Raw genomic sequence first — 72,089 nt, forward strand, 5'->3', positions numbered from 1 at the left:
TGATCCTTAGCACCACATAAAAATAAATAAATAAAGATTAAAAAAAAAGGGGGAACTAGCAAAAACTAATGTTTGGGGTACCTTACTTTGTTAAAATCTGTGAAATAATTTCTGAGAGCAAATCCTAAGTGTTTTTTTTTTTTTTGTTACTTTCTTGTGCTTTTTTGCAGTGGTAGGGATTGAACTCAGGGATGCTCTGCCACTGAACTACATCCCCAGTTTTTTTATTTTGGGGCAGGGTCTCAATTGCTGGAGTTTGCCTTGAACTTATCATTCTACTGTCTCTGTCTCTTGTGCAGCTGGGATTATAGGCACCTGTGTGCCCAGTATTCTGGTGTTAGTTTTGTTTTAGATGGACACAATACCTTTAATTTATTTACTTATTTTTATGTGGTGCTGAGGATCTACAGGAGAAGAACATGACCTTCTGAGGACTGGAATGTAAATAAATTTTTTTTTATTTCAAAGGGGTTTCCTGAAATTAGTGCTTATAAATTCAATTAGAAATGGTGAACATGAGCCTAATTAACCTAAAGTTGTCATGGCAGAGGATACTTGAGAGTTTTATGTTATCCTACTGTCAGTTCAAAGTCAAGAAGTGTACCTGGTCAAGATTCTTTTTGATCTTTTTTTAGATCTTCAAAAAGACTGAAGTTCAAGAGAGACATGCTATTATCTTTTTAGAGAGAACACACTTTCTTCTGTCAGAGTGTCACCCTATTCGTCATTCACATCACTTCTAATAAACTCATTGCCTGCCACTCTGATAACTTTGGAAACTTATACCTTGATTAAAAAAAAAAAGTCTGCATTTGAAGGGGGTGGTCTTCATTCCATCTCAGTTTTTCTGAGTGTCCCAGCCCTGTATCACTAAAAGATCCTTGCCAGCTGAAGGGCTATCAGAGACTCTCTGGAGTGCCTTCACTTCATAGTTTATACTGCTCTCTAGAGGGAAAAGATGCAGGGAATGATATTCACTAGGCCCTCCAAAAGAATTTAGACATGGTGGCTGTTCAAACCTTTTGTTAAGCAGTTATGAAACCCACAAATCGGACAATATAGGAGGTTAGAATGAGGACACATCACACCAGAAATTCTTAAAGGAGGAATTTCAAATTAGATATTGTGATAAGTGTCTGTACCTGGGAAGACAAAGAGCAGAGAAAAATTGTTCTTAGTTTTAAAATTGTCAAGTTACACTTGTCTGCTTTTTTCTCATGTGAAATCCTCACAAAGAGAAACCAAAATCTTTAATCTGACATCCAGTTCTTGGAGAATACTGCATTTATTTGAAATGTACAATAGAAAAAAAGAAACAGTTGATAAGGCAAAGAGGGAATGCTGGCATTAAATATGTGAACAGAGCTGAGTGCAATGGTGCACTCCTGTAATCCCAGTATCTTGGAAGGCTGAAGCAGGAGGATAATGAGTTCAATTTTAGCTTCAGCGAAGATGAGATGTTAAGCAACTCAGTGAGAATCTTTCTCAAAATAAAATACAAAATAGGGATTGAGATTTGGCTCAGGGGTCCAGTGAGTGAATACATTTTAGAATGACTTGTTATCCAATGACAGATAAATAATCCACTCACTATTGACTGGATGCCACAATTCAATCACAAGATACCAGCTAGTTTCTATGTGGAAAATACCTGATATCTTATAGGCAGTGTGGTGTAGATGTTCTTGCACCTCCTGTCTGGCAGGGTCACAGTGTGGGGGATTCTGTGGCAGGACTGCACCACAATGGGTAATGTTTAGTGTTTTGTTTATGATACTCATGAGATAGATAATAGGGCATACAACAGTCAATACATGTTGCCTGATATTGCAGGAAAATTCCCAGAATGAGATTAAGGATACAAATAAGATATGTCCTGAGATGTATTTTAGTATCTCTGACAATACAAACAATAGTATTATTTCTTAAGATATTCACAGGAAAAAGATTGCAAATCAAGGTTCCTGAGAAAAGCTTAACAATTTACACTTAGCTCCTCATTCTAAAGCCACAACCTGTCCAACATACATTCCTTTTACTAAAAGAGCCTTCTTTGCCCTACACAGGAATTCATGATGAAAATAGGAAACACATAGTTAATAGTAATAGCAAATGAGTTGAAGTGCAGAGCCTGCTGTTTAATTAAAAATTATAAGGAGATAAGAATTCATAATTTGATGAAGGACCAAAGAAACTCTTTCAAAAAGCAGTTAAATAGGTCATGTGAAGAAAGAAAATTAGTTTGGAAAAACAGAATAATGTAAAATTTTATATAGATATATTTTAAAGTCAGTTCAGAGTAGTAGGCTTTTAAGTCATAGGCTTTCACTCTTGTAAGTGTGTATTATTAGGACTTTAGTTTAGAAGCAAAAAAGCTTACCAATAATCATAGGTATGCTTTAAAGTTAAAAGTTAATAATAGGTCATGATACAGGTAGTCAAGTTGCATAGTCTAGTACTTAGTGATTGAAGTGAAAATGTAAAAGCTTTATCGTGGTTTGCAAAAGTTACAGGAACATATTTTTAAAAATGTGTTCAATATCTTATGAAGTTAATATATGTCAGAAAAGATTGCAACTCTTGAAAATTATGTAAATGAAAAAAGTTTTGGGCTTTGTTGCTATTTTAACTAAATGAGTAAATACCTGTAAAAAAGGTATAAAAATAAAGTCCCCTCTATGGGCATCAGATCCTTCTGAAGGCTGCTTGTAACTTGCAACCCGTCATCCTGTCATCTCTTCTTTTGCTGAGGCCACATATCCTTCAGTACCCAATGACATTCATACTTCAGGACCCCTGGATTCCTTCTAGGGCTGGACACTGGCAATAATAATTAATTTTTTTTTCATTTAAATTTGAAGTTGACTCTGTTGATGGGCTGTATTAAATTATAGAAAAAAGTCTATATAGACATAATGCCTGTGATTTGTGCTAATATTCTCATAGTACGCCATACCAAAGAAAAAACAGACATCATAATTCTATTATTGTGCTCAAGGCACAATTGCAAATAATTTATTTTTTAATTTCTTATACTCTAGGTTCTGGAATACTGAGAGATCTAGAGACCTGGCACTGTTCACTTCTTGTTTATTTTATTAAACTAGAAACTTTAAAATTTTATTTTTGCTCCATTTTTTGTAGAGGAGTAGGACAATGTTGCCTCAGGGAATGACTTATGAGTGGAAGTCTCAAGCTCTTTTCTCATAAGGCCAGAGAACAAAAATATTAAATAAAATTTTAAAGTAATTGTGATACTTAATTTTTATATAAATGCACTTCTGTCTGGGCTAGATCTAAATATTGGGAGGAAATTCTGCCATGAAATAATTTTATTCTGAGGCATTTAATGCAATTCACAGCAAAAAAAAAATAAAAACAAAAAATAAAATAAATAAAAATATTCCAAAGCTGTGGAGAATGCCTGTAATATTGTAATATCAGTTACTTGAAAAGCCATCAGAGGAGAATTAGAGACTCTTCCCCAGGACTCTGTGTTACTATTAATCCTTCAATCTATTCATCTGTGGTCCTGGGACATTGTAGTGAATAATACCCATGGATCTGATCTCCAGTATTTTTTTTTTCTACTGACAATTGAACTCAGGGGCACATGACCACTGAGACGACATTCACAGCCCTATTTCTATTTTATTTAAACACATCATCTCAGTGAGGTTCTTAGTGCCTTGCCATTGCTGAGGCTTGCTTTGAACTCACTGTTCTCCTGCCTCAGCCTCTCCAGTTACTTGGATTATAGGCATGCACCCCTGCATGTGGTAGATCTCCAGAGTTTGATCAACAAAAACAGAGCAGACAAAATCCTGTCTTTGTGTCCTTATTTGATTCTGATCTGGATGAAATTTACTATTACTCAAACAGTAGGCCTACTGAATTAAACAGACAGTGTAGATACATAAATCAAATCAGGTTAAATCTAGGAAGCCAATTTTGAGTGAATCTGGAAAGTTGGAGACTATCCCCTGAGGGATATTGTTAGGAAACTGCCCCTGCTCCAACCTGTTGCCAAGGTAACCTGTCCCAGGAATTTCCCCTCCCTACAGAGAGCTATAAGATTGTTAATATGTTCTTGTACTCCATCCTGCCCTCCCCCCTTAAACCCACCTATTTCTCAACTTTAGGCCATCCCACCAAGCATTTTTGGGTCTAGACATGTACTCAGGAAGGAGAAAGATAAGGGGGCAAAGGCAGGAGAATAAAGGAAGCCTAGGACATATAAAAAGGGCAGAACACTTTGCTTCTTGGAATACCCTGATACCAGCTATGTCCCACTTCTCCCTTGTGGGAGAAGTCTATGTTACTCTTTTGTAAATAAACCCTGCTTTGTATGCTTGCCTCAACATGCTTCTCTAATGTTCAAACTTCAACATGTGGAAAAATAAGACTTGTCACCAGTTACCAGTGGTGTAACTACCAGCCTCAATTTTGGAGGAAGTTCCTGAAGCCCTTTCCAACCTGTCTCTTGGGTGAGAACTGTCCCAATCAAGACACAGCCAGTGATGAGGGAGCAGACTTCCACAGTATTCTATTCTTTTTGTTATTGGAATCTGCCATTCATTGAATTCATTTCTATGCTTCCAGGTTTCTGTGCTACACTGGAGCTTAAAAAAAATATAAGGGGAACACCAAGCATCCTGAAATCCAGGAAATGGTAAGTGTGTGTTCTTATTTTGAGACTGGGTAGGGAGGCTGTTTGAAGCCAGTGGGATTTGCAATAGTGGCTGGAAACTCATAATTGTCTCCAGAGTCTGGTGGGTAGAAGGTCTCTCTTTGGCAGCTTAGCCTTTAGTTTTCTCTGACTAGTATAGTGGAGCTTAGATCAGTATTTGAGACCTCAAGTCTTTTGTTCCATAATTGTATGGTATTTTCAGGGCCTTCCTGAATTCCTATGTGGGCATCTGTGTGCCATTATCTCAGCATGTCCCCAGAATATGTGGTGAAGACTGAGATAATCATCAGAAGAGGACCCCAACTTCATTAGTTGTGTTACTGTGTGAGAGAAGCTCTGGCTTTTTTAGAGACCCCTTTTCTTGTTCCTTTTAAGTGTTTATTTTTGTTGTATATATGTTTATTTATTTTATACCAGGAATTATTCCAAGGGGTGTTTATCTACTGACCCACATTCTCAACTTTTTTCTATATATTTATGTAGAGACAAGGTCTCTCTGAGTTCATTAGAACCTCACTAACTTGCTCAAGCTGGTTTTGAACTTCTGAGCTTTTGAAATGTAGACTAAGAAGTAACTCAAATCCTGAATGGCTATCTGATAGTTTAGCAATTATAGGTCTGAGATTAAATCCCAAATTTCCAGCTCTCTTTACATTCTCAAAGGCGGGTTTCTTGCTCAACTTGATTGAGAAAAAATAAAATAGATGGTAAAATGATAAGGCAGCTGTATAAAGGAAATCTTATTTAACCACACCTGAAGGTTAATGGATAGATATGTTAATGAGCACCATTAAGGCCTATTCAAATTAAAAGAACACTTGAGATTCACTTGTGGGTATACCTTCAACCAAATTTTTTGTCCTTGGGGTGAACCCAATTGGAAGTCACTGGAAGGAGGATGGGATATCAAAAGGACAAATTTCAGCCTAGTTGGTAATAAAAATGCCTTTTTAAATACTCATTTTAAATAGATTTTATCCAATGCTTTGCCAAAAACCATATTTAAACTTCGAACCTGACACACAAAAAATGGGTTCTTCTGCTATCATGCCCTCTCCCACATTTTGGGAGTTGTATTGCTTCTTGCTAAAATAAATCCTATTTTTTTTTACTATTACCTTCACTGAGTGTCCATAGATTTTATTCTTCAAAACTTGTGAGACAAGATCCCAGAGAAAATTGGTTAAATGGGAAATTTAGTTTCATCTCAAAACTTCAGTATCAACATAATTATTTTTTCCCATGTTTTGTTTTAAAGGGATGCTTTATTTATATTTTTTTTTCTCCAAGAACTGCATGGCAATTTTAAAAGATTTTGCTTTGTCCTTGTGAGACTTTCACATAAGAAGAAAGCAGGGAAAAATTAGATGACATTAAAAATGATGATATTTTTCTTAATAAAATAATATAGTCAATGTGTCCCAGTCGCCAGGGGCAAAATTGAAACATATGCAGTCAAGGAGAGAAATAAAAAATATTCAAATTCTTCTACCCCTTTCAATGCTTTCTTTACTCAAATTGTTCAATGTATTTATACTCTATAGGTTCTTACTCAAGAAAATAACAATCCTGAATGCTTGGCCCTGCAGTAGCCATAATCCATTCACAGCAACAACAACAACAAAAAATAGGTTGATTAATTTACTACTAACAAACCTAGATTAATTCTAAACACTGCAGAATTCACTTAATCATGACAGGCTAGTGACAGACTGTGTACTAAGATTAAATGTCAGAACAAAATTTTTAAACCTTAGGCTTTTAGTCCGGCAGATGCACACTCACTCAGACCATGGTGACCAGATCCAGAACCAAGGCAGGCTTCTTCTTGCTTGGATTGGACAGCATGTTAAGGAGAGAACCTTCGCAGAAGTTGTGGCTTTCACCAAAATTCAGATGAAGTGGTAGAGTTTGAAAGATGAGAAAATCATGCAGAGGATCAGAAGAACAATGACAAGTTATGGGATATCAGGTCCTCATCAGGATCTTTAGCTTGAGTGCATCCTAGTTTCTGCTGGCTAAATCCCTGTTCATTAGCTCTATTATTTATACTAAATTTGGGGGCTTTTAACCTCTCTTTCAATTCTTATTAGCTATCATGGGATTTCTCCATGACATCCTTTACCCTGGGGTCAGAAACTTCTGGTCTTGTGGTCTCCACTCTGATTTTCTTGTCTTTCTCTCTTATTAGGCAAGTATAGCCTACCAGATATTTCACTCTGTTTATCAGGTTAAGGGGAAGTAACTTTTTTTTTTTTTAGGCCATACTGTAGGACTCTTTGGGTGTGCCTGGAGTGACTGCATGTTTCAAACTGGAGTTTTTAAAATGGAGTTGTTTAAGCTCAGTGCTAAATCCATCCTCACAGTCCCAATTAAAGACTTTTTAAAAATGTAATGGGACCTTAATTGATGTTTTTCCCTCCATATATGTAAGACCACTTTATTAAAATGACTTGTAGAAGCATTCCAAACATTTCCAGCTAACATCTTTGTCCTAGTGTGGAGGAAGATAAAGATGGGACTGGACTTGATTTAAACTATAAGGAAGTTTAATCACAAGGGCTAGAGTACATAGTGAATCTGAACATCAAAAGCCATGTGAGGAACCTGGTACATTTAAAAAAAAATAGTTATCAATGTACTTTTATTTTACTTATTGATATGTGGATTTGAGGATCGAACCCAGTGACTCAACATGCTAGGCAAGCTCTCTGTTACTGAGCTGAAACCCCAGTCCTAACCTGATACATTTTTAATAACCTGTTTTACATAGACATTAACCAGTAGCCTTAATACTTTTTCAATATATGTTTGTATTGAATTAATAACCCAGAAATCAGTAAAGCAAAGAATCTAATTTTATCTCCAACTGTGGTTTCAGATATCACAGTGTGTGAGTTAAGATTCCCTTTTAAAGAATTTAACTCTATGTTGTGTTCTCTTTCCAACCTCCCATATTTGCCAAGACCTTAGTTTTAGAACAGTTTGACATAAGGTGTCAACAGATATCAATGTCTCTTAGCCTATTTAGAAAATATCATTATCTGAGTCTTGTCTTCTAGAGATCAGTTTGAACTATAAGTGTGTAGCATCTAAGGGGAGTAGTTCAGTGCTGTGAAGTTGGAAAAAATCTTTTGATGTTCCTTTCATCTAAAAGGATGTTTTTTTTTTTGGGGGGGGTGCATACCAGGAATTAAACTCAGAGATTAAACCTCTTCTCTAGCCCTATTTTACATTTTCTTTGAAAAGAGTTGCTTAGTGCCTTACCATTTCTGAGGCTGCTTTGAACTCTCCATCCTCTGCCTCAAACTCCCAAACCCCTGGGATTAAAGGCATTTCCCACCATGCCTGGCTGGTATTTTATTTTTTTTATTAGATTCTGTGAATAAAGCTACAATAAAAATGGAATTGCAGTTATTTTTTTGAGAAAAATTTTCCAATTCATTTAGATATATTCCTAGAAATATTATTACTGGATTATATGGCATTTTTTAGCCAAATTTTATTATTATTATTATTATTATTATTATTATTATTATTATTTGAGTCACTATAGATTAACCCATAGGCACTTTGTCACTGTGCTATACACCAACCTGTTTCCCTTTTTTGAGACAGCATCTCACTCATTTGGTTACAACCTTGCCAAATTGCTGAGACTGGTCTTAAACTTGAGATGCTCCCTTGTTATACTCCTGAGCCACTGGAGTATAGGCATATGCAGCCTTGCTTTGCTACCCAAAATTATTATTAGTGGATTATATGTGATTTTTATCTTGAGCTTTTGAAGAAGCTTAACACTTTTTTCAAAAAATATTTTTATTAATTTTCACTAATATTTTTACATGTATATGTACACTGGCATAATTGTAATCTTTCAGAAATTGTTCACCTTAGTTGGTTTTGCACTGGGAGATAAACCCAGGAGTACAAACCACAGAGCCACATCCCCAGTCCTTTTTATGTTTTATTTTGAGACAATGTCTAACTAAGTTACTTAGAGGCTCGCTAAGATGCTGAGAGTGTCTTTCAAATCACAATTATAAACCTCTGGATTACAGGCCTCTGCCAACACACCTGGCTCTCAGATTTTACCTAAAGACATTTTAAGAGCCTTGCAGAGGGCACAGAATATTGATTGAATTCTTACATTAAATTCCTGAGGCAAGTTTATGTGAAGTAGCCAGTGTAGGAGTGTTCTGTAAAGATTTATTTGAATAAACAGATTTGTGTTTTCTGATTTCTAATATTGGTTATCATAGTCCATAAAGGTGAGAGAAATACAATGTAATTTATTGGTTTTCAATCTGTGTAGATTTGCACATTCTCAGTCTCTTTTGCTTCCAGAGCTTAGAAGTTCAGGACATAGTAACTTGCCAAAGGCCAATGTCTCGGCTTGCCACCAGAATCACGAGGCACTCACAGCTTTGTAGGTTCAAACAGCAGTTCTTTATTCCAGCTCTCACACTGCCTCCACACAGGTCCAGGGGCAATCACATTCTGCAGTATCCTGCACAATTCACCTACTCCATGAGGCTCTCTCCAAATCCCATTTTAATCTCACGAGAACTCAACAGGAACAAGCAACAGGAACACCCTAATCTCAGCAATAATCTTCAATCTCCAACTTCCCTAAAACCCATTATCTTAAACTGGCAACGCCTTAAACTCAAGGAGCCAGTTACTTCCTCAAACCTGATCAGCTCTAAACCTGGATCTGCCTTGGTCCTTGAGCAAGATCATCTTATTACAGCATGCATGCAATGTCCCATCGAATGTTCTCTAAGCAGCATGGGGTACTCTTGGCAAGGAAATTTCGATGCGTCATTCCTACTTGGTAATGGCCCTCAGCAGTAACTTGAACAAAAGATGTTTAAGTGGAGAAATTTAGTATACAAGCAAACTCCTCCTAGAATCAATTGGTAGTTCTGACTTTATTACTGGAGTTAGCAGGGTTGGGGCTGGGCTCATGAACTGCTAGAATTTTACTCAGTGTACCAGGGGGTTCATTGTATTTCCTCCTATTATATCCACAATAAAATCTAGGGAGAATATCATCTGACAGCCACAGCAATTGGGAAAATATGTTGGCAAATGTTTTCTTGAGATAAACAACAACTTTGATATTTGGCCTTGATCCCAGCTGATAAAACACTGCAGAGGCTTTCATTGCCTCTAGAAATCACCATACATTCTGTGGCTTAGACACTTCTGTTTAACTATTTCCCACTTCTGTTTACTCTGGGTGATATTGGCCATTGGGGATTTGTTCTCAAATGTGGTAATTTGCTCAAGACTGGGCTAATACTCAGTGTACCCCAGATTTTCATTCTGATTGAAGGTAAATATTTTTTAAATTGCTGAATGTATTTCAGTCTCTCTATTCATTTATAACTTTGTCAAAGAGACACTCAGAACATGAGTAGCTTTTTATTAATTATATTTTTAGATGGAGGAAAACTCTAGAATTTTTATATTCTGCCTTATTTTTAACATCATCCCCCATTAACATATGCCTTTTATTGTTTCTAAGTTTGGAACCAAGTACCTTGCACATTCTGCACACACACACACACTCTACTTGTAAATTGTGCTACTAGTCCCAAATTCCAACTTCATATTGGATAATTTTACCATTCATGTCTAATATTATTTTTCACATTGATAGTTTTTATTTAGGCCTTCCTATTGCTCTTAACAATGCCAAAAAAATGACATATTTGTGGATTCAGATTTGGATAATTTATGATTCATTTATTTGTATTATTGCCATACAGTTTCATAGTACACATTAATGTCACAAAACAACAGCAACATTATTTGGTCTTAAAAATAGAAGGTTTTTGGCTATTTTACATATTTTTTTCTACATAAATTTCAAAAAAAACAATTTATGCATAGTAAAATTTTAATGGGAAAATATTATACATTAAACTGAGATAAATGGTTTTCTTTGTAATTATGAGTTTTATTTACACACATGGTGTATACAATGGAGCATTTTATGTCCTCTGTAAATTTTTGTTTTGTGATAAATTGCACATATTTTCCTTGAAAGCCTCTCCCTATATAATGTGTTACACAGATATCACCTTTATATAATACTTATGCAATATTTTGTTCTGTCAATTAAGCTGAATAAAATTATATTGTGGGGACAAATGATACAAGTCATGGAACATAACAGGAAACAGTTTTCTTTGGCTGCAGCCAGGTTCAGAGGGCATAGCTTTTGGTATAATCAATCAAACCCCTGAACCCCAAGTTTCGGTAGCTTCAAAGTTTCATACCCAGCATATAAGTGGAGTGGTCAGAAGCTAACAGTCTGCAGAAGTTCACATAGAAGCAGTTTTTTTTTTCTTTCACTTTTCTCAGCAAGTTAACTCTTTAAGGATTGCACCTGAGAAGGGGAGAGATTCTTCTTTCTTTCCTCCTCCTGCCTGCTATTACTAGGGAGCCCAATTGGTAACTTCTCTTATCTTAGAAATGTAAACAGCTGTGTGAAGCCCCAGCTCCAGGCCAAGAGGCCTTGTTTACATGTTTTTTTTTTTTTTTTACAAACTACTCTACTGAATACGTTTGTGAGAAACTAGTAAGTTGGTGTACAGTGCCTGGAGTGCTGATTTCCTCCCAGGTATTGGTCAATTAAAACAGGGCAACATTGAAATTGGAAATTTATCTACTTTGAACTCTTTTGTAGAGACTCTTTTTGTGACAGTCCAAAAATCAGCCAAGTTGAAGTTTTCTGGAGAAGCCAAGTTAAAAATTTCTGTGGAAAAAACAGGAGCTACTTCTATGAAAGTAAAAATGTGTCTGATCCCAAAAAAGCAGTTTTTTCAAAGTATAGTATTTATTTCATTTTGAATGTACTTCATCTTTGCACCTATTTTTCTGGTTTCAACAGCATGGATGAACATATTTGTAGCCTTATGCTATCATATAACTACATATTATCAAGATCAGAAACACAATATTTTATATAGGCTTTGCTACTGTTTGAGGAGTATCATGTGTATGAAATAAACACTTTACACAAAAAATAATAGCAATTTATATTCTTTCTCTAATTCAAGAGAATTTGTTTTTTGCCCTCATTAATACTGTGTAATTTTTTTGGCATCAGATGTTAGTTTGCATTTTTATAATTTGTTAAGATGTTAAGAGGTTTTAATTTTTGAACATTTCTCCTACCATAAGTACCCTTATTTATTTATTTTCATGTGGTGCTGAGGATGGAACCAAGGGCCTCACATGTGCCAGGTGAATGATCTGCCACTGATGCAGAACTCCAGCCCATCTTTGTACCACTTAACAAAAAAAAGTTTATTTCTTAATGTTGCCAAATTTATAATTTTTTAACATATTTATGTAACTTTCTGAAAATAAATAACTGCTCTGTTTTGTGGTTCTTTAGATTTAAACCAAAGTTGCCATTACACTCATCAACATCCCCAGACATTTTTTTAAAATCTCTTTATTTTTATTTTTATTTTATTTTCTTTATTTTCTTTTTTTTATTGGTTGTTCAAAACATTACAAAGCTCTTGACAGATCATATTTCATACATTAGATTCAAGTGGGTTATGAACTCCCATTTTTACCTCAAATACAGATTGCAGAATCACATAGGTTACACATCCACATTTTTATATAATGCCATATTAGTAACTGTTGTATTCTGCTACCTTTCCAATCCTCTACTATCCCCCCTCCTCTCCCCTCACATCTTCTCTCTCTACCCCATCTACTGTAATTTATTTCTCTCCTTATTTTTTTCCATTCCCCTCACAATCTCTTATATGTAATTTTGTATAACCATGAGAGTCTCCTTCCATTTCCATGCAATTTCCCTTTTCTCTCCCTTTCCCTCTCATCTCATGTCCCTGTTTAATGGTAATCTTTTCCTCCTGCTCTTCCTCCCTGCTCTGATCTTAGTTGCTCTCATTATATTAAAGAAGACATTTGGCATTTGTTTTTAGGGATTGGCTTGCTTCACTTAGCATAATCTGCTCTAATGCCATCCATTTTCCTGCAAATTCCATGATTTTGTCATTTTTTAGTGCTGTGTAATGCTCCATTGTGTATAAATGCCACATTTTTTAATCCATTCATCTATTGAAGGTCATCTGGGTTGGTTCCACAGTCTAGCTATTGTTAATTGTGCTGCTATGAACATGGATGTGGCAGTATCCCTGTAGTACGCTCTTTTAAGGTCTTCAGGGAATAGTCTGAGAAGGGCAATAGCTGGGTCAAATGGTGGTTCCATTCCCAGCTTTTCCAGGAATCTCCATACTGCTTTCCAAATTGGCCGCACCAATTTGCAGTCCCACCAGCAATGTAGAAGAGTACCCTTTTCCCCACATCCTCGCCAGCACTTGTTGTTGTTGGACTTCCTAATGGCTGCCAATATTACTGGAGTGAGATGGTATCTTAGGGTGGTTTTGATTTGCATTTCTCTGACTGCTAGAGATGGTGAGCATTTTTTTATGTACTTGTAGATTGATTGTATGTTCTCCTCTGAAAAGTGTATGTTCAGTTCCTTGGCCCATTTGTTGATTGGGTTATTTGTTATCTTATTGTTTATTTATTTGTTTTTTTTCTCAGCAAGAGAAACAATAAAAGAGGTAAATAGGGAGCCTACATCATGGGAACAACTTTTTACTCCTCACACTTCAGATAGAGCCCTAATATCCAGAGTATACAAAGAACTCAAAAAATTAAAATCTATTTATATAGAGACAGGTTGTTGGCAAGTGGCCAAGCTAACCTTGAAATTTTAACCTTTCTGCCTTAGTCTTCCAAATAGATGGCATTATAGGCAAGTACTATGACATTTTCAATATAAATCCCTTTTATTCATGCTGGGGATTGAATGCAGGGGCAACTGACAAATGAGTCATTCCTAGGATTATTTTAAATATTATATAATGACAGAGTCTCACTGAGCTTTTTAGTGACTCTTTTTGTTGTGGCTGAAATTGAACTCACAATCCTCCTGCCTCAGTCTTTAGAGTGTTGGGATTGCAGGCATGCTGAGGGCCATTGCCAAGTAGGAATGACACATCGAAATTTCCTTGCCAGCGTACCCCATGTTAAATGGACTTGCCTTGGAATTTCGCTGTTGACATCGCATGTGTGTTTGAGAAAGGTTACCCTGGTCAAGGACGAGGGTGGATCCAGATTTAGGGTGGATCCTGCAGTTCAAGGAAGTAACCCTCTCCTTGGGTTTAAGGTGTTCCCGGTTTAAGATAAGTTTAGGGCGTTCCTGGTTTAAGACAATGTGGGTTTTAGGGAAGTTGGATTTTGAAGATTATTGCTGCTTGGAATAGGTCATTCCTGCTGCTTGAGTTCCCATTGAGTTCTCTGGAGATTCAAAAAGTATTTGAAAAAAGCCTCTTGGAGTAGGTGAATTGGGTGGCAGCAGAACTTGGATTTCCCGAAAACGTGTGTAGAGGCCGGTGTGAGTTCGGGAATAAAGAATTACTATTTGAATCTACAAGGTGTGTGGTGGCTTGTGATTTTGTGCCCAGCCCAGACTGCGGCACAGGCATGTGCCACCACACCTAGCATAAATTCCTTGTTATAGTAACTTTTGACAGATATATATGGATTATTGAATCTAGGGGTTGTATACCCTTAAGCCACAGCCACATACCCAGGCCATTCAATATTTTATTTTGAGACAGAAACTTCCTCTTGGTGGTCATGGCCTTCCTGTGTTGATGAGGCTTTCTTTGAACTTTTGATTCTTCAGCTTCCACCTCCGAAGTCATTGAGATTATTTGTGTAATACCATCCACAGATATATTTTATTTTTATATTGAATAATATAATACTTCTGAAAATGAGTTTCTTCTGGTTTAAAAAAGCATATAATGGTTTTCTCAAAAACAATTTCTTGTCCCAATGATTTTTTGGAAAGAATTTCATATTTCTATTTCTGCAATGCACTGCAAACTTTCTCGAAATTTCAAGTTTTTTGTTGTTTGTTTTGTTTTGTTTCATTTTCTTTTTCTTAATAAAGGTTCTGTGTTATTTACACACATCTATTTATTCATTTTATTATAAGGTATTTAATCATTTCTATAAGTTCATATTGTACAACAATGTGTGATAAAATCCATCTTGTTCAGTGATGTACTTCAAGTAAATATAATATGTAGCCTGAACATTTGGCAATACAAAATTCTAGATGTCAGTATTCTCTTTGACATAAAAAATAAATAAGATAAATTAAAATAAAAGTTAAAATTTTAGAGTTCATTTCTTGCAATGTATACCTATTATTAAATGAGGCATATTTTGTACAGGTACATTTATATACAATTAATATTTTATTGCTACATCTCAAATTAATCATATCTCTTTCAATTTAATTTTTCTTTTGGAAGCACCCACACATGTCACTCTATACAGATGTACATTTTTTGTGGTGTGAAAATTTTGCTTCTGCTTAGTATCTTCTGCCCTTTACTCTCCTTTTTATGAAATTGTCTTTTCAAAATTATTCATTTTCATGAATTTTAGATATTTTATTTTAACTAGTGAAGTCTGTAGATTTTCTTTTTATCCTCAGCTTTAGGTGCATTCCACTATATAAAGTTTTAATGTTGTGTAATTGAACTCTAATATTCTGTAAAATTTACCCCCAATTCTGAGCACTCTGCACTATTGATGTCTGAATGGAAAAAATCTCAAAATTATTCATGCACAAAGCAGGAAATGGATGGAGGAGAATGAAAGACTGCTGGATGCTAAGTATGTACGTGACATTATTTTTTTTTTAAGTATTGGTGGAGGGGCTGGGTTTTTGGCTCAGCTCTAGATTTTTTACCTAGCACATAAGAGGCCCTGTGTTTGATCATCAGCACCACATAAAAATAAATAAATAAAATAAAGATATTGTGTCCAACTACAACTGAAAATAAACTCATTAAAATTGTGGAATATATGAGGGTAGGGAGAAATAGATCAATTAAAAAAAAAACTTGAGCAGCAGAAGGGTTTATATGCAACAAGTCTACAATAGCATTATGAGGTTACAGGGGTAGTGTTCTTGGAAGCAGAAATAAAATTTGGGGAGAAAGAAAAAGGTAACTGTTGCACTATTCTCAAGTGAGAGAGCCAGGTGAATTGGTTCTGTTTTTAACTCTTCCCATCTAGAAGTAGAATTGACAGTTCATAAGGTATTCCTCAGTAAGTAGTAGAATACCATATCAAAGTACCTTCAAACTTTTTCAAGGCTACAAGCTCTCTTTTACAATTTCAGTCACATTACATCTTTGTACTTTTTAGTTATTTATTCATTCATTCAATTATTTATTTGTTTTTTTATTTACTCACTTTTTCTTGTCATTATTTTTACATTCCTAGTGATTATATAATGACATAAATATCCTGAATGTTAACTTATCTAATATTGGTTTATGTGTTTATGTATATACTTATTATTTGAACAATTTCCCCTTTGCCAAGCCTGATTTATATTAAATCTTAATCTTGTTTTATAAATACTTGATAAAAACACATTATTTTAAACAGCTTAAGGATCTAGCTCATGAGCATAATTCCAATCACAAACTAAAGTGGGCATCTGGGTCAATTAAAAGCTGTATCAAATCTCCTCTTTGTTCCTATTTACACCTAATATAGTACTCCTGTCTCACTTATATATATTTGAGAACCTACTAATTTCTGAATTCAGCATTTAATAAATGTAGATGAATTTTCATCAACAATCCCACTATTGTTAAAGGGTTTTGGGGAGTTTCTTAGAGCCTCTCTAAGTTGCTGAGGATGGCTGCCTTTGAACTAGTGATCTTTCACCCACAGCCTCAGAAGACTCCAGAATTACAGGCATGCACCACTGCATAGAGCTTTTGATATTCTCTTTAAAAAATCAGTCACAACACTAATAATTGAAATTGCATTTACATCACTCTTTTCTAATGTAGTAATATATTATTATCTAAAATATTTTTTGAAACAAATTTATAAGATGACTACTATTTTATTCCCAGAGTTTATTCTGTTACCTCTTTAGGATTGATAAATTGTCTTCCTTCTCTTCTTTCTTCTTCTTAGATATGTGTTTCTATTGTTATCAAATGGGTCTATGATAAGTGTGTTGAAAAATATGATTCTAAGCCTATCACAAATCCCCACATTTCAATAGTACTGAGAGCAGAAAAAGAACAATATTCATAACTAATGAATCACTTTCAGTGGAAGCATAGTACCAGTGTCCAACGTGGAATGCAATCAAGATGCTTCAGTGGTAAGGTGGTGTCAGAACCACCACCCTAGGGATTTGGGGACTGCTAAAGCACCATGTCCATATCAGAATCTTTTACTCACCTTTTAAATACAGTTACTGCTGCTTGCATAAAAAATAAAACACTATGTATAAGAAAGGTGAATGAGAATTAAATCCTCTGGAGGCACCGAGGTTGATCTTTAACTCTAGTTGATAATTAGTAAAATAAGAAAGACCTTGCAATAGCCCCATCTTTCCCAACTACATGGAATAGAACATTTAGATGTACTGAACTGAAATGACAAAAATTCATTTCATGGAGGTGGTATCAAAGAAATTTTAATGGCAGAATCCTGGAAATGTGGGATAAAAATATAAACATACATATACAGTTAAACAGAGAAAAAGGTAAGTGATAAGCTCATAAATGCAGGGGTAAATTTAGTGTACATGAGTTGTATGTACAAGGTCATGATAACGCCTAAAAGATGAAGAAAGTAGTAATTGAGGTGATACAGAACTCTATAATTGTGAGGAATAATAATAAAATTTAATAAAAATAGATTCTGTTATATCCCTTTGGGTATGCCTCTTTCTTCTGCTGTTCATCTGAATTTGATTCTATCAAATAAGGTTAGCTGGGTAAAGTGCTTTCTGAGTTTTTGTGTTTTTTTTTTTGTTTTGTTTTTTAGGATTTTGTCAGCTATGTCTTGTTTTTTTTTTTTTTTTTTTTTTTTTGAGTGAGAGAGAATCTTAATATTTATTTTTTAGTTTTCAGCAGACACAACATCTTTGTTTGTATGTGATGGTGAGGATAGAACCCGGGCCACACGCATACCAGGCAAGCGCGCTACCACTTTAGTCCCATCCCCAGCCCTCAGCTATGTCTTGTAATGCCCAGTCCTGAACTTACTTTTGTTGCTCTTTTACAACTATTCTCATCTGCAGAGGCACAAACCCACTTCACTCATTTTGTTCAACGAACTGACTTTTTTCTATCTTTGCAAACAATGTTTGGAATAATCAGTCTGTTGGAGTGTCTTTCATATCATATAATATGGTTCTCAGACCCTGTGGGAATTGAGGGTATTTATCTGCTATGTTACTATCATCTTCCCTGTGAGAAGGCTTATCTATCTCTTTGTGATTTGAGTATTTCACCAACTCAGAAAAGAAGTATTTGTGGTCACAAGCTAAAGAACACTAGAAGCTACAAGATTTGAGAAAATGCAAGGAATAATTTTCTCTTACACTTTTATAGGAAGTATGGCTATTTCATCACTTTGATAAAAATTTATATACTCAAAGTTATTCACACTGTGAAAGTCTTGTATTTCAATAATCCATAATTGTAAGAAATAATTTCTGGTTATTTCTTTCTAATAAGTGACTTAATTTTTTTATCCATATTAAAAATCAGAAATTACTGAAAATTAAATCTATACATTCAAATTTACATCATGATAATGTGATCAGAATTAAGTAGGAATTCAGAGAACATTGAACAAAGATGCTATAAAACATGATTGAAACTTCCCTGCCTTTTTTAAGTGTCAGAAACAGGTTGTTGAAGCAGCTTTAAATTTCTGAATAGTATGTAAGTTTATTTGTGATTCATTTTTCAGTACTAGTTTCCAGGGCTGGGGATATAGCTCAGTTGGTAGAGTGCTTGCCTTTCATGCACAAGGCCCTCCGTTCAACCCCTAGCACACACACACACACAAAAAAAAAAAAAGAGAAAGAAATACCATTTTATTTATGATGTAACTTATTGGTGTTCTCTGCTAAACTATTCTCTTAGTGTTAGATACTCACATGTTCTCTTTGCTTTTAGTTACTTCTGATAACTTCTGCCTTAACTATTATTTTCTTATGAACCTAATAGGGGTACATTTTATTATTTGGAACTAGAAAAACTGATTTTCACAAAAGGAGGTTTTCTTCTGTTATATATATTCTGATCATTCTAGTTTTATATTTTGGAGATTGGCTGCTTCATTTGTTTCATCAAGTGCATGTAGTTTGATCAATTTTGTGGTCCTATTTTCTACTTTAATACCTCATTGATATTGGTTTCTTCAAAGTTTCCTATCAAAAGTTTCTGATTGGTAGTGGGGATAACTAGAAACTAAACTCAGTGCTACTGGAGTACTGAGCCTCATACCCAGACTTTTTTTGTATTTGATTCAGTGTCAGGGCCTCACAGATTTGCTTAGTGCCTTGTTGCTGAGGATAGCTTTGAAGTTGAATTCCTCCATCCTCAGTCTCCAGAGCTACTGGGATTCTAGGCTTAAGCCACCTTATGCAGCTAGATCTTGTATGTTTTAATTTGGTGTCATTTTAAACTTGCAAATACAACTATGTTGCACTTACAGAAATATATTTCCATTTATTATGCAACTATTATTGTGGTAGAAATTTTTTTGGGGGGTGATGTTTCTCTATAATTTTTCTGTTGTACTTACTAAATTAAATATATAATATATCATGTTAATGTCATGTTATTGACAGTTTTTTACAACATTTAATATTTTTGTAGCTATCTAGTAACTAAAAATGAATAAACTCATAATTGTTCAATCTTATATGACCCCAATGTAGCTAGTTTCAGACACACTTTTTTGTGTTTGTACTCAAATTTGTCATAAAGAAAATAATATAGTCAGCGTGTCCCAGTTGCCAGGGGTCAAAATTGCAACATATGCAGTGAAGGAGAGAAATAAAAAATGTCCAAATTCTTTTGCCCCTTTCAGTGCTTTATTCACTCAAATTGCTCAATGCATTTATACTCTATAGGTTCTTACTCGAGAAAATAACAATCCTGAATGCTAGTCCCCGCAGTAGACATAATCCATTCAAAGCAAAAATAGATTGATTAATTTACTGCTAACAAACCTATATTAATTCTAAACACTGAAAAACTCATTTAATCATTACAGGCTATTGACAGATATTCCCTCTGTGTGCTAAGTTTAAATGTCAGATCAAAATTCTTAAGCCTTAGGCTTTTAATCCAGCAGATGCACACTCAAGTGGTGTCCAGGTCCAGAACCAAGGCAGGCTTTTCCTGGCTTGGAGTGACAACAGCTTGAGATGAGGACCTATGTGGAAGTTGTGGCTTTCACCAAAGTCCAGATGAAGTGATAGAGTTTGAGAGATTAGAAAATCATGCAGAGGATCAGAAGAACAATGACAAGTGAGGGGATGTCAGGTCCTTATCAGGTTTTTCACCTTGAGTGCATCATTGTTTCAGCTGGCTAAATTCCTGTTCATTAGCTCTATTATTTATACTAAATTTGGGGGCTTTTGACCTCTCTTTCAATTCTTATTAGCAATTCTTATTAGATATCATGGGATTTCTCCATGACATCATTTACCCTGGGGTCAGAATCTTCTGGTCTGTGTTCTGCACCCTGATCTTCTTCCCTTTCGCTCTTTTAGGGCAAGTACATCCTGCCAGATATTTCACTCTGTTTATCAGGTTCAGAGGAATTAAGTTTTTTTAGGCCATACTGGAGGACTCTGTGGGTGTGCCTGGTGAGACTGCATGTTTACTTATTGATATGTGGATCTGAGGATTGAACACAGTGCCTCACACATGCTAGGCAAGCCCTCTGCCACTGAGCCAAAACCCCAGCCCTAACCTGATACATTTTTAATAACCTGTTTTAAATAGACATTAACCAGTAGCCTTAATACTTTTTCAATATATGTTTGGATTGAATTGATAACCCAGAAATCAGTGAAGCAAAGAATCTAATTTTATCTTCAACTGTGATTTCAGATATCACAGTGTCTGAATTATGATTTCCCTTTGAAGAACTTAACTGTGTGTTGTGTTCTCATTCCAACCTCTCATATTTGTCCAGTCCTTAGTTTTAAAACAGTCTGAAATAAGGTGTCCACAGATACTAATGTCTCTTAGCCTATTTAGAAGTCTTGTCTTCTAGAGATCAGTTTGAAGTATAAGTGTGTAGCATCTAAGTGGAGTAGTTGAATGCTGTGAAGCTGGGAGGAATCTTCTGATGTTCCTTTCATTTAAAAGAAAGTTTGTTTTGGGGATGCATACCAGGAATTAAACTCAAAGGCACTCCACCACTTAGCCTCATCCCCAGCCCTATTACATTTTCCTTTGGAAAGATTTGCTTAGTGCCTTACCATTGCTGAGGCTGCGTGAACTCTTCATCCTCTGCCTAAAAATCACAAACCCTTGGGTTTACAGGCATTTCCCACCATTCCTGGCTGGCATTTCATATTCTCTTTGTATTCGATACTCTGAATAAAGCTACAATGAAAATGGAATTGCAGTTATTTCTTGAAAATTTTTCAATTCATTTAGATGTATGCCCAGAAATATTATTACGGGATTGTATGTCACTTTTTACCTAGATTTATTATTATAATTTGTATTTATTGAGTCACTCTAGATTAACCCATGGGCATTTTGTCACTGTGCTATACACCAACCTGTTTCCATTTTTTGAGACAGCATCTCACTCATTTGGTTAAGACCTTGCCAAATTGCTGAGACTGGTTTTGAACTTGAGATTCTCCTTTTTTAACCTTCTGAGCCACTGGGAGCATAGACGTGTGTAGCCTTTCTCTGCTACCCAAAATTATTATTAGTGGGTTATGAATCATTTTTTTCTTGAGCATTTGAAAAACCTTAACAAATTTTTCAAAAAGTATATTTGTTAATTTTATGTTTTTGTCAATATTTTTATATGTATATGTATACTGGCATAATTGTAACTGACTTTTCTCTATCTTTGTAAGCAAGGTCAGTCTATTGGAGGGTCTTCCATATCATATAATATGGTTCTCAGACCCTGTGAGAATTTAGGGTATTTATCTGCTACGTTACTATCATCTTCCCTGTGAGAAGGCTTATCTATCTTTTGTGTTTTGAGTACTCCGCCAACTCAGAAGAGAAGCATTTGTGGTCACAAGCTAAAGAACACTAGAAACTATGAGATTTGAGAAAATGCAAGGAACCATTTTCTCTTAGACTTTTATAGGAAGTATGGCTATTTCATCACTTTGATAAAAATTCATATACTCACTGTCACTCACACTGTGAAAGTCTTGTATTTAAAAAATCCATAATTATAAAAAATAATTTCTGGTTATTTTATTTCAATAAGTGACTTAATTCTTTTTTTAGCTATACTAAAAATCAGAAATTACTGCAAATTAAATATATGTATTCAAATTTTCATCATGATTATGTGATCAGCATTAAGTAGGAATTAAGAGAACATTGAACAAAGTTGCTATAAAACATGATTGAAACTTCCCTGCCTTTTAAGAGTGTCAGAAACAGGTTGAAAAAGCAGCTTTAAATTTCTAAATAGTATGTAAGTGTATTTGTGATTCATTTTTCAGTACCAGTTTCCAGGGCTAGGTATATAGCTAAGTTTGTAGAGTGCTTGCCTTGCATGCACAATTCCTGGGTCCAATCCCTAGCACTAGGAGAGGGAGAGGAAGAGAGAGAGGGAGAGGGAGAGGGAGAGAGTGAGGGAGAAATACCAGTTACTTTGTGATGTAACTTATTGGTGTTCTTTAATAAACTATTCTTTTCATGTTAGACACTCACATGTTCTCTTTGCTTTTAGTTACTTCTGATAACTTCTGTCTTAACTATTATTTTCTCATGAGTCTAATAGGGATACATTTTATTATTTGGAAGTAAAAAAACTGATTTTTCACAAAACGAGGTTTTCTACTGTTATATATATTCTGATCATTATTGTTTTATATTTTAGAGATTGGCTGTTACATTTTCAGCTTTTTAACCTACTCAATTTAAACTTGATCAATTTGTTGGCTAGTTTCCTATCATTTGTTTCATCAAGTGAATGTAATTTGCTCAATTTTATGGTCTCATTCTCTAATTTTCTACCTCGTTGATACTGGTTTCTTCAAAGTTTCGCATCAAAGTCTCTGATTGGTGGTGGGGATAATTAGAAACTAAACTCAGTGCTATTGGAGTACTGAGCCTCATATCCTGACCTATTTTGTATTTGATTCAGTGTCAGGGCCTCACAGATTTGCTTAGTGCCTTGTTGCTGAGCATAGCTTTGAAATTGAAATCCTCCATCCTCAGTCTCCAGAGCTACTGGGATTATAGGCTTAAGCCATGTTACCCAGTTAGATCTTGCACATTTTAATTTTATGTCATTATAAACCTGCAAATACAACTATATTGCACTTACAGAAATGTATTTCCATTCATTATATTAAACTGTTATTGTGGTAGTAATTTTTTGGGGGGAGTAATGTTTCTCTTTCTCTGTTGTACTTACTAATTTAAATATATAATATATCATGTTAGTATCAAGTTATTGGCACTAACATGATATATCTTTTAATATTTTTGTAGCTATCTTGTAACTACAAAAATTTAACATTATTTACAGCATTTAATATTTTTATAGCTATCTTGTAACTAAAAATAAATAAGCTCATATTTCTTCAATCTTAAATGACCCCAATGTAGCTAGTTTCAGACACACTTTTTAGTGTTTGTACTCAAATTTGTCATTTTATGATCAGTAAGCCAATGAAAAAGTTTAGATTCATTCAAAATAGAATCATTTAATTGTATTTATTCAGGTTATCATCACATCTGATAAGCCTATAAAGAACATACTAGTGTGCCTACTTCATAGGTGATTGTGAGTTGTTTTAGTAATTAATGTGTTACCACAATGTATCCATTAGAAACAGCTCATAATTTACTCAGTGTACATTCTTTAAAATATGATCTTTTGAGAGACCTTTAACATGAAAGCATGATGATATACATGAACGTTTAGTGCAGCAGAACTAATGAAAAGGAAAAAAAAATTCTAACTATTTATAATTTCTGGTCCAGAAATGTAGCTCAAGAAAATAGACCAGTAAAGTTACAAACAAAAGTATAAAAGGCAATAAAAATACACATTTTCTATTTTCTTAATGGATATTGAAAGCAATGTATAAAACTGCATATTTAGAATATATCTCTAGTACCTCAAAAATTAAAAAAAAAAAAACTCACACTATGTGGAAAGCATTCTAAGTATTCTTCTTTATATTATTTGACACATATTTTGGGGTTTCTAAAGAAAAACATGTAAAAAATAGAGAGTGTCTTCAGACTTTAGTGTTTAACATTTTTATTCATTACAGACACACATATACATTTGGCTTTGTATAAAAATCCTAGTTTAATTCTACTAATATACACTTTTTTTTCAGAGTGCAACCAAAGGCTTCAGGATGTGTATCTTCTAGTCTAGCATGTACTTAGTGCCACATTAATTATTCACCAGTGGAAATCAGCCCTCATATGGCCTGAGGAGAAATTATCATTCAATTTCATTTAATCCAGGTTTTCTCCTAGTGAATATGTAGAAGCAATGCTCTGTTCTGAATTCTGTAAGCCCACCAACATAACTAAGGCACTGATTAATTAATTAGTTAATTGGTTATTTTTTTTAATTGCATTCTGGAATTGGCGTTAGTAAATATGTGGCTCTTTATTTTATTCTTCTTATTTTTATTTTTCTTTGTAATAGGGATCAAATCTAGCAGTGCTCTATAATTGAGCAAAATCATGTCTGCTTATGTTGTCCAATTTGTTTTGTACTTTCATTAGTATCAGGAATTAAACCCAGAGAAACTTAACCACTGAGTTAGTTCAAAAACTTTTCTTTGTTGTTAAATTTCTGTGTTTGCCTTTAACCTTGAGAATTACCTGCTTTTGCCTTCTGAGCTACTGTTATTACAGAAATTCACCATCATAACAAGGAGTCTTGTACTTATTGGTTGGCCTCACCATCACAACTTACTAAAATTATAGATGTACACCATCATGCCTGGTGCTTGCTGAGCAAGTGAGGTACTGGGTTCAATTCTCAGCATCACATATACATAAATAAATAAATAAATAAAAGTCCGTCCACAAAGCATGTGTATATATAAATAACACTGGTTTTAAACCCACAGTATTATAATAATTAGACTTTATGAACCTGGATAATGAACTAAAAGTAATGTATATATCCTGGTCTCAGGGCATTACAATTCTTCAGTTATTTACAATATATATCATGTGCCTTTCATTTGCAAATTTAATTTATCTCCTTCAAGTAGAAATTAAAATTGAGGCTAAACAAAGTTTAGTGCAGATTTTTTTTCACCTAAGAACTAAGTGCTGATTTTGTAATTTGAAGAACTATTAGATAATTAATTCATTTTTAATAAATTTCAGGTAATAATTATTTTAGGGGCTTTGGTGATTGACCCCATTGACCCTTTACCAATGAGTCACAGCCTGAGTATTTTCAATTTTAAGACATGGTCTCTCTATGTTGCATAGGACCTCACTAAGTTGTTGAAGTTGGACTCCAACTTGCAATCCTCCTGACTCAACCTTCAACATTTCTTTAATTAGAGTAGTGTTCCACTGCCCCCCCTACAGTTATTAGATTTTAAGAGAGCACAATTAGAAATAGAATGTCCTTGCTTAGCTGGCTTTATATTTGTAATCCTATGGCCTCAGCTTCCAAAATTGCCAGTTTTACAGATGTATGATAAATTATGTATTACTCATATTTGTGTAAATAACATCAGGGAACTTTATCCTCAGGAACTTATTTCTCAGTTTTCATTTTGTCTTTTAGTAAATGCTTGTGACTCCTTTTTCATAAATCTGACTGTCCCTATGCATAGTTCCTTCTGTCTGAAAACATGGCCATAAGATATAGATGATTTTTGTTTGTTTTAACACAGACCTGTGCCTTACTATGTTAAAATAAGACCCAGAACATATGCACAAGCATAGATAAGAAGATTGCTGACACTTAACTAGAGCAAAAGCAGGATTGAGGAGGCTGAGAACCCAGAGAACTGAGGAGTGTGTGAGACTGAGAACACTAATCCGCAAGGAGATCAAGTTTATATTCTATATAAAATAAATAGGAAATACAAGAAAGCATATGTGTGAAGTATTAGAGGATAGTAGTTAATCATGTAAAATATTTATTCACTCACAAAACAGCAACAACAATCAATAGATTATTTGCAGAATGTTCATTAGAACATAATAAATGTTAATTTTAGCAATAAGAAATATATATAATACAAAGTTAAAAATTGGCATTAGATATCCTTTCAAAAAGAGAGAAATAGACAAATATCACAAGACATACCTGTAATCTCAGGAATGAGGGCTGAGGCAGGAGGATTATAAATTGGAGGCCAGCCTAATACACTTAGAAAAACTGTCTGCCACTGTAAAAAGTAATCAAAAGGATTAGGGATGTAATTCATTGGTATATGACCCCAAGGTGCCCTCTGTGTCTAAAAATGCAAAACAGAGAGAGTGAGCAAAAGATAGAAAATAAGGGGCTGAGAGAGAGAGAGACAAAGAGAGAGAAGAAAGGAGAGAGAGAAAGAGAGAGAGAGAGAGGAAACCAAGATTAAAAATATATGTTTGTGGATGGGTTTTGAAGAGAGAGAGAGAGAGAGAGAGGCAGAGAGAGAAGAGAGAGAGAGAGAGAGGCAGAGAGAGAGAGAGAGAGGGAGAGAGAGAGAGAGAGGCAGAGAGAGAGGCAGAGAGAGAGAGGCAGAGAGAGAGAGGGAGAGAGAGAGGGAGAGAGAGAGGGAGAGAGAGAGAGAGGGAGAGAGAGAGAGTGAGAGAGAAAGAGAGAGAAGGAGCCATGATTAAAAACATACATTTGTATATGGGTTGTGGCAAAACAGTGAAACACCTGCCATGCTTGTGCAAGATCTTGGGTTTGATCTCCATCAGTGCATACACACACACACACACACACACACACACACACACACAAATATTTATTAACATAAGAATATTAAAAACTAGACAACTTTACAATAGTGGTTGATGTATAGACATAGTTTTTTTTATATACTTATTAAAAATTACAAAGTAAAAATGAAAATTAAAAAAGCCACAGTATATTCACATAAATGTAAGTAGATCTCATAATGAAAACTCAGTGTCTTTTTGAACAATAATCAGTTACATTTTTATTTTTCTATTTTACTGGCTAGAATTTTGACTGCTTTATGCATTCCATAAATTATTTATCTTTTAATTTCTGCAAAGAACATGTGAACATAAAATTAACTTTATAAATATTTTCACGGTGTAATTCTTTATCATTTAGCATATTCACATGTATACCATTTCAAAATTTAGTTTCAGGAACTATTTTAGATGAAAAGAAATTAGTGTCCACTGGCAGTTTTTTCTTTCTTTCTTTTTTTTCTTTTTTTTTCAGAAAGCTTTTGGCAATGACTAATATGTGTTTTTGCTTCTTGAATTTACTTGCTCAGAAAATTACAAATAATATTAATTGTTAAATACATTAAAGTTTTTCTGCTTATTTTTAATTAGTTTAAGGTTTCCATGTACACATTTATTGTAACATTTAGTGCTCTCATGAAACATACTTGTTCAATATTGCTGGGATAACAGCTCAGAGGTAGAGTGCTTTTCTAGCCTATGTGAGGCCCAGAGTTCAATTCCTAGTAACAGAAAGATAATATTGCTGAGTAATATTCTACTGTAAAGATTTACATATTTCCATTTATCTATTTACCTTGCATTGATTTTACATTTTTGGTTCTTATGAATAGTCCTGCAATAAATATTCCTATATGAATGACAGATTTCTAATTACTTTTGGTATATTTCAGAGGTAAATGCTTGTTCATCTAGTAATTCTTTATTGTACCAAAAAATCACCAAGTTAATTTTATGTTTATATCAAAGAGGAATGAGATTTTCCATTTTCTGCATAATGACCTATTTTTCTTTTCCATATTGATCCATTTTAGGGTATTTTTTTGCAAAGGTTAATTTTTTTTTTACATAATGTAAAATAGTTGCATTTGGATAGGCAAAAGGAACAAAAGAATGGTGCAGAAAATAAACACATAGTGGTTTAGTCAACAGTCTCACAAAAACGAATTAGAACTGTGTCTGAAATTTGTACATGTCAAGTGCTATGAAGTCATCTAGATCTTAGGACTTAGGACATCTAGATCATTGACTTAACAGCTTGAAAAATTTGAGGGTCTCTGGGATATATAACGTCTTTAAATGGTTGAGTCTCTTATTGTGGGATAATTATGAAGGGTGCATTTTGACACTGGAGTGTGAGATCCTAAAAATTATATATTTATATATATGTATGTGTATATATAATATATATAGGCTGTGGGCTCAATCAGCTTCTTAATAAGGAGGATTGACTGCCATCTAGCCAATGTGAGAAATTGGAACAAATACTTTTTTGAAAACAGAAAGGAAAACTTCATAATTATGGCTTCACTTTCATGTTGAGGTGATTTTTTGTACAGAAGTTGTTTCAAGTCAAATTTATTATTTTTTATTTTTACTTTGGAAGCATAACTAAGATTTCACAGTTAAAACTGATTTAGAAATATGTAATCATTTTTTCTTAAGTTTTATACTTTTAACTCATATTCTGGTGTAAGATACATTTCATATTAAATATTGTACATAATGTCATCTAAAATCCAATAACATAACTTGAAACATAAATATGCATTTATATCAATCTTGCTTAAGGCATAGACTACTTATTCTCCATTTAATATTTCTAACAAAATTTTCAAAATTAAATTGACTGGAAGTGTGAAGTTTACTTATATGCTTTCAGTTTTTTTTCATTGTTGTATTGTCTGATCTTGTTCATATATGTACTACCTGAATATTCAAATAATTATGATGCTTAAGGTGATAGGATATATAAATGTCAATAAGATATACTATGTAACAATAGATATTTTTTACTTAATTTTATGAGACATAAACAAGAACAACTAGTGAGAAAAATTGAAGCACAATATTTCAAAAAAAAATTTTTTTTTTGTACCTGGGGTTGAACCCAGGGGCACTGCACCACTGATCCACATTCCTATACCTTTTTATTTTTATTTAGAGACAGAATTTCTCAAAGTTGTTTAGAGCCTAAATAGGTTCCTGATACTATCTTTGAACTTATTGTTTTTCTATCTCAGCCTCTTGAGCCACTTTAATTTTAGGTTTGTGCTACCATTCTTGGTTAGTTTAAGTAGTTCACAGTGATGCAATATTTTTCACCTGTATTATTGGAAATTATTCTCACTTATTAACAGATGTGTTAGTAATCAAAAAACTTTAGGATAAATGTGGCCTCTTTAGTTGATAGCTGACACTGAATTTTCATCTCTATACCAGGATCCACTCTTGTGACAGGGGTGGCTTCACTTACATCAGGTGTGTTGTAGAATTGATTTTTATTTAAATTATTATTTGTTTTTCATTAATTTGTATTCATATTTTTTTAACTAAAACTAATATTTGGATTTCTTTCCATTAAATATTTAGAATAATTCTTGCAATTAAATTTAAGATGTTATCCTATCAATGCATATATATCATAATCTGGAATTTACTTCCAATTTATGTCATTTAAAAATCATTTTGTATTGACACACGTTCCATGTAGCTTCATGTTGAAGACGCAGATAGTATTCTCATCAGAGAATTCTAGTGCATTCTTTGGTATCTTATTTAAAAGCGCTGGTTCTGCTACACTCTCTTTTATGGGTTTTCATTTTTCCTTCTTAGCATGTTTGGGAAACAGATGAAGTATTTTTTCTATAATTTCTAAACAATATTTTATCACAATTCTTGTGGAATGCATTGTAGTATTTTCATGAAAATGTATTGTTGATATTTGATTTTCTAAATTGAGACTTTAGCCATTACTCAAAATTATTTCAAGTCCTTTCTAGAAGCTTCAGAAGAACATTCTTGAGTATATTATTTCCATCAGTGATATACATAATATGAACAAAGATCCTGTTTTTCTGGTATTTCTCTATTCAAAAACTCAAAGAGTAAGAGAATTTGCTTGTGGTATGTGGTCCAGTGGAAATTTGGGGGATTTAGAGTCACATGCATAGTTGATTCTGAATTCTACCTAGTCTGCTTAATAGCTGTGGATATTTGAACACATTTATTTTCTTCAAATCATTATATAAGCTTCATGTATAAAATAGGGTAGTATGATATAGAGTGCATGATATAAGCAATTATTTCTTCTTTTCTGTACTTATAAACTAGGTATTGTGTTTTTTATCTTGACCTGTTAAAATGCAGAATCTGTTTTCTAGTTCAAGATCTAATATTTCTTTTTTCTCTTTTCTTTTCTTTTCTTTTCTTTCCTCCCTATCTCCTTCCTTCTTTCTTTTCTTCTGTCTTTTCTCCTTCCTTCCTTCCTTCCTTCTTTTTTTCTTCTTTCTTTTTTTTTATTTTGTGGGAGTTTGGAGTACTAGGGATTGACCTCAGCAGCACTTGGCTATGGAGCCACAATTTTGTATTTTATTTTAGACAGGTTCTTACTGAGTTTCTTAGTTCCTTGACATTTCTGAGGTTCAGTTTAAACTTTTTTTTTTAACAATCTTCCTGCCTCAGTCTCCTAAGCAACTTGGATTCTGGTCATGCACCACTGTGCCTGGCATTTTTTTTTTAATTTATTGTGGCCCATAGGAACCAGTAAAGATGAAAGTGAATAGTATGGTTCCTAGAATCAAAAGGTCTTTATTTATTTTGATTTTGCTTTTCAAATCCTGTTGTGTACAAAATAACAAGCCCACATTAGAGGAGGAATTATCAAAGCAGAGAATTAAGGTGCTTCTGGTGAGGATGATAGCTTACCCTCTGAAGTTAAGCAGTCATCAGCTAACTGTTTCTACCATGAAAAAACAGATAAGGCCAGCATGAATTAATTGAAGACCAATCATCATCTAATAATCTCTAGGCTGACTCATCTATCAATTATAATTGGAAATCAGGATTCTGTCATACTTTGAGAAAATTCTGTGGAAAACTGCAGTTGCCTTATTGGTACTGTTTTTCTTTTTCCCTAATTTAAGTCCGGACCATTACTGAGGTGCTATTAGCTTATGCAGACATGCATACATCACATTGATGAAAACTCTCATAGTACCTCATATCAAATGAGGAAACATTATCACATCCTACGCATTAGGTGAAAGGCTAAGTTGCAAAATAAGAGGTTTGTCTTTAATATATTTAAGTTTTAGAGTCAAAGCTATGAAAAGATATACCAAAATGAGACATCCAACTCTTAAAACTCTGTCTTCTCTTTTATACTGTCTGACATCTGAAATGAAAATAAGTTTGTGTTCAGCATCAAATTGAAAGAACATCATTATCTTTTGGACTCTGTCTGTTTTGTCTTCCTTCTCTTTCTGAGGGTAGTGCCACTTTTGCTGTTTGGTTTTGTGGAAAAGCATTGATTAAAAAGTGTATTCTTCCACCTCTTGCATAGAATGAAGGGGCTCAGGCTCTTTGATTCACCAAGGCCAGAGTAGCCATATTCTCAAAACTGAATGTAACCACTATGAATTAAGATGTTCTAGAGCCTTAAAATAGAGGGAGTTGTGAGAATTTAGTTCTAAATACATATATCTTTTTTATTAGTAATTATATATTTGTCACATAATAATACTACTCTTGATATATTCAATTTTGTGATTAAAATAATTTTCAACTATGTCGTTTTTAATTGTATATATTAAAATACTTAAAAACTACACCTGTGCCTAACACTATTTGTATTGGACATTAGGGGGTTACTTCCCAGTTGAGAGCTCTAACTGCCTTTTTAGAAAATAGATCAGAAAAGTTAAATACAAATAAGTTATTGCCCATTATATATAACCATATAATAATTAACAATAAGTATGCATATAATTCATACATTGATATTATTCTATATAAAAGGCTTAATTTAAATATACTACTGCATGGCTAGACTCCATCACTTTTGGAAAAATTGCCTTTTAAAGAAGCTGTTATCTGTACACAATTCTAATCACCTTAAAAGAAAAGTGAAGTAAATGTACCCAAGAACCTGCCTATCTTGACTCTTTCTGACCTCATTCATTCCTGGAGGTGGTGCCATCTCCTGTCATTTAGATAGTAGGCTCAGTGGATTCAGACTAAGGGGCAGCAGTTTATATTCAGTTGCTCTTGGGTTATAATTGTTCAATCCAACATATGATAAGTACAAAAGGTATGCCTAAAACTATCTACTTGAGTTTTAATTTCTGGAGCTTGTCATTCTTTCAGATTCATTTCTAGACTTCCTTCTCAATGCTCAGGAAAACCAGATTGTGCTTCTACTCAGATAATAAAAATAATCTATAGAGAGAATGCAATCACCCTGAAAGCCAGGCAATAATGACTGTGCACGGTTTTGAGACTGTATCTGTACACTGGAAAGGGAGACTCTTTTTGAAAGACATTTCAAACAGCAATTACTATGGCTGGAAGTGGTTTTAGTAGATGGGAACTGCCCAGCAGACTTCATGCAAAAATGAATCTTCATATAGAGAAGTTCATTCTTAGTCTCCTTTGGCCAATTCAGTGAGAAAAACATCAGCAGCTCAAATTCTGAACATTCTATCCTATCCAATCATGGTATCTTCAGCTATGGATTGGAGCATATGTGGACAGCTTTGTTCTGGATGCATGGGATCTTTTCAGATTTTGTGGTACTGATTGGTATGATCATCAAGAGAGAATCCCAAATCCAGATGTATTTTTTTTCTCTGCATAAAAGTGTTGCTGGTATATAGGTGACTGAGTTGCTTTTTTCTCCTGTGCTTTCTATATGTCTGAGAAGCAGGACCTCAAATTCTGAACTCTGGACTTTTTCTTCCATTGAATGGAAGATGTTAAGAGATTACATCAGTCAGTGAAGAAAAAATTTCCTGCTGGGAAAAGTTGGCTGTCATAAAATTTTTAGACAGACAAGCTGGAGACTGGAGCTCTTTGTGTGCTGAACATTCATAAATGCATAAACCAAATTATTTGTGATTTAACTTCTCTGTCCCGATCTCAGGGTCTTAAGCCCATGGATGCCCCTGCATGAACATAGATAAGTATAATTTTTTCTGTATTCTTAGTTCTATGAATGTGACAATCTGTTTTGCTATAAAGGTAACATTTAAATTTGGAAACAAACAACCATACTTATGTCTGTTAATATTATTATTTTATTATTTTAGATAATTAAAGAAAGGTGTACCATATTACTCAGGCACATTGACTGTCATATGTCAAGTTTATTTCGAGTAAGCATCTCACTAAGATGCTTAAGCTAATTTTGATATTGAAATTTTTCTTCATTTTCCTTCTAAATAGCTGGTTTTACAGTCACCACCACTAGATATACTGTATAAATTTCTTTCTTATAAAAACTTTGAATATTTTATATTTTTCTTTTATATTAAATTATTATTATTATTATTATTATTATTATTATTATTACCTGTGAATGCTTTATTAAGTCATACCAAGAAATGATACAATGGCATTTTTTTTATTCAGATACTCCATTTTTATGCAAATTTCTTTGGAAACGTTGGCATTTTTTACGCTTTATTGTAGTTCAATTTCTGTGTGTTATCATTGTGTAAATTGTAAGAGTCTTTTTAAATATTATATCTTTAGTTCCACAGGGCTAATTTTTCACCTCATTATGAGATCTATATTTATGATTTATTTATGTAATTATACAGAATAATGAGTTAAATATGTAGCTCATTTTAAATCCTACAGTCATGTGTGGCACAATGTTTTATGTACTCTAATGGCTAAATAATAACCTAGGTATATAGTGGTGTATATCATCTAGAATTATGTAAGTACCCTGCATCAAGAGCAAAATAACAGAATCATCTTATGGTGCATTTTCCAGAATGCATCCGCATCATTAAATGAGGCATCATTATACACACCATACATTTTAAAAGTATATAATACATAAATAATACTTTAAAATTTTACTAATACATAAAATTTTACTTGTGAAATTTACCAGAATTCTTTTAATTTTAGTTGTATTCTCAATGCAACTTTTGAAATTACTGCTAATTTCTATGCTATATTCACTGTTGTTATCTTTAAATATTACTTCTTTGTTAGTATTTTTCCTCTACTCTCTACCTATAAAAATATCCTTTCCCAAAATATTAAGACTGATATACAGCTAATGAATTCTTAGTTTTATATTTAATTCATAATTTAATAGTGTAATTACTTTTTAACCATAACTCAGACATATTTTTCAAAATGTGTCTAATTTTCAAAAACATTTACAAATTAACAAATTTTCAAAAAGTTTACACATTTTTTTTCTTTGGTCCTGGTAATAGAATCCAGGGACTTACGCATGTGAGGCAAGCACTTTACCACATTTCAGCTCAATAATGAATTAATGAATTAATTCATTCATTACCCCAAAGTATTTTCTAGTGCCCTTTTTTTAGTCTCATCCCCACAACCTTTTGTGAAATAATTTGAACTTATTTAATGATGCAACCAAAACTACAGATCAATGAATTATTAAAAGTGGAACCTACTATGTAACTACTATTTCTATTAAGAAACAGAACATTAATGATGCCACAGAGAAGAGCTTCATTTCTTATTGCTTTCAATATACCCTCCAGTCACCCTAGTGGTAACTTCAACTTTTCCATTCCAACTTTTTTTTTAATGTATTATTCTTTAAAATAATTAATATATACAGGAGTGGGACCATTTATTTATTTAATTATATAAAAATGAGTAAAATATGTAATGCATTGTGTAGGAAACACAATCTTACACCAAATATGCTTAAAGCTTTGTTTGTGGAACTAATTGGAGGGTGATTCAGGAGTCAGAATAAAAGAGGGGTAGCTCAAAATGTCAGGGATAGCGCATTAAGAGTTCAGGTATGAGACATTACAAGAGTATAAGAATTTGGTGGGATTGTTTAAAGAAAAAAAAATCGGTATGAGTTACTGGAGAAAATCTGAGGGAGCTTAAATGGAACAGGTCCAGAAGTGGAGAAACAACAGATTTAAGTTGGATGAGCAGTGCCTGGAGAGGAAGAAATTAGTAGTCTTAAAGAAAAAGAGTGTGACATCTCTGGTAGGGGCAGGAAGCCAGATATGTTGCATAATTGTTTGATTACACTGTTACACCTTTAAGTTCTAGTTTTTAGGAATTTCTAAATATGAGGCCACTGGGGTAAATATTATGCTGCCACAATATGTCTTGTTTTCTCTCACTTGGGATGAAGGTTTTTTTCATCTAATACACAGTTCACAGTTTCTTCTTCCTCCTCAGATCCATTCTTTTACTCACTCACCACTTTTTCTTCTACTCTCTCTAGTTTGCATTTTTTTCCATTGTGTCTAGGTTCAGATCCTTGATTCTCAACTATGCCACATTCCTTATGCTTTACTCTGACATTGTTGTGGTACTGGGCATAGGCTTATGGGAATCTTGGTAACCAGGGTTTTGAGTTAGGGAATCTGGAATGTAGAAGGTCATGGCAGATGCAGTCTATTTTCATGATGAAAACTGCAGTGGCAATTACCTGTTTAAACATTCAGAATATTTTGTTGCCCAAGAATAGAACTGATGACTCATTAATGTTTACCTATTTAGGCAGTACCAAATCAATTTTTCCACAAGGCTCTAAATTTTTGCATGGCAAAGAAAAGGATTTGACAATTTTAATAAATTAGCATGTTTGTAATTTCAATCTTTTTTTCCCCTTCTTTTTCATGTTTTCCTTCCTGATTGGTATGTAATAGTGAATTTGCTTTAGTGTTAACTTGTCTCAGTTGTAGTGATTTATACTCTTTTTTTTTTTGAAAATTTATGTGATGGTTGAATATTTCTTCTTTCATTAAGTGAATTTAGAAATTTTGTTTTTCCTGTAACATACTCTTTTGGTATATCTTTTTTTTTCCATAAATATAACTCCACTTTCATTCTGTCATATCATTTTTTTGGTACATATGTACTTTGCAAGTATTTTCTCCCAATTTATATTTTAGCTTTGATCACTGAGTGTTCCTCATTCTAAAATATTAAAAAATGTCATTTAGGTTCATAAATCCATGGAAATATACAGGGGAAATTCTTTAAAATTAAGTAAAAGAGCTCACTGATGTAGTTTCTCCTTTACCAGTTTTCAAATAAGTATCATGCATGCTTATTGTAAGAGGATGACCAAGGACAGGCAGAAAGTATGAATAGAGTATTAGTTGGAATAATCCAATGCCCCATGGGATTGAGAGAGTTTCCAGGGTTTCAAGAAATAACAAATAAGACCGGCACTCTGGACATGGTGCTGTCCTCTGCTCTGCACTAGAGACAGTGTATAATGTCACATTTTTCACCCATTACACTCACTTTTTTGAATAATTAACCTGTTCTTGCTACATTCTCCTGGCTCTGTGTTCCCTCTCTTTTTTCATCCACTGTGCATAAAATATCCTTTTGTGTGATTCTTTCAATTATTTTCTGCAAGAATAAACTAACTCAATGCAGCATCTGCATTCTATATTTCTACAGTTCTCAGATTCTATGAAGTTTGAATGTCATAACTTACTGTGACAGCACCATGTGCTCTCTCTCACACTCTGTTATCTATATCTATCCATATATATATATATATATAAAATCATTTTAGATTTTAATGGCTACTGGTCTCTTTTCTGTGGTTACAAATGTTTAGATAGATAGATAGATAGATAGGTAGATAGATGTAGATACAGAGAGTTTGTCTCTCTTTACTCTTTTGAAGGCTGCATTACTACAAAAAGAAAAGAAACATGTAACCACAGAAAAGAGACCAATAGCCATTAGAACTTAAAATGATTCTCTTCCAGAGTTTGTGGAAAGAGTGTGGCTTTGCTAATACTTTGATATTAATCCTCTGTTGTGATAATAAAAACATCCATGTCTATAAAAGAATGACTTTCTATTATTTTAAACTGTTATATTTATGATTATTTTCTTTGGTAGCAATGAGAATCTAGGGATTTTTTGCAAGTTTAATTGATGATGTGACCAAACAGAATTATGCTATTATAAGTGGTAAGTATCAAATATAAATAATTGTTGTTCAGGTTGTGCATATATTTGCAAATTATAATTGAAATCTGCCAATCATATTTTCAGAAACAGAAACAGCAGCTTGGTAAAGCAAATTCTTCAAATTTTTTAGTATTTAAACTTTTTTCTTTAATTTCTTAATTTCTGCTTACTGTAGATGTGACTTTAGGAAATATTCTATGTTTTAAATAACTTCTCATTACTTATTCTTTATAAAGTATTTTGTTAAAATACTTTTGAGTATATTTTATATTTTGCAGTGTTCATGTGTAGGGCTGATTCTGACAAACTTTCTGAAAATATTTGTTTTTAGTTTTAAAGATTGGAGGAATTCTTTATTGCTTTTGTCATCTACTTAATTGAGAACAGGAAATTTACTGTTTCATGTTTCTTTCACTTCTTTCTCTGAGTGGATGTATTTGTGTCTCTTTTTTTTGTTTGTTTGTTTTTTTGTTTCTGAATTGTAGGTTTGTGAGATGCTCACCAATGTTTTTAATATGGTGAAGTAAGATCTTTTTATCGCTTGCTATATTAATTTTGTTCTTTCCTCAAATGAGTAATGACAGAACTTAAAAAGTAGATATTTTCAAGGTCCTCATAAATGAAGTGTGTAAAAATAGAATACTTTAGAGAAAATGAAAAAGTCAACAAAGCAAATGCACTTGGGCTTCTGATTAATGTGTATTATGTGGTTAATTTCTGGCTGAATGTTGTCTAAAGTGTGTTTTCATTGTGTAGATACAATTTTGAGAGTGAAGACTTAAATTAACAATGGTCAAATAGAACTGTTTTTCATCTCTAATGTGTTTTAGAGTTTTCACCAGGGGTATTAAAGGATCACTATATTCCTTATTGTGTAGTGTTTAGTGATTTTGGAATTCTTGAATTCACTTTCCTAAAAACTTTAGAAAGCTGAGAGCAAAGTATCTTGTAGAACATAAAAAATCAGTACAAAGAATAATATATCCTGTTAGTTTTACCGTACAGCCTAAGTTTTATAATATATTAGAAATCTTTATTTTGGTTCCATTGATTGAACCTAGGTACACTTAAGCACTGAGCTGTATCTCGAGCTCCCACACCTTTTTAATATTTTTATTAGAGATAGCGTTTTGCTGAATGACTTAGAGCCTTGCTAAGTAACAGAGGCAATATTTGTCTTTGTGATCTTCCTGCCTCATCCTTTCAAGTCACTGGAATTATAGGTGTGTACCACCATGGATAGCATACATTATTAGTCTTATGATTGATACTTGTTTCTCTTTGTTTTATAATAACCTATGATTTTTATGTACAAAAATTATATGGTGTATTTTGGAATATACAATGTGTACATTAATGTTTATAGTAATTGCACAAAAAGTTTAAGAATATTAAACAGTCTGTGGTAAGGTTTTTAGTTTGTATTTAGTAAACAGATATAATATTTACTCTAATTAAGTTGAAATGATAAGATGGAAATTATGATTTTCATAGCAAACAGTAAAAATAAAATATAGTGTCATTGAAATATTAGGAAAGAATAAGCTGAATGGAATAATTATTTATTTAAAATTATTGATGGCCCCACTAGTCCTAATGGTCCAATATAAGAGATAACTCAAATGTTCTTGAATGTTTAAATGAACAATTTGAAGTGCATCCATAAATGACACCTTGCTATGTTCCCAAGCCTGTCATTGAACTTGCAATCCACCAGTACCAGACACCTTCATTGTAGGATTATTGGCATGCAACACAACCCATGGCTTAAGAAATTTTCTTTAATAATTGTCTCCTATTAAATTCTTTGATAAAATGATGTGTTTCATGATCAAGACACTTATAACTGTGTCCTGTGCCTGGTGAATTACCAGTAATTTTTAACTGAGTTGAATGGGAAAAAATGACTATCAAAGATCAGTGTATGCAAAGGACATCAATAATACAATACAGGTTCTGTGGTTTAAATAACTGCCTCATAATGGTCCATGTATTAGAGGTCTGTTCCTAAGGTGGTTTTATTTAGTCAAAACATTAGAAGGTAATGCCTACTGGGAATTGTTTAGTTCTTTGTAGAGTATGTATTTCATAAAAATTGTTGACACCTGGTGCAATTTTATGCCATGTGTTCCTGCCATAATGTGCTTACTCACTTCAAACATAAAGCTGTAATACCAGTACCATATCAACAAGAATCTCCAGAATTTTTATTTAAAATACAATTTTTTCTATTTGTTAGTTGATTATCACAACTACTTTTCATAGCTAAAAACAGAACAAAACAAAAAACTGAAAAATTGTTTAGCTACATTGATTCACATATATCTTATGTGTCTTTGCAACTCATTTTTTAAAAGATGTTAATTTAAAGTAGTGTTTTTTAGTTTTACTATACATGGTAATTTTTTCCCAATCTTTCTAGGTTTTTCTCCAGGCATATGAAATCCAGGGTTATGGATTATATTATTTTAATGCATTTTTTTTCTTTTTAAAATTAAAGAGCCCTTCAAGTACCTGTACACTTAAGACAGAATTGGAAACCACTGGTTTCCAGTTGAAAATGCTTTAAGTCTTTGTGCTTTCCTTGTGTGCTGTGTGGATTTGTCCACTTCACCCTTTCATGTGGGGGTTTATAGTTAACAGATTTGCCATGTTGAAAAAAAAAGGTGATTTTATTTATTTTAAGATGATTTTCTTAAATTTTCAGGTATTTACACAAACTGTTTGGTAAGGAAGTATTTTTTCAGTAGATCTATTTTGTTCTCTTGCTTTCATATCAAGAAACTATTTCATAAAAAGAATGTCTAGGTTTAGACTAGGTTCAAAATTACAATAGACTATGAATACCAAAAAATAAAAAATAAATAAATAAACTACGTTGAATATATACTGTATGTTATGCACATTTTTACTATTATCTCATGGTGAGAAATAAAAATGAATCATTTATCTTAATTTTCAAAGCATAGTCCAAATTGATTTACCCAAATTATACCCCATTAAAAAAATACTGGAGTGTTCTTGAAAGTATTTGAATAGTAAAAAGTAGTTAAATATATGAAGCTAAAAATGTGCTTCTATAGCAGAGGTGTAATTTTTTAGTTCCTAGAATCCTCAAAAAGTTTTATTTAGTTTTTTTTTTTTTTTGTGCTAGGAATTTATCCCAGGGTCTTTCGCATTCAATGCAAGCATTATCAATTGAACTATATTAAGAGCCATAGAAATGTAACATGATTATATAATCTAAAAAAAATCTTTGAGTTTTTGAGACAGACAGTTGTGATTCTGAGTTCAAAACCTGAATAGCCTCTTACTATCTGTGGTATTGTAAAATTTTATTAATTTACAATAGACATACAAATATTCTCTAAAAGAAAAGAAAAAAAAGTATACAATGCAAAAATATCTCCAGTTCCATATACTTTGCTGTATCCCAGCAAATTGGCAATTCTCTGTTATAGCTCTCCTTATCAAGAGGTAGTATATCTTTGCCAATATGTGAATAAAAAGTATGGCTATTATATTACATCCAGTAGAAGAGGGTAAATATGGAAACCTACTGGTATTTTGCTTAGACATAAAGTATGTTGAATTTTTTCAGTTTTTATCTTTGTAAACTTCATCATCTTAAGAAGAAGAAGAAGAAGAAGCTCATATAAGGATTATAAAGGAGAAGAGACCATGTGGATGAGAATGAAAAGACCAAAATGGACAGTCATTTCTCTTCCAGGAACAGAGTAACCATGTCAAATAGTGGAGCATACACATGTAAAATTTTTGCTGAAATCAGAATAGCTCAGATAAGTCAATATAATCTTGGCCTACTCAAAAACTGTTCATTTGAATCATGAATTAGTAAGTTTTCTGGTAGTTTGTAATACTTGATAGCTTAAAATACATTTAATAGAAACAGGAAGCCAGAATTCAAAACATAATAATTTCAAATTAACTGCATAGATTTAGGCATGGAAGAAGCACTGAATTTATTTTTCTTGATTTAATGTTAAAAGTTCTATAAAATAATTTTGAGTAATGCCAAAATGCATATAGACATGAAAATGTTATTAGTACTTTAACTCACAGCATACTCTACGACAAAAGATAAGCCAGACAACCATAGCTGGATCACTAGGATGAAGGCCCAATGAAAAAATTAAAAAAATATATAATCTTTTTGTTCACAACTAAAAAGTATATACAGACATGAAGATATATAAGGACACTTCCCCCTGGATTTGCATCATCAGTTGTTTGTTCTTTAATATATGAAAAGTTACTATAACAGTTATAAGTTTGAAAGAATGGCTGGCTTTAGGCAACTCTCATAGTAGCCTCCTGGGTCTAAAAATATTATTTCTTTTTCATTTGCTTTAAAGGAGAAATATTGTTAAGGAAAACATGTTTTCTCAACTCTGATAAGAAAAGAGGGTTTCAGTCATTAAAATTTTTTGCAGTGTAGGAAACCACAGCACTTAATATATACTTTTGATGTTGCAGCTATTTGCCATATGTGGCTAATGAGTTCTTGGAATATGGCTGGTCTACCTTGAGAAGTATTAGAAGTGGAAAGAAGTGTGAGATTTGAAAGTTTAATGAAAAACACATGTAGTTAGCTAACAATTTTCCTTGTTTCTCTATTAGAATAATAAAGTTATGAATAATATTGGGTTAAAATATAAATAATTTTCATAGAAATTATAATCATAATTTTATGTAATAAAATTTTAAATTATTTTATATCTTAAATTATTGTATAGTACAAATTATTTGTTGTAACATAAATTATAAGAATTTATAGACATTTATTATTATAATTATTTATTTGTTTTACTTATGACATCTAAAAGCTCAGTTATACATATTTATCATTTTATTTTTTAAACTATGCATGATGCTATAGAAGATTATCTACTTTTTCTAAACTCTAGCTGCATCAAAATTCCTGAACAAGAGATGAGTGCATACCTGTAATGCTGGTGATTCAGAAAACTAACAAAAGTTAACCACAAGCTTAGGGTCAGCCTCAAAGACTTAGTGAGATTTTGGCGAAAAAAAAAATGAAAAAATGAAAACAACTGGAAATGATCCTCGGTGATGCATCACTGGGTCTATCCCTGGAACCAACCAACCAAACAAGCCTCATTTAGTGAGAATATGAAGGTTTTAAAACCCAAATATGTAAAGTAATTCTCACTCTATTATTTGCATTTGTCAATCTATTATTGGCATTATTGTTCCTGGTAATTGATATGATCTTATATTCAACATTAAATATTTATGTCCCATTCTATGGCCAGGTCTTCTAGTACATAAAAGGCTCTGTCTGAGAGGAAATATAATTAATAGTTCATTATTTTGAGGTCCTAAAGCCTTAGTTGAAATAGTTTCACCTGGCACTCAGAGGCAGAGGAGTCTGATGTTGTTATATTCTCTATTCAGGTAAAAATTATTCAATCAGAAGTGATTAGGGTAATAATTATTGAATCAGAGCAACAACCAAATAATAGAGGGTAGGCTTCAAAATCTGGGAGAAAATTCATCTGTCTCAGGCAGATCTCTTGATCCATCTCCAGGTTTTGTGATGCCTGGGTGTGTCTGTCACAAGCTTTTTTCCTCTGATTCTCAGGGCATTTTTTAAAAAAATATTTATTTATTTATGTATCTTTAGTTGTAGGTGGATACATTAGTTTGTTTTTATGTGGGGCCGAGGATCGAACCCATTGCCACATGGATGCTACACTAGCAGTCTACCAGAGCAACCACCACAGGCCCTCGAGTATTTTCAAAAATGATAAGTCTGCAGGGCTCGACATTATGAAACAGAAGAAAGGGGTTGAGTAAAAGTAGTCCAAACTAATTGTGAGAACCTAGGCTTTCCTGATGTCACCTTTTTAATCTTTTAACTCTACTATAAATTTGATAAAGCTCAATATACTGCCACCTCTGGCCCTAAGAATGGGGTTTACTGTGAGGATTCTGCTTTTTTGTCCTGTTTCAGATTGGTGACCTCTTCCTGGCCTGAAAGTAACTCTGTGTTTTCTTGCGTACACCCATTCAGAGTGGATGTTATAGACAGGATCAGGACATGAGAATTTTGACTCATGTAAATAATTCATATTTGGGAGGAGCTGTGGTCCAAGGAATTTTCAGTTTCTCTTTCCTTACCAGATGGCACCCACTTTTTAAAGTGCATTTTCCAAATGTGTGGTAAGCATGATTTTCCTAAATGTCATCTTTTCTCAGCTAATTCACTATATTATGAAGTATGGTTCCTGGAACATTTCAAATAGCACATAGTTTTAATTCATCTTTTCCTTGGTTTTGAATGGAATTTTTAAAAGTGAATGAGTGTGTATGTGCATGTGTATGGTTGTACTTTTACATGAAAGGAACATGGAGTTATAACATGAAACACTTTAAAAAGTATTTGTACCTAATTCTGTGTGTGAAGATGCATGTTCATAGTCTCAGCATTTTAGGAGGCTGAAGCAAGAGGATCAATATATTGAGAATATAAAATAAAAAGGAAAGGGGGAAGTTGCTCAGTGTGTAGACACTGCTGAGTTTAATCTTTAGTATTAAAATTAAAAACATCTTTGAACCTTTTGTCTATTTGTCTTTCATAAGCATAGATAGCAAGTTTGGGGTCCCCTTAAGAAACTTTAGAGTATGATGTCTCTTAAGTGTCTGCCATGTCTTTGAGTGACCGTGGTGTAAAAATTACATGAAGCTAACCCAAGGTGCCCACAGCTCCCATGTTGAATTACCTAGAGAATACCAACCTGGGTGTAATCCTCTTTTCATACAGACTACCTTGTGGTCAGGGAATGGGGCACCTTGTTTAACTAGATGAATACTCTAGATACTCTAGAGATTATAGAGATATCTTTTATAGAATTCATGTAAACATCAAATATTGGAATATTAATATTATTTTCCCCCAATGTTAGGTTCAGCTCCACAGAAATACATTGCTGCTCAGATACATTGATTTTGTAACTGCAAAAAAGGCAAATATGATTTTTGACTTCCATTTTCTTACTCACCTAGGAAAGATATTTTATAATGTGCCAAAATTTGAAAGGAGAATAAACTGTAGCAAGGATTTAGGAAAAAAAAATAATCCTACTGTGTTTGTGCAGATGTCTTCAAGGAAAAACTCACTATATGCTAATTGGAAGACATAATGTAGTGCTTCATGTTTGGGGTGGTAACTAAATATTTAAGTAAATTTTATATGGATTGAGCATCTCACTTATTCTAATATTTTTATTACATATAAAATGTAATTTGTCACTAATATTTGAAAGGTTTAAAAAAAAGTTTCCAAAGAGAAAAGATAGAGTTAAATTTCAAATCAAATTGTATTCAAACTAAGGTAATTTTTTGAGCCTGTAAAAGAACATCATTGAAGGTTAAGTAAGATCTTAGTTGGATCTATGGCTATAATTTTTCTTGCTGTGGAGCTATTTCTAGAATGTCAGGTTAGAAAAATTCAGAGATAGGCAATAAGCAGCTTTTCTTTTTCTAAATCTACATTGCAGTACTTCAAATTCATCAAACATAAGATATGAATGCATCCAAAATCTTAGGCTGTCAAGGTTGTTTTTTTTTTTAATAGAAAAATTAGCAAATAAGTAAAGTGAAAGTAAAATGGACCAAAGGAGGTTAGAAAATTCATAAAATTCTGGGCACATTAGGCCATGCCAGTAATCACAACAACCTGGAGGTTGAGAAAGAAAGATCAAACCTGAAGCTTAGTGTAGCAACTTAGTGAGATACTGTATCAAAAAATAAAAAATAAATAAAAATAAATAAAAAAATAAAATGCCTAGAATATATCTTAGTTGTAGAATGACCCCTTACCAAAAAATAAATCAAAATTCCAGATGAAGATTTCTTTACCCTGAAGCCAACAAATACTTAAAAGTTTTAAGAAAATTGTGTGTATTTGTTTGGGGCTGACATGAGATGGTTTAATATTCTAAGGGTTTCACATAAAGGAGAGACTTAAGTTTCACTTCTTTTTTTAAACAAATATTTTGTTGTTACCCATGAATATAAAAGTGTTCAATTAATTTTTTTATGGACAACAATGTGAATATTCTGATTGAGTTTCTAAACCATCATATTTTAAATAGTGAGGATCTTCTAAATCATATTAGGAAGGGAGCTCTTCTGTAGTAGAACAGAAAAATTGGAGGTAATATCTTTAACCAGTTATTTCCTAAAATGGCCTATAAGGTGTCCCATTTTCCTCTGTCATTTTTTTATATTCTATGCAAGGTTTCAATTGTCAACTTCCCTATTTATATATTTTATAAGAAGCGGGTATATATAAGTGTATTCTTTTTTATCAGAATAAGTAACTTGTTTGTGTAGATGTAGAGACCCCTAATTTATAGGAAAGGAATCATAAATATAAATATTATTCTATTATGGAACTTGAAACTGGCACTTTATTTAGGAAAATTTTATAGGCATAACACAAGCCTTGTGTGGGATATGTACTAGATGTTATCAGAATTGAATTATGAGACTATTAATTTTTGAAATATTGGTTGTTGTTCACACATTTGGTATCAAAAGTGGTTGCAGAGTCAGGAGTCATGGCACACACCTGTAATCACAGTGATGTGAAAAAATGAGAGAGGAAGATAGTAAATTTGAGTCCAATCTCAGTAATATAGAGACCCTAAGCAACTTTGTAATCCCATTTATCACAATTAAAAAAAAATAAAAACTTCTTGAAATGCATTTAAGGGGTAGAGAGCTCCTGAGTTTAATCTCTAATTAAAAAAAATAATGCTGTTTCAGAAGAAAGACATCACACAGAATGTTAAACTAACTTCATGTATGTGTTGGTTCACTATTGATAAGTGAGACTCTGGAAAAAGATGTATTTCTATGTAGTCAGGGAGGCATTTAGGGTGCCAGCACCTTTCAGAATTTTTGTTCTTAACTGCTTAGTATTCTCTCACTTTATACTTTGAAATGAGCCAGGTGAGGATACAGTTTTACAGTGAGAGTGGTTTTACAAATCTGGGAATGTTAAACCTGATGTGTCAGTTTCCTTATGAACTGAGAGATTAACAGTCTGTTCACTTAATGTGTTTTTTTTATTTTTAATTTTTGTTATATAACTTTGTTCCATGTAATTCAAGTTGACCCAAGTACCTAAGTTTTTTGTAATAGTTTGATAGTTAAAAATTTTATTGTTTTAGAAGTGAGTTGTGATATTGTGGTCTGAAGAAGTAAAAATATTTTTTTAAAATATAGTATAGATTTATGGTATGTTTAAATAATGAGAAGATAGACAACTTTGGAGATAACCATTCAAATAAATATGTGGACTGTTGAAAGTTTTGGTGTGTCTTTAATGATCTCTTATGTCTTCAAAACGCTAAGGTGACCACTGTTGTATAAGTATAGTTATTACTTATATTTTTTCTATTTATGTCTCAAGTATCATTGCTTTGTTTGTTGTGCTTCTTTTGAATATTCAATAACTAATTGCAACTATTATTTATCCTTTGAAATTATGTTGGATTTTCTCCACTTTTTTGCTTCAGTGTTTTGCTTCTCATGCGCTGCTCCCTGGGTTTCATTATACCAAATTTATCCACCAATTTTACTGCTTATAACAAATTATTGGCACTGTGGTTATAGCTCAGTTGGTAGAGTGCTTCCCTTTCATGCACAAGGCCCTGGGTTCAATCCCCAGCACCATAAAAAAAGTATGTTATTGAACGGTTGACATCACTACCATATGTGAAAACCATCTCTTTTAACTCATTAAAATTTTTGTGAAGTTAAATACTTTGTCATGAATCATATGGTTTATGTGATGTGTATTTATTCATTTTTACTTCAGGAACCATTGACATTAAGGGATGTGGTCATTGATTTTTCAGAAGAGGAATGGAAATGCCTGGACCCTTCTCAGCAGACTTTATATGGAGATGTGATGTTAGAGATCTGTAGACACCTACTCTTTATTGGTGAGCCTAAATTTTATTCAGAACTTCTAATTTGAAACCAATATTTAATTTTTTAACTGTATAGTGTATCTTATGCCAGCTTCTATTTTGCATGAAAACGTTTTAGTTTCTTGTTTTTTTAAAACAAAGATTGGGCATTTGTTTTTGTAGAAAAGAAAGTGTTAAATATTTTTCTTTATCTTTAACATCATTTCTAATTAGTGCTCACAATGTAGAGAATAAAAATGGTTTCAAAGTATTTTAGTGTTTTTGTCTGAAAAAATGATTTGGAAAATAATTGTGTAGAATCTTAAGGGTGTTTTCTCTTTATTTTTTTCTATGGAGGAAAATATTAAAAAGCCTTCTGTAGTTATGAAGAAAATAACAAAATGTGACATACTCCATTTTCCATCAAAAACATCTTGCTCTCTGTAAGTTATCCTTGGTCACCTTTCTTCCCCCCCAAAAAATAACCTTGAAATTTGAAGAGAAAATTGACAGCAGAAATATACAAAGTGGGTAGAAATCAATGAAGCAAAGAGTACAGATAAGAGGTTCAAATGTCAAAGAGGAATTCACTTTTAAAAATGTTAATTGATAAGCTAAAATCTGACACAAAAAATTAATTTTTTCAAGCCTAGGTTTATTTCTATTGCAATAATTAAAGAGCATTGCATGCTCTGTGTTTATCATGCATATGAATTATTTAAGCTCCTTTTTGTTCTTCAGTGATCTCCCTACATTCAAATACACAAAGCATTGTTTAAAAAAAAAAAGACAGAGTCAAGAGGCAGGAAAGGTGGGATAATGGCAAGAAGGCCAATCTGCCTCCTATCAATAGGTTAATTTAATTCATTGGCATCACTACTACATATTGTTCATTTTATTACTAGGCAGGTTACCAACTTAGTAACATTATGCACCTTATTCCTCAGTTATATACTAACTTGTAATGTGCAATGTTAGGAGTTTTGTGTAGCTCTCAAGAAAGTCCATTGTATAAACCTTCTGTTATGTAGACAGTTTTAGGCTCAGTGAAACATTGTGCTTATCTATAAAGAGAGTTCTTTTATTCCCAGGAGCTGTGTGCCAGAGATCATATTTGAGGCTGATAACACTCTGGTTAAGAGTATTTTCAAGCAGAGAATTGACATAGCAGCTTGACATTGCACATGTATTTTATTATTATTTTTCTGCCATGTAATAAATAGCAGTATTTAATAATACCTGCTCCTAATGGTTATGTAAGTATAGCTGATCAATGTGGTTTAAAGAAGAATTTTCAGGGCCGGGGCTGTAGTTTAGTGGCAGAGGGCTTTCCTCACATGTGTGCGGTACTGTGTTTGATGATTAGGACTACATAAAAATAAACAAATATAATAAATGCATTCTGTCCACCTATCATTACAAAAAAAGTAAAAAGAAATATTTCTATTGTAATACAATTATCCAGAATTTTGTGGGTTACATTGTTCTAATTCTTTTGTTTTTTTTTTTGTTTTTTTTTTTTTGAATTTCACTCTATAGAGAACTTCAGTGTTGTTCATTAGGTTTTCTCACATGCGTGATTTTTTTTTTATTTCTATATCTATATATTATAATTGAACAGAAATTACGATGATTTGTCACTTTAGGAAAACATTAGTTGAAGTTAAACTGCACGTGAACCGTGTTCCAATTTTCAATCAAGTTTTCTATGATTTTTTTTACATGTATAAATATTAACCCTTTTTATATATGATTTTATATAGTACATTGTTTATACTCAGTTCTTGTGCTTAATTATATAATGTATTTAAGTTTATATATTTATACCCTAACACACACACACACACACACACACACACACACACACACACACACACACACACAATGGATTCAACTCTTATAATACTGAGCTACATCATCATGCCCTTTTGACTTTTAGTTTACAATAGACTCTTGTTAAGTGGCTGAAGCTTAAATTCTATTTCCATGCCTCAGCCTTTCTTCCAAGTTGCTAGAATTAATGGCATATTCATTATCTCTCTCTATATAAATCTATTCTTTTGTCTAGGAGTAAGACTTTAGTATTTTAAAGGTACCATAAAGATGTTTCCAATTCTGTTTATCTTTTATGTATTTTTCAAATTTTTAATTTTGATAAAAACTGTACACTGTATAACTTTTCTGAACTTACTGTCTTACATATTTTGAATTTACTGCTCAGTAGTGTTCATATAAATTGTTTTGTAAGATTTTTTTTCTAGAATGTGTGTGTCACATAAAAAGTATGTTTATTTTTCCTCCAAACAAGTGATCCTTTGTCTCACCTTTTCATCCCTGATGCCATTCTTTTTGGTTTCTATAGTTGGCTACAGTAGATCTCTCTCATACATAGAGTTACCTGGTATTTGTTTTTTTTTATTGGTATTACTATTTCACTTAATATACTATCTTAAAAGTTGATTATTATAAATATTATACAATTTCTTATCTTTGTAAAATTTTAAAAGTTTTTATATTTCATTCCAAATCGCCTACATGTAGTCATGTGAAATGTAATTTGATTGGTTTGCCACATTGGTCTCTATTGAATGTTGTTTTAATGAGAGTAGATCTGTAAATATATTTTGATTTGACCATCAAGTTGAGGGCTAATTGATGTGATGTTAGTTTTATTACTCATGTCTTCCTCACTTAACCTCAAGTTAAAATGCTCTATTAAATATTGTAACTTTTATTGTATTTATTTAGGGAAGCATTTTTTTATTTTAATATGTGTAGTTATGTATGTACACAGAATATTTCATAGAATTGTTCAAATAACTTATTTTGTACATGCAAAAATAATATTGATTCTTTGATTGGTATTACATGGACTTCATAGATTACTTTTGGTGCTTTAGGCTTTTTTTCTGTATCAGAGGTGTTTATTCTCTGAGCCACATCTACACCCCTTTTTTGGGAAGGGATTGACCTTAGGGGCACTTGCCCACTGAGCTACATCCCAAGCCCCATTTTGTATTTTATTTAGAAACATGGTCTCCTTCAGTTGCTTACCACCTTGTTTTGATAAGGCTGGATTTGAGCTCACAATCCTGCTGTCTCAGACTCCCAAGCTTCTTGAATTAAAAGTGTGTGTTATCATGCCTGGCTGGCAGCTGTTTTATATATAATTTTGTTACAATGACTAGATAAGTTGCTTAGGGCCTTGCTTAATTGCTGAATTTGGTTTTAAACTCATATTCATAAATTTTAAATATCACTTTTGCTTTTGATTTCTGTCTTTTTATGTTATATTAGAATGCAACTTCAATATTGTAATATCTGTTAACATTTGTTTTGTGCGTTTAACCTGATTTCTTGGGAATAATATTCCAGAGACTACAGAGAATATTGCCTCTGTAAACCAAAATGGTTTTTAATGTTATTTGAAGGGTTTATTTTTTTATTCCTTGGGTAATAATGCAATTCTATTTTTTATTCTTTGCATTAATTGGGGATTGATGTCTCCTATTATTACATTTTTGATTTCTATGATGTTGAATTTTGTCTTTTCTTTCTGTAGATGAAAATCATTATTTGAGTTATATATTCCATATCATTGTATTCTAAGGATTTGGCATATTTATTTTTATATAATATTCTACTTTGTCTCTTATTTATATAAATATTATCAACAATTTTGAAAGTAATATTTGTTTTATCCTTTTGTTTTTAATCTTCTTGTGACCTTATATCTAAAAAGAATTTTTGTACATTTAAATCTGACATAGTTAACATATTTTTAAGTTTAATCTTGTTGGTCATATTGTGTTTTGATTAGTTTTTTTCCAAATTGTTTATTGATATTGATATTAGTGATGAGGAAAAACTTCTATAGTTTTCAAGTTTTGTTGATTTCTTATGTTTTTTTTTACTATTAAAATATGCCTTAATGCGTAGCTCATACATTTTTATGGTGATAATTTACTTTTTTCTATTTTTTTATCCTTGATGTTTATTTTGTCATTACTTTGTAATTATTTAAGTGCCTAAAAACAGTAGAATAAATTGGAAATTACATTCTTATATTCTTAAATGAATATACAACCAGTGTAACTCAACATAATTTATCACCAAAAGAATAGATTCTTATAGTTTGTGAAAGTATGATATATGAAGATACATTCTACTGTCATGTATAACTAAAGGACAATTAAAGAAAAAAAAATAAAGTACTTAGTTTGCACTACATTTTAATCTGAATTTATTAATTTTCTAAAACAATCAGTTTTTTTACATGTGTTGCCATGAGTTGTTATTGATGTCACACCTGCTTTTTTAATTTATACTAATTAGCAAATATTTATGATAATTTTTATGCTTTAGTTTTCCACATTCTATAGTAGAATGAAATGTTTTACATACAACAATGAAAGTGTAATAAAATATGTATTTGTATATATTTTTCTTTTCCACAAGAGCTTTCAAATTTTATGTGATTTCTGTTGTGCAGAATATTTTATTGCAAATATTCCACTGATTATTTCTTTTACAGCTGGTGAAGAAGTAAAGCTATTTTTGAATATTTTCATATCTTTAAAGATGTATTTTTCATAAAGTTCAAAAAAATGGTATTGGTAGATAAAGTATTGTAGGTTCATACTTTCATTTTCTTTCAACATACATACTTGTATATCCCAATTCCTTTCTGGACGTCTTCTGCAAAGAAATCAACTGTTAATCATAAAAGAATATCTTTGTAAATAAAATTTCTCATTTTATATCTTTTGATGTCAATTATTTTTGAAGAGTTTTAAAAGTTGATTATAAATTTATTAACTATTTATTTATTTATTTGTTTAGAATTCAACTCAGAGGCACTCAACCATTGAGTTACAACACCATCAGTATTGTGTAATTCACTTAGAGACAGGTTCTCACTGAGGTGCTTAGTGCCTCATCATTGCTGAGTCTTTGAACTCCTGATCCTCCTTTCTTAGCCTCCCAAGATGGTGGGGTTAAAGTTATGCATGATTGTGTCCAACACTACCTGTATCTTTTAATTAATTTTAGCATTTGATATATTTTATTTCTCAAATTTTTAATTCATGAGACTGTGTGTGGGGAGGAGTTGGAGGGCTGGGAATCAAGCCCAGCCTTTTTCATGTGAGTCAAGCTATCTACCATCTAAAATGTATCCCCAGCCTGAGACATTTTTAAATGAATATTTCTAGTATATAATTTCTACTTTTTCTGTTCCTATTTTTCTGATTTTCTTTTCAATTTTTTACATTTTTATTTAGTTTAATAAATATCTTTCAAGAGGTTATTGGGCATTGCTTAGATAATTAACAACATCAAATTTTCAACTCTCAACTTTTGGTTTGCTTGAGTAGATTATACCCTTTATTGTGTGTGCTATTATTTTCATTGAGATTTTTCTATTTAAAATATGTTAAACTAAATCATCATAGGCATTTTGGAAAATATTTGGAAGTTACAATGTAAACAAAAACAGGTCATGTGCAATGATATATAAATGTAATTCCATATAATTGGGAATCTACGGCAGTGGAATGCCAGGTTGAAATAAATTTTAGCATTGTTGTAATAAACTGTCTCAAAAAAAGTATAAACATTGAAAGGTCTATGGATGTAGTTTAGTGATAGAATATCACTGTGTTTAATCCTAAAAAAAATATTTCCCAATAAGATAAAAAGAAAAAAAAAACTAAATAAGAGATTTATTTTCTGCAACATTTGAGTCACAGGTGGAGTTCAAATATGTTGAAGTAAAGGGCTGTGATTGTGATATCAGTCAGTTTGAATGTTGTCCTCATCTGTGGTGCTACAAATTCTTTAAAGATGATTTTCAAAGTTCTCTCAGCTTTTGTCAGCATATTATAGTAAATTCTATATATTTCTTGAGTAATAATCGCTTTAAGTTATCCTGCTCTTGGGCTATTCCCCTCCCCCACCTTGAAAAGTTTTTATATATTTTCAGAGTTTATTCCCCATAGTGTTATAAGTGGAATGACTTGCTATTTTAATTTATTTCAGGTATGACCTCTAATCTAAACCAAGAATTTTCAGAAGAAGAAGAAATAAAATGTTGTTTGCAAAACTTGATAAAGAGCAGGTATGGATACCAAGAGAGTTATATACTTAATTTTGAACAAGAAATATAAATTAAAAGAGAGGAAAGTTCAGAAAATTTTTAATAAAGAGAAAAAAATAATGAAAATTATTTATACACAAAATTACAAATTAATCAGGTTACATTATTACAAACATCTCAGAAGACTGACTCCTCAACTTGTGGCAGCCACTTTTTGTTTGGTTCAAATTTTTAAGTATATTATTTTGATTTTAAAATATTTTGTATAAAACCACTACAATGCACAGTATTTTCAAATGCAAAAACATGTATCAACCTACAAATACATTCAATGTTTACATGCCATTATAAAGATGAATTTTTAAAATACCTTCAGGAAAATAAAGACTCAACCAGATTTGTAAGCTTCAGAAATAAAACTAGAATAGAAATGGGCATTTTAGTGAAAAAAATCTAAACAGTAATAAAATGCTTATTAATCAGTTATGCTTTAACTTTTAATAATGTCTATGTGATTGCACATTAGATAAAAGTCTACAGATCACTAATACAAAATTGCAATATTCTAATCTGTTTTATGAAGTTATAACAAGGTGATTTTCTACACAATATAGACAAATTGTCTCATCATTTAAGTATTTTTACTTAGAGACAACAAAAATATTCAGATTAAGGAGAAATGGAAATGACGTAATAAGCCTCACTAGGAATTTCTGTTGAAAAGAACTATTGATTAATTAAATATGTTTAAGGTGTAAGTATGGTACCATTGCTTTTTCAATTTATAATTTTAATTCAACTTGAAGCAGTCTTTGTGTAGTTAACTATTTATGACTCACAAGTTATCATAATCACTCCATGTCATGGGACCTCAAGCATTCCACCTGAGTCACTTCCTTCTTGGAAAGTGATGAGCCACCTGAAAAAAAAATGAATATCTGAAATAAATAATAAAGGAGTATGACACATGGCCATAACTTATGATAAAAGAGGTAAAGCACCTTATAGATTCTCTAGACCACATAGGATCTAAAAAAAGATGACTAGATAATTTTTCCACTCTTTATTTAAGGGAGTGTACATCAAAGGTAGGAATAAAATTTCAACAGTAAAATTCTTTCTTTAGACATGTAGATTTGCATTCTGGCAAGTCTCACCCACCTCTGTGATGCTGTGGCTATGTGGCTCTAATGGAAGATACCATCTCCAGTGCCATGCTGAATTTAGACAAAACTAGGTAGTATATAACATGTATTGAATAGTCTCAAACTAGCTGGATTTCAACTGTGAGTTCCCAGATACCAGTCTTTCTCTCCTAATAGATTCCATGCTTTTTTTTTTTAAATTTCATACAGAGTTCATAGATATCTTTCAGTAGATCCATCTGACATGTGCTGCTTCATCTTTCATATCAACAGGGATTTTGACCAGACTCCAAGTGAATACCCAAAATATCTATGCATTCTGTGGTTGTGGGTGGAATGAGAAAAACTTGCCAAGTATAAGAACCAGAGACTTCCTGGATCCTATACATGTCCCCAGTGAACTAAATCTCAGGCCATAGCACTACTCATCTGTGCATCTCAAAGAATATGTTTTCAACAAATCCAAAGTATTTTCTAACTGATTTTAGTGAGCTAGTTACATAGAAAGAATTTTAACAACATCCTCAGTGATATATATTTTTGCTGGAAAATTGAGCACTCTAGCTCAGATGCAGTTTGGTCTTTGGCTTAATGAAAATGCTCTGGCACATAAGCGCCATGTTTATGTTCCAGTGCCTGCAGGATTCCCCGCAAATTAAAACAAAACAATAGTGTGTTTGAGGCAAGTTGGAACTGTAGGGATATTGGGCATTGGCTAAGCTGGAAAGAGACAACAACACATATGGCAGTCATATTTGAGGACTCATGTGTGCTTTTAAATATATTTGCACAGCATTTTGTAATTATACCCTTCCTTTAAATGATACAAAATTTTCTATGTAATCAATTTCATTCTTTAGTTAGTAAGTGGAATAATTTGAAATGCACCATTTTGTAAATATTGACAAATATTTCTGTTCAGGACCTGTAGACAATCTCTACCCCAAGTAATTAGATGTATATTAGATTTTGTGTAAAACAATGTAAATTCTGTGAAAGTCATTAAAATTTCACTCTATTTTAAATCCTAGAAAACACCCATGTGATCAGTTAAAAGAGCTTTACAATGATAAAAGTGAAAAAGTTTTTAATCCATGCCCCAAATTTATTTATCCAAGCTTTCATAATCAAGAGACAAATTACAGATATAAGGTATGTGAAAGCATTTTTAATACAACTACAAGAATTCCTGAACTCCAGAGAATTAATTTTGGTGGGAAGCCCTACAAATTTAAAAAATATGTAAAAGCATTTAAAGATCACTCAATTGTTTATCAGAGCAGTGATAAATCCTCCATAAGTAAAGAATGTGAAAAATATTTTACTCAAATTCCATCCATTACTAAAAACCATAGGCTTTACAATGAAGATATACCCTACGAATTGAAGAAATGTGAAAATGTCTTTAAGTGTTGCTCAAACCTCTTTAAACACTACAGTAATCATACTGGAGAGCAAATCGGGAAATGTTTTAATCAAAAATCACACCTTACTGAACACCAGAAAATTTATACTGGAGAAAAGCCATACAAATGTACAGAATGTGCCAAAGCTTTTAATCGAAAATCAGAACTTACTGAACACCAGAGAGTTCATACTGGAGAAATGCCACACAAATGTAAAGAATGTGGCAAGGCTTTTAATCGAAAATCGTACCTTACTCTACACCAGAGAATTCATACTGGAGAAAAGCCATACAAATGTACAGAATGTGGCAAAGCTTTTAATCAAAAACCACACCTTACTCAACACCAGAGAATTCATACTGGAGAAAAGCCATACAAATGTAAAGAATGTTGCAAAGCTTTTAATTATAGAGTAAGCCTTACTCAACACCAGAGAATTCATACTGGAGAAAAGCCATACAAATGTACAGAATGTGGCAAAGCTTTTAAATATAGAGTAAGCCTTACTCAACACCAGAGAATTCACACTGGAGAAAAGCCATACAAATGTAAAGAATGTGGCAAGGCTTATAATTCAAAATATCACCTTAGTGAACACCAGAGAATCCATACTGGAGAAATGCCATACAAATGTAAAGAGTGTGGCAAGGCTTTTAATCGAAAATCGTGCTTTACTCAACACCAGAGAATCCATACTGGAGAAATGCCATACAAATGTAAAGAGTGTGGCAAGGCTTTTAATCGAAAATCGTGCTTTACTCAACACCAGAGAACTCATACTGGAATAAAGCCATACAAATGTACAGAATGTGGCAAAGATTTTAATCTAAAATCAGGCCTTACTCAACACCAGAGAATCCATACTGGAGAAAAGCCATACAAATGTACAGAATGTGGCAAAGCTTTTAATTATAGACTAAGCTTTACTCAACACCAGAGAATCCATACTGGAGAAAAGCCATACAAATGTACAGAATGTGGCAAAGCTTTAAATTCAAAATCTCACCTTAGTGAACACCAGAGAATCCATACTGGAGAAATGCCATACAAATGTAAAGAATGTGGCAAAGCTTTTAATCGAAAATCTCACCTTAGTGAACACCAGAGAATCCATACTGGAGAAAAGCCATACAAATGTAAATAATGTGGCAAAGCTTTTATTCAAAAATCGCATCTTACTGGATGCCAGAAAATTCATACTGGAAAAAAACATACAAATGTAAAGAATGTGGCAAAGCTTTTAATAAAAGATTATACCTTATGCAACACCAGAGAATTCGTACTGGGGAGACACCATACAAATATCAATAATGTCGCAAAGCTTCTCATTGAAAGTCACTCCTTAGTCAACACCAGAGACTTCATATAGGAGAAAAGCCATACAAATGAAAAGAATGTGGCAAAGTTTTTAACCAAATATCATACATTATTTGACACCAGAGAATTAATTCTGGGGAAAAGCCATACTATTGTAAAGAATATGGCAAAGCTCTTTATCAAAGATCACACATTTATCAACACCAGAGAATTCATTCTGGGGAGAAACCATACAAATGCAAAGAATGTGGCAAAACTATTTTACTAGGAAAAGTATTATTGTTCACCAAATATTCATACTGGATAAGAGCCATGTCAATGTTAAGAATGTGGCAAAGATTTAAGTGTGCTCCAGAGTTAACAAGAAATAGGTCATTCATACTTGAGACACTTCTCACAAATCTATAGACTGTAAAAGTCATTTGTTGTAAGATCATACCTCATTGGTCACCAGAAATGTCATACTGGAAAGAAAAATTACAATTGTCCAGAGATAGCTCTGCAGTGCTCACTCCATGAAACCCCAACCCTTGCCCGACTGGCCATTACACAGGAGCCCATGGAAGTGGGCAGGCAGCATGGTTGTATCCTTGGCCCTCTTCTGTGGAGCTCACCAGGTTCACTTGTCCTTTCATCAGTTTCTCTGTTTGAATTGATTAAATTCAAATCATATTTTTTTTCCAAACCTATCTCTGTACGTAAAGGCCTTTTTTGTGTCAAACTGACATATTAATAAAACCATGTTATGCCTGAAGTCTAAGATCACATCAATGTTTTTCCCATAAACTCAGATGGACAGCATGTTCCTTTGTCAATGTCTTATTTATTTTATTTTGGGGGTATACTGGAGATTTAATTCAGGGGCACTCAAACACTAAGCCGCATCCCAGCCCTGGTTTGTATTTATTTATAGGCACAATTTCACTGAGTTGATTAAGGCCTCACTTTTAGTACTCAGGCTGGGTTTGAACTTGTGGTTCTATTGCCTCAGCCTCCTGTGCTGCTTGGATGACAAGCATGCATGTCAATGTCTTTTGCTTTGAGGTTAGTTAAATTTTACTCAGGATTTTATGGGCATAAAGAGCATGAAAAATATATTTTTGTCACCCTTCAGACATCATTGTGGGTGTGAATGCTCACACTGAATAGACATCAGGAGGCCTGTCTATGACCCTGAGAGCCCTGAGAGTTCATCCATGACTTTGAGCCCCTGATCCTCCAGAAAGTTTGCACATATGAGAAAAAAAGCATACTACCATTTCCCACCCGTAAACATACTATAGCAGTTAGTAGCAGACCCGGGGTAGCACTGTGTGTCTTTGTACCAATGTGTGGCTCTGCTTTCATATATCTGACATCTGTTTTTGAGAACATTGAGCCAGTTCCTGATGAAACATAGTTGCCCTTTTTTCTCTTAAAAGAAAACCACAACCCTGCACACTTTTTAAATCAATGATTGTGTTATATTTGAAAAAAAATAAGAATTGTTAAAAATGGTGTCAATGAAAAGCCAGTAACCTCCTGCCAGTAACACTTACAGGGGTACAGTTGTGTCACCCATGAAAAATGTCTGTCCCAAGCCACATTGTGAAAGCTCAGATAGTTACATCTTTCCCAGAATCTATCCTCGGCTCCTCAAGGTGCTTGTTTCCAGGGAACGATGTTTTTAACAGTCAATAATGTATGAGAAAATCTTTTCCACTGCAGTACCTCAGGTTCTCTCAGGATTCTGGAAGACTCAGTCTTGATCTGGGCACTGTGCTACACACTTTTCAACCAAGCAGCAGGAGAGGCTGAGGAAGGAGGATCACAGTTTCAAAACCAGCCTCAGCAATTTCACAAGAATCTAAGCTACTTAGGAAGATCTTAACTCTAAATAAAAAAATTTGGGGATGTGGCTCAGTGCTGAAAAGCACTTTGGTTTGATCCCAAGTACAAAAAAAAAGACAAAGAGACTCAATTTTTTTGGTCATCAGACTCAGGTTTTTGCTGTGCATAAGTCTGAACAATTGCAACATTTAAAAAGCTTTTTTTAAAAAAAAATGATAATAGCTACTTAGTGATAACAATTCAGACTTAAAAATCATGACTTAATCAACACCAGAGAATTCACACTGGAGAAAACCCATAGAAATGTAAAGAAGGTGACAAAGCTTTTAATAAAAGAACAACACCAGAGAATTCATACTGGGGAGAAACCATACAAATATCAATAATGTGGCAAAGCTTAGGAAGTTAGAAGATCATAACTCTAAATAAAAGAGACCCCAAGAAGACACAGAGACATTTTTGCAAACTCCACTGCAGGTGTGAACTTAGCTTTATACCTCACTGCTCAGAAGTTCTCAGCCATGGCAGTGGTTACACCCAGTGGACATTGAGCCTTTTAGAGGCATTTTTTATTTTCAAGGTAGGGAATAGGATTACTAAACACCATCATGGTTGGCAATCCCCTTGCCAAAAATAAGTCTTTGGTCTCAAATTTTAACCATGCTTAGGCTCAGGAACTCTGGGTTAGATCATACATGCTGGAAAAAAATGGTATTTTTCTAATTTATTATTTTCACCCCAGTGCTTTAAGCACAATGATTGTCTCCAAGTAGTGAGGAAGGAGGAAAGAAAAGAAGGAGCAAAAGAAGAAACACAGCATATTATCAGAAGGAACCTAAATCCTGAAGGCAGGAAAATTATTAATTTGGCCCTGATTGTGGTGCTACTAACATTCTGACCAAGAGTTCTACCATCCTTCCCAAACCTTACCAGTCTCAGGTCAGTTGTCAATATTGAGCCAGATGCCTGTACTTGAACATCAGACAAGGTTCTTTCTTAGCAGAAACCCCATTGAGGATGTAGTCTTTCCAGCTGTGCACACATGTGCGCGCGCACACACACACACACACACACACACACACACACACACACATATTCAGGCTATAAGAATCTGCAACCCCATGCTGAAGCTGGTGGCCTGGGACATTATCTTGCCATCTACAAGAAAAACATTTGACTTCTGATCCTGCACATTACACCATTTTCTGTGCAGTGTTTCACTTTCCCCTTCCAAGGTGCTATACCAGAGGGAAAAAAAAAAGGTCCAGTGAGATTCAAAGCCAGGCCCCTGCCCTCATCTCTCTACCTGAGTATTTTGCCTTGTCCTAAACATCCTGAGCTTTCCCCAGGCAGGTATCGCCTGATGATAAATTGAGGATCAAAGGACAGAGGAGAGACTGTTGACAGGTATTAGATTTTTCTGCTCTGCTGGACAAGCTTTATGCCTCACTGGAAGATACTCTATTAAAACAAAAAGTCCTGCTGCTCTACAATCACCCACAAGGGTCTATAGGGTCAGTGAAGCAAAAAAAAAAATGATCACAAACACAGGTTCTTGCCTGAGGGAGTAGAGAGCAAGTCTCTAGAAGGACCTACAGAGTCATTTCCTTTTTTTTTTTTTCTGGAAATAGAATGTACTTGTGTTACCACAGCCTTTTACAGCCTGGACTCTCTTTCTTTGACAATGGGGCTTTGCTGACCATGAAGGGGATACATTCTTTGACTGTGTGTATGTGTGTTGGTGGGTGTGTGTGTGTTGGGGGAAAAGGAAGGTACTGGAGATTTAACTCAAGAGTATTCTACAGCTTTTCTACTATACCGGAAGAAGATACATAGATGTGTTTTTGTAAATTTCACTGTGAGCCAGGGTCTCACTAAATTGTTCCGGCTGACCCTGAACTTAAAATCTACCAGCTTCAGTCCCCTGAATCCCTTGATTTATACTTATGGACCACCACACCCAGGCATGCTCTACTTCACCCAGTCATGACCTTCTGTAGAGAGTTAATTCTTAGAAATAGTTAGCCATCTTCCCAAGTTGTTCATGTGAAAATTAACTAATATTATTTCCATACTACCAATATCCTTCCTATTATGCTCCCAGCATCCAAAGTCAGCTTTGTCTGATCTAATCATGGCATGTCCAGGTACCAGAATACCAGAGATGGCTCATGCCCCCTAAAGCTCACTGAAATTATAGCATACTAACCCTAAATCCACTTATGCTGTCTCATCTTTTCTTCCTGCACAAATACAAGAAAGTCTCTTTCCCATTTTCTCCATCATCTCCCACACCCTCATCTCCTGACCAACCCTGGAGCTTCCCAAATGCCTCTTCAGTACTGCTTGTAGAAAACTGTTCTCTGTGACAGTGCATGTATTTATGTGCATCTTTTATATATGTTTAAAACAAACTCAAGGCACTCTTAGGGCAATGGAAAATCTATAAATCTCAAAAGGGCCAGAGCAACTACATCTGTAACCTGTACCACTTGATCTTTTTCATGAGAAGGCACTGAAGCCCCTTATTTCTGTTAGGCCTTCCCCCTCTTAGAGTTGGGGAGAACAAAGGGCTGCAAGAGGTGAGTGGAAAGGAGGGGCACTGCACCTGGAATGTGGGAATTGTGAAGGCACTGTTCCTGATGCACCATTGTTGTAAACGTGGGTAGCAGAAGAGGTACATTAGCAGATAAAGTCCACAATAGTTTGGAGTAGAGCTAGGCTTGTACGCCAAGATTCAAATTCAAGATATCTTCTCACCTTCTTAGTTACCTTCCTTATAAACATGTTAAAGCATCAAAAAAGGGAGGGCATATGTTCTGGGTGTTCATAAAACTAGATTATACTTTTCAGGAAAAGAAAATATTGTCTCTACTTTTCTTCTCCAGATTGGTATTATTAGCGCCTATGACCATATCTCTGCCACCACCAGGACTTCAGTCTGTGGGGAAATAGTCTGCCTGTCCTGTATGGGGAGGAGGACCTGTACCATTCTAAATAAATTTCCAGCTACAGTACAATAGTAGTACTGTAGTCAAAGACCCTAGCTTCATATAACTTCCTAGAATCTGAAGTAAAACCTGCCTCAGCACAGGACACTTCAGGGACTATGATGGAAGCAACAAACAGAAGCCCCCAGTCACCTGCAGAGCGCCCTCCTTTGGCAAAAATGAAAAAAACAAAACAAAACAAAACAAAAAAACATGCTCACCATCTAGTGGTCTTATCAGGCAACTGTGGGTATCTGTACATCATGATTCAGAATCGTTATTTAAGAAAACCATGGTCCATCCAATCATGGTTATAGTGCAGTAACACGGCCTTTAGAGATTCTTTTTTTTATTTTTTAAAATATTTTGTTTTTAGTTTGAGGTGGATGCAATTTATTTAAATCTTATTTCTATGTGGTGCTGAGGATCAAACCCAGTGCCTCATGCATGCTATGAGAACACACTTCCACTGAGTCACAAATCCAGCCCCCTTTAGAGTTTATAAACAAAAAATTGGGTATTGCTTTAATCTCTGGAAGAGAATTAACAGTTAAAATGTTTACAGGGATTTGATTCTTAGCTGTGGGTGTTGTGGTTGAAGGTCTTAATGGGGTCATTGCAACAGGATTCCCTGAACATCTCAGCAGTAGAGATCCATGCACCCAGCCCCTTAAATCTCAGGGTCTGTTCATCAGGACTGAAACTAGACAATTTTGGATGCAAGTCATTAAGCTGTAAGTTAGTGAGGTCATAATAACTTTTTTTATTTTGTAAAGTGGTGAAAAAAAATGTTTTTGAAGGAGAGACTAAACCAGGGCACAAATTCTAAGCCCCAAACATGCAACAGAATGGATAATTAAAATTAAGATTTTTGAGCCAGTCTGAGTCTCATATAATAAGGTTGAACTGCAACCTGAGAATTCACATTTCTATCCAGTTCTCTGGTAAAACTGATGTTTGTCTGGGACCCAGTCTTTGGGATGCAGGATCAACCATAGTATGACTTAGGCTAAATTACTTCTTGCTAAATGATAGGGGATAGATTTGTGTCGGGAGAGCATGAGATTCAGGGAATAATTCTATAAAAGTGGGGGTCACTGTGCTGACCCCCACATGCTTTTCTATCATGAAGAAATTAACCTGCAACCCGGCCTGACGTAAGTGGTCAGGGTATATCACATTCCTCAGTAAACTGTTATCTGCAGGATAAAATCAGGTATAAAATAATGTCCATAAGAGGAAGCTGTGTTACCCTTAAGAAGGGAACATTTGTGACTCTTTCTATGTACCACATTCTTAAACTCAGAGAGATAGAAATATTTTTTCCTAGCTCTAAAATCTGCAAGAATTTATGGTTAAGAATCCAATGAGAATCAGTTGAATTGGCCAAGGTGACCTAAAGTTATCATAGCAGTGGACACTTGACAATTGGATGTCATCCAGCTGTCAGTTCAAAGTCAAGTAGTAGGCCTGGATGGTACTTTTTGGAAACTTCTCTGGGATACCCAACAAAAGTGGATTGCATGAAAGGCACACTGTCTCTCTCCCCTTTCAGAAGACCCATTATCTACTATGAGAGTGTCACCTTTCCCTGTTTATCCCTTCAATAAACTAATGCCTGCTTTTCTGAGTGAAATATCTGAAATCTTTCTGACTTAGTTACAAGAATTAGAGTTTGAAGGGGCGCCTTCTTACTGTCTCAGTTTATATGAAGTCACCAACCTTGTATCATTAAACATTTAAAAAGTTCTCATGATCTACATTAAACTTGCTTCAGGAACACTTTCAAGATTTACAGAGTTGTAGTCTCCAGCTCTTTCAGGAAAAGCCAAAAGATAGACCTAAGATCAGCTAAGATAAAGCTAAATGGTGTGGCTGTTTTTTTTCTCATACTCTAGTAGTTAGGACCACCAGGAGATAAGGTTGAGTCAAGTTTCTGTGCAGCAAAGATCTTTGGTTCCCACTTCTGTGTTCAAATAACCAATGAGGTTAGGATGGTCATCATCCACAGTATTTCAGGGCAGGAATGAGATGTCTCCACAAGATACATGCACATTTTCATCACTTTCAAATAAAGATTTGCATGTGAGGTGTTTTATGCTAGAAAATCATCAAAACAAATGGTAAGGCTGTGCACTGGATAACCAGAAGTATTCCATCAGAGGATCAGTATCTCCAGCATAGAGGGCTCTGGTAAGTGCTTGGCTCAATAAACGACACTTAGTTTAGAAATAAGCAATGATCTGATCTCCACACACAAATTTTGTTCAGCCTATTCAAACCACTAGTACATAGAGCCAATCAGAAGTTATCCCTTCTCAAGGGACACTCAAGAAACTGGAAACAATAACCTTGCTTTACCTGTTCTACTCACTCAAGAAAAGTATCTCAGTTGATGTGGGTTTAATATGTATTGCAGAACTAGTAAAGAATTTGCCTGAAACTAAAAACAAATTATTGGCTATAAATGTATGCCCACTCATAAATGTGAGTTTAATACAGTAAAAGAAACAAACAAACACTTTCTGAGTTAATTTGTCCACTGAGCAACATCCCCAGCCCTATTTTTAATTTTTTTTAGAGAGAGAGTTGCTTAATACCGTGGTATTGCTGAGGCTGGCTTTGAACTCAGGATGCTCCTACCACAGGCTCCAGGGCCACTTGGATTACAGGCATGTGCTACTGCACCTGGCCCCAAATTTGTTTTCTTTTACAAGTAAAATATCTGTAGGTAGTTCTGACTTAGGCACAGCTGATTTCAAGAATCAGTGTCCTTTCATCTCTCACTTCACATTTCATTTTCTCATTTAATTACAGGGCAATAAGGTTTCCATGCTCACTTTCTACAGTTATTTGTGGTCTCTGGAACAGTATGTCCAGACCAGCTAAAACCAACTTGGCAGGTTAAGAGCCGCTTGTTCAGGGGTCTTCATGCTAAGACTTCCTGGTCTGGGTAACCTGTCTGACTCACCCCACATGTATTGGAATTCAGAAGGGGATTCCCAGGAAAAAACACAAGCAATTTCTGGAAGAAAAGAAAACAGACACTGGAGACAAATAACACATTAGACTCCCTTCTGATCCTCAGGGAAGCGATTGTCTATACTGTGGAGCTGAGAAGTCTGTTAGTTCATGACACTGTTCAAGCACTCAGGGATCAGGACATTCCCACTTAATAGATGAGGAAAACAGAACTCAGAGGGGGTTAAAATTCCTGTCGAAGGCCACTGGCCTTGAAAGTGGTAGACCTGAATATAAAGACAAATCCAGACTGTTTTGAATCAGTCTTGACCTCCCTGCTCAAGGCTAGTTTCTATCAAGTACAAGAAGCTTCTCATTGACATAGAGGAGGAAGAGGGGTAGCAGAAAAGATAAAGATTCCCTGATAGAACTTCACATAGGCCCTGTACTGGTAAGTTTGTTCCTGAGTTTGGGAGGCTTCCTGCCTACTAATACCTTCTAGTGATTGATACACATATACATTCCCACATCACCTTTGCAGTTTTGGCATTAGTATTGTTTTTTTGTTCACTTATTTTTCTTAAGTTAACTTGCCTGTTATACTTACAGAAATGTCCTCAAAACCTTAAGTGTTTGTGGAAGTTTTAAATCAAAATGAGTAATGATTGCCTCAAATAAAAAAATAGTTTAAAAATTTGATAAAAGTATTAAATGAAAGGCTAGCCATCTGTTCACCATTTAATATCATCCCAAAACTGAGGTGGGGTCTTCAGAATCAACTTGGAAAATTATAGTTACCAGGTCACACCAGAACACAAATGACCCCTATGCTCCTCCTCCACATGCAGTTTTCCATTCCTGCAATTTCCTCTGCACTCTAAGAGCAAGTCTAAGGAAGTACCAGCTCCTCTAAACCAGAATGCCATGTTATCCTACCCAAAATGTGGCCAAGTCTCTACACCTTATCCTCAGGCTCTAGGTCCTGGCCACTGCAACCCTAGTTTGTGAACACATAGTTTTATAGGTGTATAAATTTATTCAGGGGCCTTGGTTTCTTCTAGCACTATTTTGCCTGAACATTGTATCATGTTATAATTTCCATTTTACCTTTAGTGTGATTATTGCTTTAAGTGCCCTGGGAAGAAGTCACCAGGTTTGCACAGTGTATCCAGGAAGCCAGGCAGTGCTAGGCCATACACATATTTGCCCATTTTTCTTCTGCCTACCTGCTGCACAAATGTCTGTCTTAGACCAAATTTCAGGGGAAGACACAGAGGCCATCGACCCCAAAATCAAGGAGGGCCTTTGAGAGTAAGAACAAATACCAGTCACTGTGAAGAGAAAAAAGTCATTCCTCAGGGACCTGGTCTAACTATCTTGCACAAACAGCTATGATAGAGCTGTATTTGATTAATATCCCCTGATTCCTTGCACAAGGTTTTCTTTTATTCAACTGTGATTATTTCAATTACAAATGACATTGATCTCTTTTCTCTAAGGATAGAATGTGAAAACTTCTCCTTCTAAAATTGTTTAGTCTCTGTAGAAAAGCCATGTAGTCATAATGACTTTCTCTCACCCAGCAGATGAACCACATGACATCCTAGTAGCTAATAATCCTATAAAAATAGAAATTTTTAAAAAAACTTGGAAAAACAAAAGGATCTAGAGAATCCCACCACACCTTGCCCTCATCCTGAAGACTCCAAGACTTTTTATGCTGTGGGTGGAGAAGGCTTCATGTGACTGCTTAAACCAGAAGGCTGCACATAAAGGACATTTCCTCTGTCTCAGAAATCAATATGAAGTAATTTTGTCTTCAAGAAGGCAGGTTGTGGCTTTTCTTTCACAGTTGGCCACTTAGCTCCCTTCTGCTCAGCCCTGTTTCACAACTGGGTTTAAGTCTGGCTCCTCTCTCAGTTTGGTAAGGGTCATCCTTTGGGGGTCAATGCATCCCACCTATTCAAACTCAGTACAACTACACCAGAAAGACAGATGAGTATGGGTGAGACACACAAAGAGTCTAAGGAGCAGAGGTCCAAACAATTTAAGGACAGATATTCTCCCAAACACCCAGAATACCAAGAAAGTGTGATCTTGTTGAAAAGGGATGGGAGAGAACAGAAATCATTCCCCAACCAAGAATACTTTCTTTACACTCACTTCTTGTTTTATTATTTGGGGTAAAATGTTTATATTTTAAAGATTATTTTTAGAATAGCTAAAAATTATAAGGAACCTAATCATCCAAGATAGCAATATAGCTGAGTATCTATGCTGCAACTCTTCTAAAGGCTCTTATGCAGACCTAAGAATGATGGTTTAAAAATATGGATGGTTTAATTCAGATAATGTTCATATGTAAAAAAATAGTTAATTGCATGTGTGATGAAATTACTACTGTGCTAGGTGATGCTACATTTTTTGAGCAAAATGTTTCAACCCATGTACAACTATAGTGCACCTAGTGAACTTCTGGACTAGTGCATTCAAATATAGAAAGATATGACCCAAGTCTAATCCCTGTTTCTACTCAGTGCCTCAGAGTGGCCTGGGATACCCAACTGTGGCCTGCATGCCCTTAACGGGTCTGTCCCTAAGAATTTATGCTAGGAAGCTCATCCAGGTGCCTAACCTCTCCTGCTTCATAGCAGGTGACACACCAAGAAAAATGACACTGTATTTTGCAGAGTGCATGTGGTCTTGAAATTTTTTTTTAAATTATAAGGCTTAGAATGGACATTCCAATGAGAATGAATGTGTTTGTGTTGCTTGGGGGTTGAGCTCTGACCCTGACCTCAGGGGGTATACAATTACATCTTGCTCCTTCTTCAGTATTGTAAGAGAACTCAAGGTCACTAGTACCTGCCATGTACCACAGCCACAGTTCTCTGTGTCTGTTTTTCTGTCTCTCTTTTTGCTGCTCACTTTGCCAGCAGAATCACATAGGGAGTTCCTTCATCAGCTCTGTGTAAGGCCATAGTTTGACATACTGCTTGTTAACACTGGGATAAAACTAGAGCTGTGGTCCCCTTCCTTGTTGGGACTGCTACCTCTACTGGCCAGAAAATACAAGGGTAGTGTGGGTCATGTCTGCCATGACCAAGAGTCTGTGCCAGCATTACGCTCAGCTCCTGGACCAAATTGCCCTAAAAGGCTTGCTGCATTAATTTAACCTTGAAAATTCAAGAAGATACTTACCTCAAGTTTTTACTTCCAGAGATACATGGCACACCATAGCTGGGGGCATCTTGGGCACATTGCTACCAGTCTAAGCTTGGCTTAGCTAAGGAACTGGTCTTTGGGGAAATAACCCATCTCTCTCCCCAAGATCTGAGGACCAGGCCTGGTTTCCATTCACCTACACTTCATTGGGAAAGGTGTGGTTTTTGGCCCCAATATGTTTCATTCCTTTCTTGCTCCCTTCTCCCTTTTCCCTTCTCTCCCCATATGTATTTTTTTCTCATAATCATGGGCAAGACAACTGTGTACAAGTCATTCCTGGACTCATGGTCATGTGCCTTAAACTTCCCAGTCAATCTTTCAAGTGAAATCTTGTCCCCACTTCATAAATAAAGCAAAACTGGTCCCCAGAATACAATGGATGTTGTTACTGAGAAGCAAAAGTAAAAAACACTGAGAAGGCAACATCTCTAGCAATTAGAAAAATGCAAATTAAAACTAAATACCATCTCATACTAACTATGATTTCAATTATCAAGAATATAAGTAAAAGCAAATTTTGGTGAGGATGTGGGGGAAAGAAAACACTCAAAACTTGTGGTGAGACTTCAAATTTGTGTAACCTCTGTGGAATGCAGTATGTAGATTAAAAAAAAAACACTAGGATTTTTGAACCAATTATTACATTTTTTGGCATATATACAAAGGAATTAATATCAGCATACTACAGTGACACAGCCACACCAATGTTTATAGCAACCCAACTCACAATAGCTAAGCTATGGGACCAAGCTAGATGCCCATCAACAGACAATGAATAGAGAAATTGTTGTATATATACACACAATAAAATATTACTCAGCCATTAAGAAGAATGACTCTATGACATTGCCAGTAAATAAATGGATATGGAGACTGATATGCTAAGTGAAAAAAGAGAATCCAAAAAAACCATAGGTGAAATATTTTTGCTGGCATGTCCAGGCTAATGATTCAAAGCATTTATTCACAATAAATGAGGGAGGGAAAGAGGAGAAGTTAAGTAGATTATCCGAAGAAGCATTCAAGAAAGATAGAATAAATAGGAATAGAAATGACAGAAGAATGAATGTAACATACATTAGGTTGTATGCATATAAAAATATATAAATAAATTCCACCATCATATCCATCCACAACAATGAGATTCAAAATTAGAATAATTATAAATGAACACAATACCTTTATTTATTTTATTTATTTTTTTGTGGTGCTGAGGATCGAATGCAGTTTTTCACATGTGTCTGGCAATTATGAATCACAATTAGGAATTCCTGTGCTTGTTTAATTTTACCAAAATAAATTATATGACATATTTACTTAAGAAGAACAACTAAAATAACGTAAATTTAAAAATAACGAATAGGAACATAGGAATAAATTGATAGCATCATTGTCTGATAATGAAATTTCTTTAGGTATATTCCAGAATTTTCTGAGTCTCTCCCCAAGTGGAGTATGCAAAGGTGTTCAGTCCTGAAAATGAGGTAGAAGTCCAGAATGCTGCAAAGAGGAGCAGAAGGGACTGCACCCCTGTTGCACTGATATGCAGGTGAAGGAATCCAAGGATGCAGGTAATCTCAAGGAAGCCCATGGTTTAACTAGGGCAGAGAGGATCAGGGTGCCATGACCAAGGGTCTGTGCTAGCATTAAGTTCAGCTATTTATTTATTGGCACATATATGGAGTTATTCATAGAATTAGAAAAATCTGGTATTAGTTTTCCTGAATTCACAATGAAAGACAAATATATTTTTTTCTCTCTTTGAAGAGAGAGACCCTTGACCCTCTCTTTACAATTAGTCTTGTCTGTAATATGTGAATTTTTTGCAACCCTGATATTTGGGGAGTAAGATACAGAACTCTGCTTTGAATCAGATCTGCTCTGTTTGCATCAAAACAAGCAGGCAGAGGTGAGCAGTTAATAATGCTATTTTTTTTCTTTGTAAAGTGCAGAGTGTCCAGCACTAATTATGGATGCACCCCTGGGCAGATTCTTTTTTACTTTTGAGGAAAGTCATGTGAGCGCCCAGGGCCCAAGTTCCAGGTGAGGGTGGGGGGGGGGAAGCTAGACAAAGTGCACAGGTTTGCCTTGGTCTGTGCAATGCTGCCATCATGTGACAACCACAGGTATTTCTCTTAAAAAATGCCTCACAAGAGAGCAAGGGAGCCCAGAGACAGCTGGGTTGTACACATGTCTGTGCTCTCTGATGTCTCTTTTGTTCTGATCCTTTCATTCTGCCTCCAGATGAAACTCAGAAAAAAATTAAGCTCTAATGTTGCCATCCAGGTCCAAGTCTCCTCTAGGGCACCTGCCGAGCCTGCTGGAAGCCTTCACCAATGGGTGCACTCATCATTGTCAGAGTTTATTTGGGACTTAATATTTCTTTTCTGTTGCTACTGTTTTTGTTTTAGCTCCCACCCCCAGGTAGCCCATGTACCAGTCAACTTCACTGGGCTTATAGTTCTTTTACAAGATGTATTGACAACTTCCCAAGAGACTAAAAGACCATATCCATTTATGTATTTTTACACAGATAAAAAAAAACAAAAATTCAGCACTCTTTTGTCGTGATCTTAGTATAGGAAGTGGCCTAGGTGATGAAACTTTGAAGAATCAAACTCAATTATTCAGCATTAGAACAAAATAGAACTTAGAACTCTGTAACCAACCACACACATTCCAGAGAGGGTGCATCATTCCTCTCATTTAAATGGAGATGCACAAGAGAAAAATATGTTTTTATGATGTATGCAAACATTCCATGGTTCTAGGCACAAAAATGTCCTGAGCATATTTACATGTTGTCTCAGCCTTCACACCAGGGTATCAGGAGGTATTTACAGGTATAAGAGAGCAATCCAGAGAAGAGCAATCCAGGTACGTCCTCATCTAGGATCACAGCTGGAATGTCTTTTGACCTTCCCCTTCTCTCTGTGTGTGTAGTGGTGGGCAGTAATTGCAGGCACCTGCAATGGCAGAATTAGGTTATATTGGGACATGTGTGGTAGGGTGAATATTTAAATATTGGATTCTAGTTTTTATACTGAAATAATTATCCAAAGACCTTATTCTGTAATTCAATGTATGGAGGCCTATGCATATATTCATCTATTTCTAATCTGTGTATAAAAATTTTCAGTGGGAGTTTCACCTGTGGAAACAGCCATGATGGTTAGGGTTAACTGCTGTCCTACATGTAAGACAAATTCTTTGCAGAGCTTCTTGTAGACCATCAAGAAGCTACATTTTAATTCTGTCTCCTGTGGAAAGAGCAAGTGCACCACAAAACCCACAATGATATCTGTGGTCTGAGGTTAGCTGAGCCTTCTGGAGAATTGTCTCCACAGGAAAAACCTGGAGTTGGTCAGAATATGCCAGAACAAATACCCATGATTGGGAATCCTCTAAACTTTTAGAACTTTACCACTTGAATGACCTACATGCCCTTTCCAAAATAATCTGGACTGTATTATTTCTCCTGACAACAGAATAGGTGTGATATTCAGATTACATACAAGTAGAAATAACAGAAAAATAACATTCACATCAATGTCAGTATTTTTTGGGCTCTGAATATTTCTTTTGTAATGTTACTGTTTTTGTTTTAGCCATCTGCCTTAGGTAGCCCATGTACCAGTAAATTCCATTGGCCTCCTAGTTCTTTTATGAAAATTACATACAAACATACTCACCAGGAATGTTTTGACACAAAGAGAAGTAAGAGTTACATTAATTAAGGAAGTAAAATAGTATATATTTTGTATTAGTATGCCATACCACAAATCTCTATATCTCCATCAGGCAAGGAGCTGTGTTTTTTCATACATGAAGAATATTCTAGTAAGAAATGTCTTTTCTTGCAGTAGGTCAGCCTTTCAATGCTGTTTAAAGGTGATGTGATCCAGTTGTACATTCATTCAGCCAGGGGGAGGGACAGTGAATGTGTGTCCAAATGGGCTGCATTAGTTTCACAGGGCTGATGTAAGACAATGCACTGATGGGGTTACATAGAAATTTATTTGTTCTAATTTTAGAATTTGTATATCAAGGTAATTGCTGGAATGATTTTCTTTGAGGTGCACTCTTTGACATGTAGATTGCCATCTTCTGTCTCAATGTTTGCATGACATTTTCCTGGGTTTCTCTGTGTCCTTAAAATTCAATTTGCTCTAAACATTAAAGTTTGAGACACACTTGATTAT

At 34.1% G+C, this 72,089-nt stretch overlaps 1 protein-coding gene across 1 annotated transcript; it reads left to right on the forward strand.

Annotated features, from left to right (window-relative positions):
• The first annotated feature begins 4,580 nt into the window (after positions 1-4,580).
• Positions 4,581-57,154, forward strand: LOC144369014 (uncharacterized). The gene is made up of 4 exons (XM_078028073.1): positions 4,581-4,672; positions 46,823-46,949; positions 52,956-53,034; positions 55,190-57,154. Exons 1-4 carry the CDS (start codon positions 4,670-4,672, stop codon positions 56,706-56,708), a joined length of 1,728 nt encoding a protein of 575 aa, XP_077884199.1. The 5' UTR covers positions 4,581-4,669; the 3' UTR covers positions 56,709-57,154.
• The last annotated feature ends 14,935 nt before the right edge of the window (positions 57,155-72,089 follow it).

The sequence above is a fragment of the Ictidomys tridecemlineatus genome, chromosome 12 (assembly GCF_052094955.1).
Source record: "Ictidomys tridecemlineatus isolate mIctTri1 chromosome 12, mIctTri1.hap1, whole genome shotgun sequence".
Lineage (NCBI taxonomy): Eukaryota > Metazoa > Chordata > Mammalia > Rodentia > Sciuridae > Ictidomys > Ictidomys tridecemlineatus.

Excerpts from the sequence above, each read along its gene's own strand:
- LOC144369014 (XM_078028073.1), top strand. Across the intron at positions 46,950-52,955 it reads TAGACACCTACTCTTTATTG|GTATGACCTCTAATCTAAAC; the intron begins GTGAGCCTAAAT and ends AATTTATTTCAG. Across the intron at positions 53,035-55,189 it reads CAAAACTTGATAAAGAGCAG|AAAACACCCATGTGATCAGT; the intron begins GTATGGATACCA and ends TTTAAATCCTAG.